General features: G+C 34.4%; 5 protein-coding genes across 16 annotated transcripts; 1 reads left to right on the top strand and 4 right to left on the bottom strand.

Annotated features, from left to right (window-relative positions):
• The first annotated feature begins 4,593 nt into the window (after nucleotides 1–4,593).
• LOC132170997 (kinesin-like protein KIN-14F) lies at nucleotides 4,594–8,388 on the top strand. 12 transcript variants are annotated; one of them, XM_059582189.2, is made up of 5 exons: nucleotides 4,594–5,071; nucleotides 5,273–5,318; nucleotides 6,228–6,635; nucleotides 6,732–6,803; nucleotides 8,058–8,388. In XM_059582189.2, exons 1-3 carry the CDS (start codon nucleotides 4,803–4,805, stop codon nucleotides 6,291–6,293), a joined length of 381 nt encoding a protein of 126 aa, XP_059438172.2. In that variant the 5' UTR covers nucleotides 4,594–4,802; the 3' UTR covers nucleotides 6,294–6,635; nucleotides 6,732–6,803; nucleotides 8,058–8,388. The 12 variants fall into 12 exon arrangements, with proteins under 12 accessions (XP_059438172.2, XP_088371123.1, XP_059438171.2 ...); XM_088514997.1 differs by having other exon boundaries at nucleotides 5,273–5,327; nucleotides 6,452–6,639; XM_059582188.2 differs by having other exon boundaries at nucleotides 5,273–5,327.
• Nucleotides 8,389–29,687: 21,299 nt separating this feature from the next.
• Nucleotides 29,688–30,490, bottom strand: LOC132176031 (Avr9/Cf-9 rapidly elicited protein). Its single transcript, XM_059588144.2, has one exon. It carries the CDS (start codon nucleotides 30,255–30,257, stop codon nucleotides 29,787–29,789), a length of 471 nt encoding a protein of 156 aa, XP_059444127.2. The 5' UTR covers nucleotides 30,258–30,490; the 3' UTR covers nucleotides 29,688–29,786.
• Nucleotides 30,491–36,339: 5,849 nt separating this feature from the next.
• LOC132174669 (Transmembrane amino acid transporter family protein) lies at nucleotides 36,340–43,078 on the bottom strand. Its single transcript, XM_059586308.2, has 7 exons — nucleotides 42,746–43,078; nucleotides 42,416–42,646; nucleotides 38,536–38,633; nucleotides 37,952–38,138; nucleotides 37,427–37,557; nucleotides 36,876–37,112; nucleotides 36,340–36,775 (listed from the first exon to the last, which is right to left on the bottom strand). Exons 1-7 carry the CDS (start codon nucleotides 42,828–42,830, stop codon nucleotides 36,386–36,388), a joined length of 1,359 nt encoding a protein of 452 aa, XP_059442291.1. The 5' UTR covers nucleotides 42,831–43,078; the 3' UTR covers nucleotides 36,340–36,385.
• Nucleotides 43,079–57,064: 13,986 nt separating this feature from the next.
• On the bottom strand, nucleotides 57,065–59,701 carry LOC132175196 (high mobility group B protein 6). The gene is made up of 9 exons (XM_059587064.2): nucleotides 59,146–59,701; nucleotides 58,748–58,876; nucleotides 58,388–58,656; nucleotides 58,203–58,308; nucleotides 58,047–58,112; nucleotides 57,791–57,961; nucleotides 57,620–57,720; nucleotides 57,433–57,517; nucleotides 57,065–57,353 (listed from the first exon to the last, which is right to left on the bottom strand). Exons 1-9 carry the CDS (start codon nucleotides 59,614–59,616, stop codon nucleotides 57,225–57,227), a joined length of 1,527 nt encoding a protein of 508 aa, XP_059443047.2. The 5' UTR covers nucleotides 59,617–59,701; the 3' UTR covers nucleotides 57,065–57,224.
• Nucleotides 59,702–61,177: 1,476 nt separating this feature from the next.
• Nucleotides 61,178–65,986, bottom strand: TBL23 (TRICHOME BIREFRINGENCE-LIKE 23). Its single transcript, XM_059586727.2, has 3 exons — nucleotides 65,416–65,986; nucleotides 64,529–64,806; nucleotides 61,178–62,429 (listed from the first exon to the last, which is right to left on the bottom strand). Exons 1-3 carry the CDS (start codon nucleotides 65,762–65,764, stop codon nucleotides 61,656–61,658), a joined length of 1,401 nt encoding a protein of 466 aa, XP_059442710.1. The 5' UTR covers nucleotides 65,765–65,986; the 3' UTR covers nucleotides 61,178–61,655.
• Nucleotides 65,987–72,089: the final 6,103 nt, after the last annotated feature.

Here is a 72,089-nt window from a genome sequence, read left to right as displayed (position 1 = left end):
CATTTATTAAATTAAAAAATAAAAGGAAACAATACAAAATTAATCCTGATTTGCAATAAGCTTTTAGTGATATAAAAATGTTTCGAGAGCTCCATGTGGTATGCATAAAGAAAAATACAAGGAGTTTTGAATATTTTTACCAAAAGATGGATATCAAGATGATGTGAAACGTTTTCCTTGAAGATGATCAAAACAGTTAAGTTCCACATCATTTTAGTAATAATTTTTATTAAAAGATTTGGTACTCGTAAGGTTCCTCATGCAAAAATAACAAATATATTTCTCCATTCAACTTTGGTATATTTTTTTTTTGGTAGAAACCATCAAATAACAAACATATCTTACAATATTTCCTAAACATCATATTATGCCAACAAATTAAGGGTGATACTTAAATTAATACGTATTATCACTCAATTTTTTCTCTATAGGGTTCTCTGAAAAACCTAGAGGAGAAGGTGCTCTTTCGTTCAGGATTGTGATCAGCCAGTAACAAGTTTTCTCTTTTTTGAAATAACGTATTAAGAAAAATATCAATAAATCTAATTTATAAAATATTCCGAAAAAAAAAATGACGTCAAAGGATTAGATATGAAAATGACCTGAGCATGCAGTCTCATAAGTCTGAAAAAAGTTCGAATATTTCTCATGCCATGCCACAGTTTTGGTTAGTACTGTAGGCTGTCCAGGTCTCAGTACGTAGCTTGTATCATTGGCATGGAGGGACATTTTAGGACATTTTATTTATTATAAAATCTTTTAATTTAGTAGATTAAATTATCAGATGTGAAATGTTAGTGCTCATGTGGGTGGCTTCAAAAATGTTTGAGCTACTTACAAAAACAAAAAAAAAAAATTGTGCGACTGTTTTTACGACGCATATGACATTTTATAATTGGTTAAATAATTAAATAAAAAATTGACTTGTAAATTTAATTAGTTAATGATTGACTTGTAACTATACACTTAATTATTTCACTAATTATAAATCAGTGAATTTGTAGTATAAAGTATAGTATTTTAAATATTTTGCTAAATGAAATAGAATTCTCTCTTTTAAATAAAATAAAGAGAAGTCGTTTATGATTAGAATTAAATTTCATAAATTTAATGATGTATATATCATCAAATAGTGTACATATATATTGTTATATTCTTTAGGGAAAATGTGTCCGCTGACTCACCTTGTTTTTGTGTGGGTGTAACAGCATCTCCCACTACAAGAAATTTACTCATCAGGGGCGACTACAAAGTCGCCCCTAATACTCAACTATTAGGGACGACTTTGAAAGTCGCCCCTAATAGTTAAGTATTAGCGTCCACAACAAAGTGGACGCTAATAGCCGACCGAAAAGATGAATATTAGCGTCCACTTTACAGTGAACGCTAATAACTCGACCCTAATATACACGCGAGAATTATTCAAGAGGCGAGAAAAATATAAGCGGCCAAAAAAAACTTTTAGTCGACAATTAGTGGACCAATAGCGTCCACTAAAATGGACGCTAAAAGCTCGCAAAAAACAAATCAAATTAAAGATCAATAGCGTCCGCTATGAGAGTGGACGCTAATACTTAAGTGTGGTCCACTCTAAAGATTAGGCAGAAAAATAAAAAAATAAAATAAAATAGATGCCCAATAGCGTCAACTAAAAGTGGACACTGAAGACCCATTATTAGAGTCCACTTTCAAAGTGGACGCTAATACGTAAGTATTAGAAGTGGATCCTAAAAATTAAGTAGAAAAATAAAAATAAAATAAATAAAAATAACATAGATGCCCAATAACGTCCACTAAAAGTGGATGCTGAAGACCCATTATTAGCGTCCACTTTGCTAATATTTAAGTAAAGTGGACCCTAAAGATTAGGTAGAAAAATTAAAAAATAAAAAATAAAAAAAATTGATGCCCAATAGGCTATAGCATCCACTAAAAGTGGACGCTGAAGACCCATTATTAGCGTCCACTTTCAAAGTGGACGCTAATACTTTATTATTAAAGTCTAGTGGACCCTAAAGATTAGGTAAAAAAATAAAATAAAAAATAAATAAAAAATAAAATTGATGCCTAATAGCGTCCACTAAAAGTGGACGCTGAAGACCTATTATTAGCGTCCACTTTGAAAGTGGACGCTAATACTTAAGTATTAGGGTATACTTTAGTGAACCCTAAAGATTAGGTAGAAAAATAAATAAATAAAATAAAATAAAATAAAATTGATGTCCAATAGCGTCCACTAAAAGTGGACGCTGAAGACCTATTATTAGCATCCACTTTCAAAGTGGACACTAATACTTAAGTAAGTGGACCCTAAAGATTAGGTAGAAAAATAAAAAATAAAAAATAAAATTGATGCCCAATAGCGTCCACTAAAAGTGGACGCTGAAGACCCATTATCAGCGTCCACTCTCAAAGTGGACACTGAAAAGTGAGTATTAGTGTCCACTCTAGTGGACGCTAAAGAACTTGTAAAAAAATTAAAAATCAAAGCTCAATAGCGTCCACTCAAAGTGGACGCTGAAAGTATATTATTAGCATCCACTTTGAAAGTGGACGCTGAAAAGTGAGTATTAGCGTCCACTACAATGGACGCTAAAGAGCATGTAAAAAAATAAAAAAAATAAAAAACAAATAAAACTAGAAGATTATAGGTTCAATTGAACATCTAAAATGATAAAATGTCCTTTATATCCTCAAAACTTTTATAAAATTATAAATTTTCTCTTAATTTGAAATTAAAACTTTTATAAAATTAAACTCTAATAAAAAATGAAAAATTAGTTCGATCGAACATTCAGTTCAACTCTAAGCATTTTATATTATATTAGTGTATTAGTTATATTGATCGTGATACAATTAATAGAATTTGACGTGATTGAAAGTTCAATCGAACATCTGATAAGATCAATTCTAATCGATACTAGTACACTAGTCCGATCGATCATAATGCGATCAAATGATCTATTAAACTCTTTGGATTTTGTATTATCTTTATATATTAGTTAGATCAATAGTGACAAGTTCAAGAAAATTTCACCCTTCGAACATTGAATTTGATGCAATATCCCCCTCCATTCGGGTTTGGCATTAAAATGTTAAATTACTATATATCTTAAAAATTTAAGCTAATAATTAATTATAAGATAAATATCACATTAATGATCTTTTATACTAAAAATTTATTAACTTTAAATTTGTAGTTAATATTTTAATAATAAGAACATATTTAATATTTGACTTATCGAACATATAATTTGATGCAATATCTCCTTCCATTAGGATTTGGCGTTAAAATGCTATTTCCCAAAAATTTACCTCCGATAATACGTCATTATTTATTTTATATAAATTATCAGATATTCGATCGATCGTGATAGGATCAAATGATTGATCAAACTTCAAACAAATTAAACGTTCGTTCAAACATCCGTTTGGTCCTAGTGCATTTGTTCGATCGATCATGATATGATCAAATAATCAATCATACTTGAAACAATTGAAATTGAAGGATTGATCGAATATCCGATCAATCATAATGAATTAGTTCGATTGATCGTGATAAGATCAAATGATTGAAACAATTGAAATTGAAATTGAATTAATTCGATTGATCGTAATAGGATCAAATGATCGATCAAACATCCGATCGATCCTAATGAATTAGTTTGATTGATCGTGATAAGATCAAATGTTTGATCGAACATCCGATCAATCCTAGTTAATTAGTTCGATTTATTGTGATAGGATCAAATGATTGATCAAACATCTTATCGATCATAGTGAATTAGTTCGATTAATCGTGATAGGATCAAACATTTGATCAAAAATCCGATCGATCCTAATGAATTAGTTCGATTGATCGTGATAGGATCAAACATCCGATCGATCCTAGTGAAGTAGTTCGATTGATCGTGATAGAATTAAATGATCAATCAAATGTTTGATCGAAAACCCGATCGATCAAACATCCAATCAATCCTAGTAAATTAGTTCGATTGATTGTGATAAGATCAAACATCTGATCAAAAATCCAATCGATCCTAGTGAATTAGTTCGATTGATCGTGATAAGATCAAACATCTGATCGAAAATCCAATCGATTCTAGTGAATTAGTTCGATTGATCGTAATAGAATCAATTGATCGATCAAACATCCGATTGATCCTAATGAATTAGTTAGATTGATCCTGATAAGATCAATTGATCGATCAAACTGAATACAATTAAAGGTTCAATCGAACATTCAATTGAACTATAAGCTTTTTATATTATCTTAGTGCATTAGTTATATTGATCTTATATTATCTTTGGATTTTGTATTGATCTTATAATTAATTATAAGATAAATATCAACTTAATGATTTTTATCATAAAAATTTATTAAACAGAAATTATTAGTTAATATTATAATAATAAAAACATATTACAGGAGAAAATAAAGAAAAACAAAAATAAATTAAAATTAAAAAATTAGAAGTATAATTAAAAAAAAAAAAAAAAAAATTGAGGCTCATTAGTCGCCACTATTGAGTGCGAAAAAGAAGCACCATCCAGTGGCGGGGTATCTGAAATTTTCGGACCAAAAATTTCATAAACCACGTCTCTTTTTCCCCAAACCTTCAAAACACCATAATCCTCCCTAACACCCATCTCACTCACCTCCCTCATCACTCTCACTCTCAATCTCTCTACCGCTGCTCTCCCAAACTTTGATCGACGAAAGCTTTCATACAAGGCTTTGCTGAGAAGCTGAAAGAGGGAGAGAGAGAGAGGGAGATCGACCGGGTGAGCAGTGGATCACGATGAGAGGGAAATTTGGAGATGCTGAGAGTATCAAAATAGAGGCCACTATGTTTGATGGGTGCGAACCTGTTCCTAAGCTTGGAGATGACAGCTCTGGGGAAGATATGCGCCTTCACCTTAGCTTGCTTGTTGATATCTCCAGGGACGATGGCGGTGATGAATTGGAGTTTTTGTGCTCCGCTTGGCTGGATTTGTTGGAGGTTCAGAAAGTTTATATGCTTAGGCGCGATGGAATGCTGGCTAGGCCTTACATGGGACCTGATTTTAGGTAGGATAATTATAGACATTGTTTGTTCATTTATCAGTTGGAAATTTTTTGTCTGGTTTGAACTCACATTGGCAAGATTAGGACTGAATTTTGTAGAATCTTAAAAACTCATGTTTTCTTCTAGAGCATATATGGGTGTTTTAAGTTTTGGGGCTTTTGGATTGGCGGTGGCTTTGTGTGACTCGTGTTTGTTGTTTACAGGAAATTGGATGCTAAGATTCAGAAGGCACTAAAGAAGTACTTAGAGGCAAGGGGGGTAAACCATGAACTCTCTGTTTTCTTGCATGAATATATGATGAACAAGGATAGAACTGAACTTATCCAATGGTTCGGAGATGTCGAGACTTTTGTGGAAAAATAGAAAAGTGTATGCTTTTTTACTGCATGTGTGAGATTTCATCGCCAAGTTTGTTATTTTAAATTTGGTTGGAATGAAGTCTCTGCTGTAGGTATTCATTTTTGATGATTTGTATGTCGAATGAGTTAGCAAATTTGAGGTTTATGCAGCATGTAGCAACTCAAAACTGAAATGTGAAATTGGAACTAGCAACTATTTATGTTCGGCTTCAAGATGCTTATCATTTGTATATTTACGTATAGAAAATTATAGGACTTGAGAATTGGTGAAATCATGGATTCTTTGTACATGGGTAGTGTCTCCTTTAGCACTTTGTAATGTACCTATAGAGAAATGAAGGTATGCAGTCTTCTTGTTTTTACTACATGTTTTCATCAAATGAAGAAGTATGGCCTTATGCATATAGAGTCTTACCAATTTGCACTAATCTGTCTGAACCACTTCTGGTAGTTTAATGGGTATCGGTATGGTTCTTGTATTGGTTTATCCCAATTTTAACTTCAATTATGCTTAACGCTATTATGATAAAATGGCTTGAGTATCCAAATTTATCAAAGAAAGAAGTAGAGCACAATAAATGCAGATTGAGCGAGGAAGAAAGATTTTGATTGCAAGTATAGTGCCAAGTGTAAGGTTGTGAGGTATATATTTAGAACATATTGGCATGAACTCTAGCTGAAATTAATAATGTAAACACTCGGTTTCTTTTCATTATATTGTTCGTTCTATCACTGGTAATTCCCAGTATCTCATTAGTTTTATCTGTCATTCTTACACAAATTATGTCATCTCTTGTAGAAGAAGAAAGTTAAGGCATCTTTAAGATATATCCTTTCTATATGCCATATCCAATGCCTTTGGTGATTCTAACCTTTGGATCTCGGTTATATTCTCAATGCTAATGGTACTGATTTTCACATGAACACAATTTGGCATATAACATGTGCTACAAAACAGCCGCATATTTACTTTCTCAAACTTGATTTGATCCCATGCTTGATTTATGCGCTTAAATCCTACAGCGAATGGAAACAGACTGGGGGAAATGGGGTATGGAATTTTGGTGCAAATGTGAAGCCAACCGTGTCAGCAAAATCTTTTGTGAGGAAAAATTTGGAGCCCTTCATGAATTCCTTGTCAAGGAACTCTTCAACGAGTGAAAAATCTTTGAATGTGCTGTCCTCAGACATTGATTTTAATAAAATGGTTGGTAAGCTTAACTTTTTCTTTTTAGGCTTTTTATATATTTACTTTGCCAAATTGACTGAAGAAGATTGAATTTTGTTGGATTTTTACTTGCAGCCTCCTAATGGTTCCTTGAGTATGCTAGTTCAAGCGGTTCTATTGGATAAGAAGCCTGATGAAGTTCCAATGGTAAGGATTAAAATGAACAAGCTGCTGTTAAATTGGTGAACTTAGCTAAGAATAATTTGCTGATCAAGCTAGACCTACTACAAATGGTACCATGTGTATCAGTGTGCAAGGACATAAACTATGAACCTACTTTGGATAGATTTTTAGTAATTTTTTTACATTGTGTAGTTCCATTCAATTCACTAGTTGAAAAAGCCCGATTGCCCTTTTCAATTTGTTACTTATCCCATTACAGATACTATTGCTACTACTTATTTGTGAGTTAATATTGCTCCTCTGCATGAAATAGTTGGTTGAATCTGTGCTAAGTAAGGTTGTGGAGTTTGAGCATCGCATTTCAAGCCAATTTGAGCTGGTATGTTAGCTTTGGTTATCCAAAACAATCATTTTTCTTTCTTTATTTTTCAACAGAAGGAAACAATTTGGGCAGAGAGATCCTTTTTCAATATGGATTAGGTGATCAAATATGCTTTGACATTCAACCTAGAACTAGGAATTGATGCACATTCCAAATCAATAAACATGTTCTCTTGGATCCTAAACAAGTTTTTTTTTCCTCTACTTTTCCTATAACTTAATTAATACCTATCTGGCTCGTTATTTGTTCATTTATTTGTAACAATTAGATGAAAACAACTCCAAAAGATTTGTTGGAGTTGAACGCATTCTTATAGATTTGAATAAGGGTCAGAGTGCTCATTTACTTCTATTAATTGCAAGCTGGATAATTGAATCTACTAAACCTCTTGGCAGAAAATAGTTTCTTTTGCATCCCAGTTATTAGATAGTTTGGAGCGGGTTTGTCATTCAGTTAATAATTTCTTCTAGTTTCAGTTGTTAGTTCTGGTGAGATTCTTGATAACTAAAGTTAATAAATTTGTATGAAATTTGATCTTAAATTCAGAAATGAAACTGGTTTGCATATGTAAGTAATTTGGACAAAAACTTGGATGCCTAGTTAAGAAGGTAGGTGACATGAATTGACTTGATTTTTATCATTTTGTTTGGAGATTAATTCTGCAGTTGGAGTTTTGGCTTAGCTTATTCTTTTCAATGGCTTTGTACTGCTCTATCCATTATTTTATTGTCAACGAGTCAAGAGGTTCATGATACGTATGTGCTCCAAAAATATGGCCCATATGTGTGGTCTTCTGCAAGTTTTTTAGCTCTAATTGTGTAACTTATGGATTCATATGGTTTTGAGTGTCTTTGACTTATTGGCTTTATTAACATGGGTATGCTCTTGTTTTGCAGGCATACTTATCCTTGCCAGAGGATATAGCTTCTGTGGTTGGCCTGATAGCAATGATGACGGATTATTATAACGTCCTGGTGAGATTAGATTTAATATTTCCTGTTCAACTGAGTTTGGTCACTTTACTGTCAATCTGGTCCTGTTATATATCTGTCGATCATATTGTTAGATTCGACTTTAATTTGGCTTATTTTGGTACCATAAAATAGTAGATATAACTAATGGTTTGTTGTTTATAAAATTATGTCTCTGGGTGAACATGCTAAACATCATGTTTTGGAATTGGGTTGTTGTATGAGTTTCAGAATGTAAGTTAGCAGCTTTTTGGCATGTTAGCTTCTATACAATTTTGGCACTATAAATTATTTTAAATAAGATAAATTTGTTGTTGCTGGACTGGTGACAGCACTTATGTTTTCAGCCACAGTTGATTGTGTTTCTAATGTTTTCATGATGGTTCTGCGATCGATTGCAAGTCGAGTGTGATCGATCGCAAAAGGTTAAAAACCTTCTGGTTCCGCGATCGATCGCAAGCCCAATGTGCGTTCGAGCACAAAAGGTCAAAAACCTACTGGTATTGCGATCGAGCGCACATCGTGTGCAATCGATCGCAGCAACGCAGAATAAATCAGAGACAGTGATAGTCAATTTTTTTTTAAAAAAATTTTTGAGGACCATTAAGTGGACGCTAATGGTTCACCATCAGCGTCCACTCCAATTTGGACGCTGATAGTTAATTATTATTTTTTTATTTTTTAGGACCATTAGCGTCCACAAAGTGGACGCTAATAGTTCACTATCAGCGTCCACTCAAGTTTCGACACTGATAGTCAATTTTTTTTTACCATTAGCGTCCACAAAGTGGATGCTAATGGTTCATCATCAACGTCCACTCCAGTTTCGACCCTAATAGTCAATTTTTTTTTTTTATAATTTTTTTTGACCTTTAGTGTCTACATAGTGGACGCTAATGGTTAACTATCAGCGTCCACTCAAGTTTGGACGCTGATAGTTAATTTTTTTTAAAAAAATTTTATGACCATTAGCGTCCACAAAGTGGACGTTAATAGTCAACTATCAGCATCCACCCAAAGTGGACGCTAATGGTTAACTATCAAAGTGGATGCTAATGGTTGACTATCAGCGTCGACTATACCTTTCGTTGACATCAGCTTTAGGGTCAAAAATTAGGACTTTTAGCGCCCACTTTATTGACGCTAAAAGTGATCATTAGCGTCGACTATAAGTGGACGCTGATAATCACACGTTTGATCATTAGGGTCGGACTATTAGCGTCCACCCCAATAGGGTCGGACTATTAGCGTCCACCCCATATGTTGGTAGACTTCTTTTTTTTTATTTTTTTGGTCGGAAAAGGGAAAATATTAAAAATAAATAAACCTGAGCACAGTAATCTAGTGTGGCGGAGGTGCAGGTACAACCTCGAGAACGGATTTCATGTGACGCACGAACTGTAGCTATGGTGCACTAACAAGCAAGGATCCAGTGTGACGCAATACATAACAATGAGTGTAGACCCGTGGGTAGGTATCCAGTGTGATGCAGCAATGTGGAGTACCGTGGATCTGCTGCGTGTAGCACGTGGCGAGAGTGAGGAGTGTGTGGTGCGTGGCGAGAGTGGGGAGTGTGTAGCGCGTGAGTCTCACGCACAGAGAGGGTGACTGGTGCATTGCGGCACGTGATGGACAGTTGAGGAGTGTGGCAGACCCATTTCTTCATAGATTTTCCAATTTTGAGTGATAAGACCTCTACAATTTTTGTCACGTAAAGAACCAAATCCAACAAGTGTTTGGTGTATTGTTGAAACAAAAGAAAATGCTGCAAAAGAATGCTCAAATGAAGAAAAAAAAAAAAAAAATTGTATTTGAAATAGACAACAAAAAGATAATTGTAGAGAAGAAATTTGAATTTATGATATATGTTCAATTGTACAATAGAATGACCTATTTATAGTTGAATAAGACACTAAAAGAGCGGAGATACAATAATTACAAAATCACATAAAAACAGCATATTTACAATAATGAATACCGTATCAAATTTTACAGTAACATATGTGGAGAATATTTCCGTAATATATTGATTATATTATAGGAATATTTTGTTACATAAATATTATGGAAATATAGTATTCTAAGAGTATTCTTGAGTTTTGGTAGTAAAATTTACTCATTTATTAAATTAAAAAATAAAGGAAACAATGCAAAAATAATCCTCGTGGTTCCACTGATTTGTAATAAGCTTTTGTGATATAAAAATGTTTCGAAAGCTCCATGTGATATGTTGTATACAAAAAGAGAAATGCTAGGGGTTTTAAATTTTTTACCAAGAGATGGATATCAAGTTGATGTGGAACTTAGGGCTTATTTGGGTGTGTATTTGAGGAGCCTAAAAATGCGTTTAACACTCAAAAAATCTGTTTAAAGAAAAAAATATTAGTTTGGTAAAAAAAATTAAAAGAGCTTTTAAAGACATTTTATTTATTATAAAATATTTTAATTTAGTAGATTAAATTAACAGATGTAAAATGCTAATGCTCATGTGGGTCGTTTCAAAAATGTGTGAGGTACTTAAACAAATATAAAAATAAAAAATGTGGGGTCGACTGTTTTTACGACATTTATGACATTTTATAATTGGTTAAATAGTTAAATAATAAATTGACTTGTAATTTTAATTAGTTAATGATTGACTTGTAACTATACACTTAATTATTTCTCTAATTATAAATCAGTGAGTTTGTAGTAAAAGGTATAGTATTTTAAACATTTTGCTAAATGAAATAGAATTCTCTCTTTTAAATAAAATGAAGAGAAGTCATTTATGATTAGAATTAAATTTCATAAATCTAATGATGTATAAATTATCAAATAGTGTATATATTGTTATATTATTTAGGGAAAATTTCACAAAACTCCCTAAAACTTTCATGCATTTTGAAAGTATCTTTTAGAGTTCAAAATCTCTAAATTAAGGGTATCAAACTCTCATTTTCTTTTAATTACTCAATTCTATTAGAATTTTTGTTAAATTTTGTGAAAATTCTTAAAATATCCCAAAATCTCGTAAAGATTCAAGTATTTATTTTTTTATTATAAAAAATCTTTGTAATTTTTTTTTTTTTTTAAAAAAAAAGAGTATTTTAAATGTTTTGACAAATTTTTTTAATAAAAAAAAAATCTTAATGTTATTAGCTATTACACTCAGATGATCACCACATATCTGACAAGCTGGTGTGAGGCGTCAAGCTTGGACTTCAATAGTTTCTTGCTGCGCCTAACCCTTGTTGATCATAATTTCATAGTTACACATCAATTATGGCCATAAAATTCTAACTGATAATTGAGGCTTAAAAGTTTGTTTAACAATAAAAAAATATGTTTGAAGAAAAGTATCTATTTGGTAAAAAAAAAAAAAAATTGGAAGCAAGGGTCCAAAAAGTTAAAAAATGACCAAAACGCACTTTGACAAAAGCTTAAAAATGATGTTTTTGCCACAAAAAAAAAAAAAAAAAAAAAAAAAAAAACGTTTTTGGACTTAAAAGCTCAATTTCTAAAATACAATCCTAAACATAATCTAAATCTAAATAATCACCTAATAACCCAGCTCTCTCATCCTTCAGAATCCCTCTATGGGTACCGAGCCATAAATCAAATAAATCAATGGAAGAAAATAACACACAATACTGTAACATTTGACCGACGATGTAACAGTGTACGTATGTAGTTCAAGGTTTCGTGATTCAATCCAGTTACTAAGTGTTAAAATAATAATTAAATGATTAATTTTTTTTATTAGTTTAAGTTTTTGATATAAGTGATCATTTAACATAGTATCAAAGTCAAAAATTCTAATATCAACCCTTAACTCTTTCAAGTTACACCCAATTTAAAATTAAGGGTTAATAACTTTTTAGTACCTCAGTTTTCACTTTTTATTTTTTCTCCCCTAAATTTTAAAATGGGACAAATCTAGTATCCAACCTATGCGAAAAAGACAAAATTAATACCTCTGTTAGTTCCGTCAGTCTTACTTAACGAAATTTTCACATCACTCCCATAATACCCCACGTGTCTTAAAAATTTAAAAATTAAAAATTAAAATAATAAAATAATAATTAAAAAAAAATAATAATAAAAAAAAAAGGTAAAAAATTTTTTGGGGTGCGTCAACCCCACCACAGTTTCCATCTGCTGTACGGTGCAAAGGGAAGCGAAGCAGTAGAACAGGAGTTACAGGACCAGACCCATGTGAAAGTCTATTCTCTCTCCAACCAAATTTATGGTCTATCTCCCTGAATTTGCCACCCTCATTCATTGCTACTGTTGGGTCTTCAGTTCCCATTTGCAAATCCACACACTCTCTCTCCACTACTTTCTCAACACCAAACCGTAGATCATTGTCCCCACAAAGTAAAGCCACAGCATTGAGCGAGACGAAGCTAATAAATGTTACTAATCTCAAAGGCACCACAACACGCCAAATCCAATCCTGGGAAATTGCCAGCAACCCAATTAAGCATTTTCACATTCAACCCTCTACAATCTCCGACGTCCCTGTCACCGAGAATGACATGATAAGGAAGACCCAGAAACGGGCCTAACAGTCCCTGAAACTGGTGGACCACAGAAACCCATTTTCCTCTTGTTAACTCTGAACCTCTTGCCGAAACATCTCCCAAAACTAGCAGCATATCAGGCCTAACGATTTCTGGTGAGCATATTAGCAAATTTCAGAAATCAATACATCAATTTCAAAGAAGAAAAATCAACAAGGAAAGCTTGGAACTAATCTCTGAAATTATCCGAAAGAACTTGGACATGTAATAGTGCTTGAAATAAAAATAAATTCTTGACAACTCGGAAACACATTCTTTTCCTTGTTTTCTTGTCAACCAAACAGAGGGCAGCTCGTTTTTATTTTATTTTTTATTTTTTTTAGGTTTAATTTTTTATTATTATTATTATTATTATTATTATTATTATTATTAATTATTTTAATTTTTTAGGACACATGGCTTATTATAAGAGTAATGCATGAAAATTTCGTTAAGTAAGACTGACGGAACTAACGAATGTATTGATTTTGTCTTTTTTCATAGGTTGTGTACTAAATTTGTCCGGTTTAAAACTTAGGGAGAAAAAAATAAAAAAGTGAAAACTAAGGTACCAAAAAAATTATTAACCCTTAAATTAAATATTCTTTGAACATATATATTAGGAATCCAACTCATATATGTTTGTCGATGGTAATCAATACGGGACACTTGCAATTATATACGGTGAACTTAATTTCTTAACAACTTTAATGATTTTTGCTGTCAACTTTTTGTTTTTGATCTTGTAGTCAGGAGATTTTTGTAGTTGTTGTTCGTTCTTGTTGACGGAATCTGTTCAGCATATGGTAATGCTTCCCTTGCAACAATCACTTCACGTGGTTGTTACCTTTATCATTTGAGGCTCTTCATTGAACTCTTTTGTCATTTGTTAATGTGTGCCTCGTGTGGTATTTGGAAAGATCCAAATCTTTTATGGTTTTCTTGTCTATTAATGTTTGTTGTTTGAGTTTTGTAGTTGGGGAGTCTACTCTGCTTTTTATGTTTGATCTCTTGTAACCCATGTTCCCATTAAACAAAAAAAAAGAAAGGGTTAAATGTTTGTCGAGGGTAATCAATCTGGGACACTTGCAATTATGGTGAAGTTATTTTCTTAACAACTAAATGAATTTTGCTGTCCACTAGTTATGTGGAGTCCCAAAGCATGAGAAAATACTTGTATACAAGGAGATGGACCTTTTGATTGAGCAGTCTGGTGGAGCTAGGAATTGATTTCGTAGGGGTGATATTTAAGTAATTATTTTTATTTTTATTTTTATTATATATTATATAAAAATACGATGAATACAATTTAAGATGTTTAGTAAAATATTTTGTTACACAATATGTCTTTACAATATAAAATATTTAGGGGAAACTTCACTAAGCCCCCCTAAACTTTCGGCCAATTTTGCAGACCCTCCTGAACTTTCAAATCTCTCATTTTATACCCCTAAACTTTTATTTTCTCTCACTTTGGACCCATCTGTTAGTTTTCAACCTTAAAGTCAAACAGTCTGACTTTTTATGCCCATTATACCCCTACCCAGCTCACTTGAAATTTCGAAAATGCCAAAAACTACAGCACCCACCCCAGCCCAAAACGACACTGTTTTAGGCATTAAAATTATTTTTTTTCTTAAAAAAAAATGAAAATGAAAAATATTAAAAAGCTTAAAAAAAAAAAAAAAACACCCCAGCCCAAAACGGTGTCGTTTTGGGCATTAAAATTGTTTTTTTTTTTCTTATAAAAAAAAAAATAGAGAATAAATCGGGGTGGCTGGAGCCACCCCCATGCCCGGTATAAGGGTGGTGGTTCGACCACCCCCATGGCCAAGGGGGTGGTTCGGCCACCCCCAAAAGGCCAAATGGGGTTCGGCCACCCCATTTTGGCCAAGGGGTGGCTGGAGCCACCCCGATCTTTCTCTCTCCCCACCCTCCCCCCCCCCCCCTTTTTTTTTTTTTTTTTTTTTTTTAATATTTTGCTTTTTTTAAAAAAATAAATAAAATTTAATGCCCAAAATGACGTCGTTTTGGGCTGGGTGAGTGTTGTAGTTTTGAAGTCCATAGCAGTGTAGTTTTAATGTGAGGGTATAATGGGTATAAAAAAGTTAAACCGTTTAATCTAACGTTGAAAACTGACGAAAGGGGTTCAAAGTGAGAGCAAATAGAAGTTCAGGAGCTCAAAATGAGAGATTTTGAAGTTCAAGGTGGGTCTGCAAAATCGGCCGGATGTTCAGAAGGGTTTAGTAAAATTTTCCCAAATATTTATCTTTTATGAAGCCTAGATGTCCCATCATTAATTATTTTTCTTTTTATCGAATCAAATTGATTGCTTTCCTAAAACCTAACCCCGCAGGAGAAATGGTAGGAAATAACACTGGGAAGCAGATGACTCATGCGTTGTTAAAAGACAATGAAAAGTCTTGGAACTTTACTAAACTATGAGCCAGTCTGAGGTTGTATTAGAAAATAAAACTTTTGCTGATAAAATTTTATTAAAAAGTTATATTACTGGAAAACTGTTTAGGTGTTTTTAAGTGTTTATTATTATTATTATTATTATTTTTACTATTACTAATGTTTGAAAAAAAAAAAAAAAAACATGTAATATTTTTATTTTATTTATTGCAATCTAAATGGTTAATGCATCTTATATATATATATATATATATATATATATAGTGAGAAACTTTACTAGGCTACATAGAGACACTTTTTGCAAATTAACTACAGTAGTGGCATTTTCCCCACATATTAAGCATTAGATCTTATCCAAATCTAGTTGTTAACATTATTACTAAAATAATACGATTTCTCTACATTTTACTTGTATAATTGACAAAACCCCCCAACTAGAAAAATTATAAAAAAAAAAAAAAAAAAATGTAATTGTAGCCTGCTGCTTATGCTACAAACCATATACTCCTTTCTCCAAATGAAGCCGCCTCACCTACCATCCATCTCTTATTAATCTAACACCTCACCATGCAATTAATAGTTTTCCCAAAACCAATAGGAAGAGATAAATTTAACCAATTAATCAGAATTAACGGAGTCAAGGTTCAATCCATGACCTTTGGTTCTGATGCCATGTTAAATTACCAGTTGTTCCAAAAACTTAAGCTAATAAGAAGAAGTAAATTTAATCATTTAATCATTATTTTAACATACCTCTATATGCTAAACAAACACTAAAATTTCACAAACTAGCAACACTTCTAAAACTACAAAAAAAGGCGAGGAAAGACCGGAAGAGAAAAAAGATAGGAAGAAGAAGAGTAGGGGCTAGATACTAAAAAAAAATAGAAAGCCTTCTAATTTATTTTTTCCTCTTTTTCAAAATTTTTGTGGAGGTGGGTGCCCCTGCCTCCCCTACCCCTAATAGTAGTTAGGCCTGTAAATAAGCCGACACACTCGACAGCTCGCTCGATATCCACTCGGCTAAGCTCAAACCGAGTTCGAGCTCGACACTGTATAAGCTCGCTCGTTACTGTTAAAACTCGCTCGATTAGCTAGAGATACATACCCGATTCGCTCGATTAAGATCGATGGGGGCTCGTGAGTTCGACTCGTACAAGTCAAGCTTGGTCAGTTCACCCGGCTTGTTTACAGGCTCGTGAGTTCGACTCGTTTAAGTTGAGCTCGACCAGCTCACCCGGCTTGTTTACAAGCTTGTGAGTTCGACTCATTTAAGTTGAGGTCAACCAACTCGCTCGGCTTGTTTAGGGCTTGCGAGCTCAACCCGATTAGCGGCTGACCTGACCCGACCCGCACGACAATGTAACTTTAATTTGTTTATGGACTATGTTATTAATCAATAATAATTATAAATTTAATGTGTATACAATTAATTAATTAAGGATATAACTAACATTATATGGACTGTGTTATTAATTATAGTGACATATACTTAAATTTTAATGTGTATGCAATTATCTAATGAAGGGTATAACTAGTGTTATATGGAATATGTTATTACTCATCGTTATAATTTTATAATTTAATAACTTAGTTAATACTTATTACTTAATATATACTAAACTGCAAAACATTGGAACAAGAATGTTTGATATAAGTAATTACAAAGCTTAAAGGTAATTAATATGTAACTACTAACTAGTTATATATTAATTATGTTAATATATATATATATATATATATATATATATATATATATATATTTTAGAAAAGATTCTCTTCTTCATTAATCAAAAACGAGCTGAAGTAATTTGCTCTGCTTGAACAATATCACAGATACAGTCGGGTATCTCATCACTCCAAATTTGATCTATGACACTTCTAGTAGCTAACTTTGCTAATAGATGGGCAACAACATTTATATTCCGTCGTACATGGTTAGGTTTCCAATTTGATAGAGAATGGGAGTAAGTATGGTCAACTAATAGAATATGCTAAATTGATTTTGAATTAATTATGTTACTTATGCTATGTAGTTATGGAACTTATGTTACTTGTTGCTAGTTAATAGTGTGTAACATTATATATAAGTTAGTATAATTTAATTGTAACAATTTAACATATTAATTATTACATATATGATATATCATATATGAATCATATGATATATCATATATTAATCAATATGATTTGAAATTATTATGAAGTTACAAACATGTAACGTTATATACAAAGTTGATTATAAATTAAGGACATATATGAATCATATAATGTATTGATCTATGATATATTAATTACAAATTTCAAATTTAATATGTAATGACAGTAATTCAGTAATGTAGTTATGTTTATGAACTATAATCTTTATATGTTACTTACTTACTCGTTTTTGTCTTAGAGATATATTACTTAGGATTATGAGACTTAAAAGTTAGAACACTAAAACAACTAGACATTATAGACTACTAGTTAGTCTAGTTACTTAGTTAGTAACCTAGGGATAAGTTGATAACTAAATAATCTAACATGATAAGTTATTAATATTAACTATTAATTACTACTACTATTAGACTACTAGTTAGTCACTTAGTATTTAGTAAGTTAGTATGTTGTATAATAATGGTGTCATGTATTAACAATTTAACATATTAATTAAAATTGTAAATAATACTACATATAATATGGCAATGAGATACGCTAGAATCTAATAAAAGCTTCATATTTTACCCATAAAAGTCCATGTGGCAACTGGCAAGATGCCACATCATCTTCTTTTTGTTTTGTCTTTTTCCTTCAACAAAAAAAAAATAATGTGACATCTTGTCATGTAGATTTTTATGGACAAAATGTTGAGTTTTTATTAGATTAAAGCATTTCTCTATGGTAATAGTCACTACATATAATATAATATTATTCTATAATTTCTATTAACAACTACTAAGTCTACTATTAGTCTATTAGACTACTTATTTAAAAATAAAAATAAAAATAAAATAAAATAAGAATAAGAATAAAAAAAAACCTAGTAGATTACTAGTTAGTAACTTAGTAAGTTAGCAGCTTTGTAAGATTACAAATTTACTAAGTTAGTATATTATATATATTGTATTATTTGTATACAACTACCTATACATAATACACTAAGTCAAGTGACTGAAGTGAGTAATTTATTTCCTTTACTAATTTTAACATTGTCTTTTTTTTTTTTTAATTCTTTAATTTAATTTAAGGAATCAACTAAAAATCTAACATTGTTAATGCCTTAATAGTATTATTTGTTTTTATTTTTTTAGATCAAATTATTTAATGGTGTTAAGTATTAACAATTTAACTGTTATAACAATATAACATATTAACATTTGATAATACTACTGATTAGTGAGATTACCGTGATTATTGGCTGATTAATGCTAAATAATACAACAATTTTTAAACCTATTTACTTAAAAATCGTTTGTTTTAGAGTTTTTATGTGATACTATACATGCACGGTTTCTTTAGTACTTTAGTTAATTAAACGGTTGAGATTTAATTGATACAAATTTGTATTTAATTTTAACGGTTTAGATCATATCTTTACTCATACTAGATAATTTTGATTATTTGAATTTTTGAAATTTTAGACATTTGAATCATAGTCATCCAATTTAATTTGATTTAATCAAAGCCGTTGGATTAGATAAATGGAATACAACTGTAATCCATTCCAATTTGAGAGTTATATGCTGTTCCACATGACACCATGAGCTCACTAATCCAACGTCCTTTATATGAATAAGAAAATAAAGATCAAAATCAACGGTCAAGATCATTTATTGGGTAACTAATAGATGAGCTCAGCTGTAATTACCCATACTAGATTATTCTGATTATTTGAAATTTGAAATATTTCATCTTATAGTCTAAGCTGTCGGATTTAATTTGATTTAATCCGAGCCATTGGATTTAGTAAATGGAATACAACTGTAATCCATTCCGAACGTGAGTTATATGGTGTTCCACATGACACCATGAGCTCACTAATCCAACGTCCTTTTATTGAATGATAAAAGGACGTTGGATTATTTGTTGGTAATGCATGGAACCAGTTTCACCAACACACACATGCGAACAATACACTCAGTCTCAAAAATCTACCCCACGCATGCACTGTCTACGAGACTGACAATGCATCAGGACTCTTAGTTTGCATGCAATGGAGGATAGCCATCCAAATTTTTTTGATGAAATCTAAGTCGTTGGGTGCATGTAGTAGACGCCAACTGTAGACCATTTTCTTGCGTAGGATTTATATGGTGTATCCGAATTTTCATAAGCTTCCCTGGTTGAGATGATCCAACGAATTAAAATCATCTTGCACACAGAGGAATTCATCAACGGCAGTAAGCTCACACGCACGAACGGTCATCGAGACTAACAGGGTGACAGTCGTCTCGGTATGATCACGAGTCGTCTCAGCCCTCCAAATTTCTTGATGAAATATTGGTCATTGGATGGGTTTAATGCACTACAAAAAACCTTTTGATTTTTAATGACACATTAGTAACGTGTCAATAGGCCATTAGTAACGTGTGCGGCGTGTTACTAATTTGGACGTTACTAAATTCCTATTAGTAACGTGTCAGTTTTTGACATGTCTCTATTTAGTAAAGTGTCAAATTGACACCTTACTTAAGTTTCAAAAATTAGTACAAAAAAGTTTTTTTTTTTTTTTTTTTTTTTTTTTTTTTTTTTTTTTCAAAATAAGCAAAAGAATTCATATAGTGCATTAGCCTATCAACTGAGCAAAAACATTGTCAAAGATAATTTTCTTTTTTTAAAAAAAAATCCCAAAAATACTCAACAGAGTAATTAGTGTTCAAGAAATGACAAAGAACTTTACCTTGAGTGTGATCATAAATAAAGAAATTTCTAATCTAAACCAATCAGTAAGGCAGAATACAAAAAGATAGAACAAAAACAAAAATAACCCATCAACATATCAAGCGCCAAACCCAGAAAAATCAAAATGAGGATTATTGTAATCTCTACAAACCCAGAAAACCATACCCAAATTCAAAATCAAATTTTTATTTTTTTATTTTTTTTTATTTTTTCACAATGGTATACATGAGCAAGAATGGCTAAATAGTATGGAGCTTTATAGAGTAAAACAAGTTGAAGCGGCATCAAGAAGATTGCGATGGTGCGAGGTTGGGCAGGAATGGTGGTAGTTAGTAAATACCTCACTGTGTGGAGTTGGAGATCGAGTACCAAAAATCAGAAACCTGCAACACCAAAGAACCAGAAAAATCAATATGTTTAAAAGCCAAGACAAATGACAGAAAAATCAACCAGAAAAATTACCCATTAGAGTATACGATGTCCGTTCCCCAAGTGGATTCAACAAACCAACCAAAAAATCAGACCCAAAAAAATTTCAAATACCCAAACCCAGCATAAAAATTTCAAACACCCAAACCCAAATCCAGCAGAAAAATTTCTCTTCTCTTTTTCATTTTCTTCTTATCTTATCTTCTTTTTCTCTTCTCCTTTTCTTTTTCTTCTTCCCATCTGAGAGAAGAGGGAGCTGCCATGGGGGTATACTGGGTGTGAGAGCAAAAGAGAGAAAAAGAGAAGAAGAAAGAAGAAAGAAAAAGCGAGGCCGGGAGGAAGAAAAAAGAGGGAAGAAGAACGAAAAAGAAAAAAAGAAGGAAGCAGCTGGCGCATGTTTCCAATGCTCGTTGGTAACGTGTCAAAGTTGACACGTCACCATTTAGTAACGTATCAAATTTCACACGTTACCATTTAGTAATGTGTCAAATTTGACACGTTACTAAAGTTTTCGAATTTTTATTTTTTAATTTAATTTTATTTTTTCAGTTTTCGAATTAGTAACGTGTCAAATTTGACATGTTACCATTTAGTAACGTGTCAAATTTGATACGTTATTAAATGGTTACGTGTCAAATTTGACACGTTACTATTTAGTAACATGCTAGTTTGACATGTTAGTAAAGTTTTTGAATTTATTTATTTATTTATTTTATTTTTTTTAAGATTTTGAGTTAGTAACATGTCGAATTTGACACGTTACCATTTAGTAACGTGTCAAATTTGATAGGTTACCATTTGGTAACGTGCCAGTTTGACATGTTACTAATTAGTAACGTTCCAGTTTGACACGTTACCAATTAGTAACGTTCCAAATTTAACACGTTCACAAATAGTGACGTGGGTAAAGTGACACATTATTCAAACATTTAGTAATGTGTCACAAACTGACACGTTACTAAATGGTGACATGGTAAAAAATAATGAATAGTACACACGCTACTAATACTGCATTTTTTTGTAGTGATGGTAGACAACTGTAATCAATTAAATCGCATGGAAGTTATATGGTGTATCGCAAGCTCCGTAAGCATGCCCTAAGTGATTCGATCTAACGAGTGAAATTAAATCTTGAAAAGATTTATAGAATCCACGGACTCTATTAAATAAGCACACCAAATTCAATTACAAATGGCCACATGGGAATAATTTTTTGGTAAACTAAAGGTAGGTTTCGACACGCAGCACGCCTCAATCAATATACCTAATTCTCTCTCCAAATCCAGCCGTTCATTTATTAAATTTTTTTGATATTCTTGCAAATCTAACAGCTGGGATCCTGGGATTGAAACCAAACTTCTAATTACGTTTGTAAATCAAACTAGAAACCATTGAAACTGCAAACCAGTCTGATGTGGTATTTTTGTGACAAAAAATATCAATTATAAAAATAACTACTCGCAATCAGACGAATCTTTGTAGGATACAACTATAGAGAGGGTGTCGAATCTCAAGGGTTGCAGGGGTTTTGTTATCAAATTCGAAAGATCAAAATTAACTTAATTAAAAAGAGAATTGATTTGATTTTCTTTAAAACTAAAGTGCATGAAAATAAAAGAGATTTAAAATAAGAGAGAGAGAGTGTAGGGTATTGACTTCACCTCTATCCGTACAACAATGGCTAATCATAATTAATCTTAGAAATTCATTCTATGTATGTTATAAATAAACAAGAAACTACCTTATTAAAAAATAAGCATAATCTATCTTCGGTTGGCATGGATCGTCTACCTAACCACTAAGATGCGGTATGATCCGTCTTCCCTAGGTATAAATTATCAAATTCTTTAACAGGATACATACAATTAATGAATAAGTGTAACCCATCTTCGATTGACACGGATTGTCTACCTAAATTACATTAAACTAGCGTGTAGTACAATCCGTCTTCTCTAATAATGGCCTATCAAATCCTATTGATCATATGTCACTTAAATTCATTGTATAACCATCATCATCATAATCACAGAAAATAAGAATAATGTGATTTCAATAAAAGTAAAAAGAGTTTCTAAGACAAGAGAAGACTTTTACAAATATTGATTTTGAAATTAAAAACAATTGCATTTAATAATTAAGAACAGAATCAAAGGGTAGAAATTCTTATAGTTATACAATCAACATACATAAACTGAAAATCTAGAAATTAAATACAATTAAACAATTGTTACTTGGAAAGTGCTACATCAACACCCTATTACAGAATTAGCCGCTCATCGGGGTGCTAGGATGGCCTCTTGCCATAGATTATATCCTCTTCAACTTGTCAAGCCTCCAAGAAGATTTTTGTATCTAAAACTAAGCACACATTCTATTGAAGGTTAAGGGTCTATTCATAGGGAGCAAGCAAGTCCTAGAAGTCCTAGGAAACCTAGAAAAATCGTAATTCACTCTTCTTCTCAAATTAGGAAGCAATCCTAGTACAAATCGGAATAGGATTCATCCAGATTTGCATTCTTTTATTGCGAGCCAATTTTGGCATAGAAAACGTCCGAATTAAGAAAATCATATTTCACAATGATTTGTATTATTTTGAGTTAGATTTCTACGGTTGCTAAAATCACCTCAATCCGATATTTGAGCAGAAAGTTATGGTCAAAATACTGAGACGTGTACAAAATCTAAATTTGAATCAAATTCGATTTTGACTCCAATTAGAGAAATTTCGATTTAATCCCTTCCTTTATTTGATTAAACTTAGCCACATCATATAGGCCCTCTATGATGATTGGCTAAGCTTAATCATATCTTCTAGGTCTTGTCAAAGTGTGCTTTTAAGCCCAAAATCAATGGAATTAATTGCATCTTTATTTATAACCTGAAAACAATAAAACAATACAAAATCAAACAAATAACAATGCTAAGGAATTAACATATGCGAGTTAAGGGACTTGAATGTGCAACATTCAGCGCTTATCACAATCTCACTCTCATCACTCTCACTCACCCTCGTCACTCTCTGTCTCTCTCTTCCATTCCAGTCTTTCCAGACTTTCCAGTTACCACTACCAGAGACTCATTTGACAGTTTGAGGGCTAGATTGGCTTTACTAGGGTGATGGCGAGAGAGAGATGATCCATTGAATGCAGCTTGCTGTGAGCATTCAATGCATCTCCCATCATGGTTGAAGAGTTGAATGCACGCATTGAATCATTCTCAACCCCTTCCCAACAACCCGTTCCTTTCAGATTCTCAATCGAGCCGTTGATGGATTATTTGAAATTCATCTAATGGCGTTCTAACCAGTCATACTAGTTTTGTGAGAGAAACACTATTCAGATATCGCGTGACTCGTTGCCATCTCGAACCAAAAAAGGATACTAATTTTTCTCCTATCCTGTCCAATCTCGCCGCCAAATCCCAATTTTTTTGTGTTCTTTCAATTGTTTATTTCTGTTCATTCAACTATTATGCGACATTTTGGTTGTGATCTTCTGGCAGGTTATCTTCTCCAAGCCCTAGCTCATACCGAAGGCAGAGACAAACATGATGGCTCGTGATCTGACTATGACAAAAATGACAATTGAGTATTGGGCTTTCTGTCATCATAGGTTTATTTTTTATTCATTCCCAAATCCCCTCCATCCCCCTTTTATACTCAAGTATGAACCTATGATGTATGCAAATTACTTGGGTTGTTCAGTTGAATCAGTTGTTTAAACTTGTTTGCTCTGGCTTCATGCTAACGAGATAAAAAGTTCTGAAGAGCCTCTCTTAGTCTTTTCTGCATTTAAGTTTTGATTTTCTCCTGAACCCTAATTCCTAACTATTTCAATTTTGACAAATAGTTTTTATTTATTCCATTATGTTTTGGTTGTTCGAAAATTTGGTAAACTAATGCTGCTAATTTTCATCATTTCAGGGAGGAAGGTCTATTGAATTTGCAAGCTACAATCCTAATTGGCTTTTGGAAATTGCTTGAGCCTTGAGGTTTTTTAAAAAACTTGATTAAAATTGTGGTGTTACTATGTTACTAATGTTAGAACTATGAATTTGATTATGTTAGCATGAATTACTATGTTAGAACTATGATTCTAATTATGTTAACATGAATTGTTATGTTAGAACTATGATTCTGTTCTATTAAAATTTTTGCTGTCTATCTATGATTCCGATTCTATAAAATGAATTTATTAAAATTATTTGCTATGTTAAAACTCATGATTCTCTACCTCCTTGTGTTATGTATATCTATGATTCTATTACTCAATAATTATTTATGTTAGTTAAAAATCTGCCATGTTAGAAGACAAAAAGCTAGAAGTTAAACATCAATTGAATTTTTTTAATTAACAGTTATGGAGAATACGAGCCAGTCTATGGAATTGGAAGATATTGAAGTTGATGTAGATGATGATACACTTACTATCATCCCTACACCTGGATCTGTTGAGTCTAGTAGCACTGAAAATACACCAAATCAACCGATTAACACTGTTTCTCCTGTTGTTAGTGAGGCTGGGGCTGGGGATGGAAGTAGCCTGAGTGAGAATGGACAATATCAAAAGAAGGAAAGGAAAAAGACTTCCAAAGTCTGAAATGACTCTGTTTCAGTTACAATATGGGGAGTTAAAAAATCACAGTGCAATTGGTGTAAGAGATTGTTTGCTGTTGGCAAATCTATTACTACCTCAACCCTAAATAGGCATTTGACTTCATGTGTTAGATTTGCGGAATTTAATAGCAGTAAAAAGTAAACAATTATGTCATTTAAGCCTAGCAATGACCATGATGGTGTGGGAAGTCTAACAACTTTTAGTTACAAAGAGAGTAGGGTTAGGGAATTTGTTGCCCATATGGTACTACTTCAAGAGTATCCTTTTAATATGATGGAGCATGAACTTTTTAATAAGTTTATGAGGGCCTGCACACCCCACTGGAAAAAAAAAATATGTCGTGCAACTGTTAGAAATGACTGCATTACCACTTACCAAAATGAAAAAGGGAAGCTGAGATCACTTTTGAAATTAGTTGACAAAGAGTGTCATGTATGTGGACCTCTTCTCAAAGAGTGTCATATATGGTGGTAACTTGCCACTTTGTCGATTCAACTTGGTGCCTCCAAAAAAGAGTTTTAAATTTTTGCAATGTGCCTCCTCCACATTCTGGTGTTGTGATTGCTGATGCATTATGGGATTGTTTTTTGATTGGGGAATTGAAGATACAATTTATACCATTACTGTTGATAATGCTTCAGCTAATGATTCTACAATTAAACTTATAAAATATGACTTTGAGTTGAAGATTGCTTTGCTGGTTGGGGGTAGGTTGTTTCATGTTAGGTGTTGTGCACACATTACAAACTTGTTGGTGCAAGCTGGGCTTGCAACAATTAGGGATATTATAGATGGTGTTAGGCATGGCATAAAATATATAGTGGCTTCTGAAAGTAGGTTGAATGTTTTTTGTGAGATAGCAAAGAGATTGCATTTACCCTATAAGAACCTGATTTTAGATGTCCCCACACGTTGGAACATCACCTATATGATGTTAGACACTGCAATTAAGTTCAAAGAAGTGTTCTCTAGGTACCATAGAGTTGAGCAAGCATTTCAGTGGGTTGTAAGTCCAGAACAATGGGAAATGGTGAAAAATGTGAACTAGGTTTTGTCAGTTTTCAATGATGTAACCAATGTTGTATCTGGTAGTGAGTACCCTACTACAAATTTGTATTTACCTGAGGTTTAGAGGATGAAAGAAGTTTTGATGATTAAGTGTGAGGATATGAATGAATACATAAGGTCAATGGCAACTAAGATGATTGACAAATTTGACAAGTATTAGCGTGATAGCAATTTGTTGTCCATAGCTGCTGTCTTGGATCCCAGATACAAGATGAAGTTGATCAATTTCTGTTTTCCTATCATTTATCCTTTGTTCCCAACTTGTAGTCACATTGACAATGTGTTGGAAGTTCTAAAAGAGTTATTGAGTCATATGTTTCTGCCCATACAGCTTTTATATTGCAACAAACTGCCCAAGTAAATACTTCTTCTTCTACCTCAAGTGCAATTGTTAGAGATGTAGTGCCCAAAATTTCCCAAGGTCGATCATGGTATGCTGACTATATAAGAAGTAGTGACATCATTCGGCCCATTAAAATAGATTTGGATATTTATCTTGAAGAGGATATCTACATTAGTGATAAGAATGGGAATGGAGTAGATATGGAAACAAATTTTGATACTTTGGCATGGTGGAAATGCAATGCCTTGAAATACCATATCTTATCTAAAATGACAAAGGATATTTTGGTTGTTTCCATAAGTATAGTTACTTTGGAATCCTCCTTTAGTGCTGGTGGTGGGGTTATTGAACCCCATGAGTTTCTTGATTTATGTTATTTGTTTCCTATAAATGTAATAGTTGGGTTAATTAGGTAAGCTGCATGGAGTATTTATGTTATGTACGGCCGTTATAGCAAAAACTCTAATATAGAAATTCTGTAATTTCTTCTCTTCTTTACCTTTTCTGAGAAAGTATGTTGTACATAAGGGATCACTAATTGTTTGTATACAAAAATTGGTGACACACACACACTTTCTAATGTACTGTTGGATGTGGATTGTGGAAATTATTGAATGCAGAATATTATTTGGATTATTCTGTTAGAATATTTAGTCTAAATTATATTGGTTTTGGGTTCTCAGGACAAGACACTGCATGCTTTGCATATTTAATCGTACTAATAGTCGTGTATTGATTGGTCTGAAGGTAGTGATATGTTCACAAACTATGGATGTAACTATTTTCATAGAGTAGTGATATGATGCAACAAGAGAAGATCAAGTTTTTCGTTTAAGTATACACTGTGACATCCATGCTTGCTAAGAATTTTGTTCATAACATGAATAATGGTTTATCGTAGAAATATCATAGGTGAGTGGGAGAAAACTCAAGAATGAATATGATTTGCATGTTTATTAAAGGAAGCATGTGTCGCTATTCCTAATATATTTTACTAAGGCTAATAACATCTTTGGAGTTAGTAAAGTATGAGAGCTAATGAATTAGCATGGTGCTGATTGTGTTTGTTTTATCATTTACAGATAGAGCAGAGAAGTCGGGCGGTGGAAATGGTGTTGACTCGGATTGAGCAAGTGTTTTGCTATTTTACTAAATCCTTGTATATTTGAAATGTTTTGTTGATGTATAGTTAGATCTATTTGTGATAATAGATATAGTTTGATTAACGCGTGTTAAAATGTTTTATTTGTCTTGGATTAGTTTGATAGTTATTTTTGATGGATCGATAGATGGTTAATGTAGTTATAGTAGATGTAGTTGAAGCTGGAGGATACAATTGTGCCATAATGCTCAATAAATAGCTCATCTACTCAGTTCCTCATGGATTTCAGATCCAACTTGATTGGCAAATAGGAAGGAGGCTTCAACAAATTAATTAAGACCCCTTTGTAATAAATAAACCTACCTACCTTGAGGTGTTCACATTACATGATATGTCTTGCTCCTTTACCCATGGCCCTACTACCCTCTTGAGAGACAATTAAGTTTCATCAACATCTATTATATTCACTATCCACTAGGGCACCTCATAAATTGCTTTCTCTTTCCGATCCATAATAAATTTGGGACTGTTTGCGTACTATGGCTTATTCTATACATGTACCATGTATCTCGAAAGGGACATGTGGGTCTTAAGTATATTTTTATCTTATAATTATTTTTTATAGTTGATGTGACAATTATTACTAATCTTTATATTATTTTTTGTTTTACAAAAAAAATAAAAAATTTGAAGGATAATTATGAACGTCATATACACATTGTGTGATATTTGGGGCTCTAGCTAGTATACAGAAATATGTAAGGAAGAGATCCCAATGCATATTTTGACCGCAGTTTCCCGAGACTGGAAACTTGTTAGTAATTGATCGTATGTTCAAAGAAAGATTGTATACAGTTAAATTTTGTTAGTATAATGGATTTGGATAGCTAGGCCTATATAAGTTATAACAAGTAAGATTATATATGGTCAAAGATAGATTATATATATATATATATATATATAATTAAATTTACTATTTTCTACCCACTTAAACTTTTGAGATAAATCGTGATTTAACTTAGTTTTCAAGCAAAAACTCTGAATTTGAACCATGTCTAGGTCGTTTACTTAATTAAATATTTCACAAAAATGGCAATTTGCACGCCCTTGGATCAGAATTTAGTGCATAAACCCTGAAGTGGAGGAATCTGATCAACTTCTCTAAATTCTGGGTTTCCTTAATTTTTTTGAGCTTTTCAAATAGCTATGTAATAAAATAACAGTGTTTTCCTTCAAACTGGGTTGGAGATGCTCCAAGGACACATATCATTATTATAGATCAGTTTAGAAGAAATTCTTCTAGGCCCCAACCTAGTTTAAAGGAAAATTCTATCCATAACAAAATGGTGATACTGCACCTCATTTTAAAGCCATCTAAGAAGGGTGAATTAATTTCAAATATAGAATTGGGTGGTTCTCAAAGAGATGGTGTTCAAGTAGGATCTATTTCACTTGGTGGTAACTGGTAAGTTGCTAATTAACAACCCTTGATAATTAAATTAAGTTGACCTTAATTATTCGCAAATCCTATTTTGAGTAGAGAGACAAAATAAAAGATCAACTTAATTAAAATTAGGATGTATTTAATTTATTTCAAATCAATCACTTTCTATTAGTTGTTTGATTTAAATCCTGAAAATAAAATCCAATTTTTTTTAGATTTATTTTTTAATGTAAAACAACCCATAACAGGAAACTCATCTTCCAAGCAATTTATACAAGTTTTTAACAGGAATATCTTTCATGACAACCAAAATACCTTTAGAAACATTAGAATCCCCACTTTCTCTTTAAGAAAAGAAAGAAGAAAAGAAGAATATAATGGTAGGTTTTATCTTGTGTAATCATAATTGTAATTCCTTATTAATTAATCATCAATCAAATTATATACAGTCTCAATGGTCAATTCAAGAAATTGGCTAAACCCGACAGGAAGTAAGTAGGATGCAGGTGGATTTCTGTGGCCCCAAATTGTGTACGTTATTGATCCAATAAAATTGTCAAACTTCGATTCTATTATTAGCTTATACGTAACTAATTATTGACCTGATCAGTTTGAAATTCAGAATTCAACCAATGAAATTGTCAAAGTTTAAACCCCTAAGCAACCTAGCTATGAGACAAGTAAAACCTACGTACAAAGAAAGAGCCTAAAACACAAACATTATAGTATTAACAATATTTAACAAACAAGCCTTATACTATACAAATAAAATATCCAGCACATGCATATTCTTCAAAGGTCTAATACTAAGCACATGTAATACCAATAGAAGTGGCTGTAAACCGCTCTGAGGTTGACCTTCTTACCAAGGAGCCGATCTCCGGGGAAATCCCAGTAAAATCAATCTCAGGAACTTCTGGGATTGTGGTAAGAGCTTCGGACTTGTCGTAAACGATGTAAAACCCATCCTTGGATTGCTCTTGGACTCGAAGCACGGCGGTAGAAGTTGGTTTCGGCTTGAACATGGACCGGAGGAGCTTGTGAAGTGACCGAGAGATCCTCGACGATTTTTTGGTCGATGGCTGTGGCGGAGGAGGTGGAGCTGCACGGCGGTTGGGTAAATGCGGCATGGATTGGGTTCTAGAGCATATTGCTGAGTCAAGCTGACGTTTAAACGAGTTGAGCTCAAACGAGTCGTATAGTGTGCTCCCACAATCCCAGACAAGGGACTTGGGTTTTTCATATTGGATTTCTTTGTGTTTTTGAGCTTCTTCCATTCCTTGTTAGAGAGAGAGAGAGAGAGAGAGAGAGAGAGGGGTTGTGTGGGTTATATGAATAAATAAGAAAGGAAGATATATATGAGATTTGGCGAATAAGTTCCTTCCCTTTTCAAATGGTTGGTGAAGCTTCAAACGCGTTGGTTAAGACTTTAGAGCTAAACAAACAAAAGGACAGCCATATTTACAGTGATCACGCCCTCCAGATAAGGACCATTAGATCATGGCTTTCCATGTGAGAGCTTTTCATTTCTTGAGGTTGCATTTATTGGGAAAGATGGTTCCGCGTAGACTACTCTTCTATCTTATTCTAATAATAATGACTTAAAATATTAGGATTTAGATATATTGTCTTTCTGATCGACCTTAACAAGAAAATATAATTATTTTAGCTATTAAATGTCACTGATCATCATAATATTTACGGGTATATATAATGCAAAATAACACTAAAAAGTCCAAAGAAAAAAATAAAAAAAAGATTTGGGCACGATCGATGCAAAAAGTTTGGTTTGCCTCTAGCTAAAAAATCATGAATGATCTCATGCATGTACAAAAATAAACAGTTAGTAAATCAAATATTTGACTTTAGACTTTAATGCATTTGAATGAATGAATGAAATTTCACTTAAAAAAAAAAAAAAAAAAGTTTTTTTATTTTACTTCTAGTCCAAAGGATCCTGCCTTGTCGAGTTTACCGTAAAAAAATAAATAAAAAGTTAGTAAATCAAATATTATGAGTTATACCAAAAGCATATTTCTCTCATTAAGGGGTCTTACGTGGGCACTCGAACTAGAAAGTTTTGGAAACTTCACTTATATTTGATTTCTCATCACATTTGCAATCATTTTCTTAAACTTTAAAAACAAAAAAAACAAAAACAAAACAAAACAAAACTCTTAATACTGGTTTCCAGGTTTAAAAAGTTTTCAATGTAAAAAATCCTAACGGATGACATAAAAATTCCTAAAATACCCATGTTTATAAAAATTGATATTTTGAACCGTCTGTACGTGTCCCATGGCCAAGCTTGGACGTGGGTGTCTCTTAGGCCAAGTTTTTTTTTTTATTATTTAAAAATAATAATTAATTTTATATTATTTAATAAGGGTAATTTTAAAATTTTAAAAATTTTAAAGCAGTATAAAATTAAGACATTTCATCACTTTACTTTATGATTTAACCTCAAACCCTAACCATAGAAAACATTAATTGTAAAGTTTTTAAAGTTAGATACCCAACATTGAGAATTTTTAAACTTTAAGAGAATAATTACAAATACTAAATTTCCAGAAAAGGATTTAAGATTTAGGTTGAGAGCTTACTATTGGAGAACTTTATAGGGTATAGATAAACTAGTATAATAATATGATCATGATCATCATGATCATCAAGTGCATAAATAATTACCTTAATTGTTCCTGCTTTGCACTTTATGATTGCTTCTCAATAAGGGTATCTCTAGAGCAAAAAAAATAAAATAAAATAAGGGCATCAAGAAGAAGATATTATTCTCAAATTTTTTATGGACCCACGACTTTATGTTTTCACTAATTATGAGTATCTCTCTCTCTCTTTGACCCTACATTCACGGATGGAACTCAACTGTATTTCTTTCCCAATAATATCTTTGGTGAATCACATGATGGTTATTCAAAGCTATGAGCAATAATATATATATATATATATATATATATATATATATATATCAGATTATATTAAACAAGAAAAAAAAGGGATAATTTGTTGCCAGCAATCGCATTGATATATATATATATATATCATAGCTTTGGCCCTTTTATTTATCTATATTTTCCTCTTAATGGCCCTCACTATATGCCCTATTTTAATGAACGTGCTTTTGCACGAGGCTCATGTAATGGGGAGAAGAGCTAAGGAGAGAAGAAACCACCCTATAGACATATATATACACGAGAACTGATTCACAGCACGCGGCGCGTGCACGCCCCTGCAAAAATAAAATTTTAAAATTTTTTTTTTTTTTGCACGGGCGTGCCACGCACGCCGCGTGCTGTTTATCTTTACCCATATATACACTGCCCTTTTTGGGACAAGAGAAGGATCCATGTAATGGGGTTTGTGCAAAGTGTGTGATTTTTCAAAGGTCGGTGTTTTGTAAGGTTATAACTTTTTACACGATTTACAAATTTAACATACAATTAAAGAGTTAGAGTTGTAGAGTTTAAGCCATCTAATTAAATAGGTCGGGTTAAGGTTGATCTACATATCTTTATACCCATACTTCAACATGACCTGAACCCGACACGCGATATAATAATTAACAGTTTTTGACATAACCTACGAATTTGACAAAAACCCAGTACAAAATTAAAGAGATAAGATTGAGAGGTTTAACCTATATAATTAAATAAGCCGGGTTATAAGATTGACACATATAATCTTATACCCATGCGTTGACATGACTCGAACTCGACACACAAGCATAAATTGTCACCCCGACCTTTTCCTTTTTTAAACCACAACATTTTAAGGGCTCTAAGAGTGTTTATAATCGTGTTCCCATTAGAATGTATAGGACGTGTAAAATGTAACTATTATAAATCGTGCGTTGCTACGTTTACTGTAGACCTATTCCATTGCTTTCCCATTTATTATCTGTCTCTTTCTCTTATTAAGCCACTACACTTTTGGACCAATTAGATTAGATTCAAGTGGTTTTGGTGTGTATGACATCTTCAAATATCTAAATTAATTTTTATTTTTCTTAATAGGTTGCCTTTTCGATATTTTCTTATTATTATAATTAGGTTGCCTTGCTCAGCACACCTCATCACCTTGTCTTCTTTGTCACACCTTACCTTGACTATAAACACAACCCAATGTAATGCAATATATTAGACATTTATATTTTAATTTTTACATGGCACAACAGCATAGGTCATAAGTTTAAAGCGTAAAAACTTTTAATTTAGTATATCGAATTTTTAATTTTTTTTATAACATCAAATGCTAATAGAGGGGTGTAAAATTTTAAAAAAATCCTCATTAAAAATGAATAAATAAATAAATAAATAAAAATAATAAAATAATAATTAATTAATTAATTTAAAATTTAAAAAATAAAAAAAAATAAAAAAAAAAAAAGAGAAAAAGATGGCCTAGTCCCACGTTATGACCCACTACCCCGTGGGTCACCAAAACCTGTCATTTGTCAAGTCGTGAGCCACCGTAGGTCACAAGATGACCCAACACGGGTCACTTTTTAAAATTTAAAATTTTAATTATGAGTAAGTTTAGAATTATTTAAAATTTTTAAAGATATAAAGGTCAATATGATATAACTCTTACCATTTGATTTAACTCCAAACCCTAATGGAGGGGTGACATTACAAAAATTTAAAAATTTGATACATTAAATTTAGAGTTTTTAAACTTTGAATAGAGTATTAAAAAGAGTTATAAAAGTTTACGGAGATTAAGTGAAGTTTTCTCTTATTTTATTCTGCCCAACACTTGTCTTCTTTTATTAACCTTTTATTCACCTACCGCCATATCCTTCGGACAACATTGTTCTCCCCTCTATGAGCCATCAAATCTGCATGCCTGTTTCACACACCTCTAAAACTATAACGTTCACTTTATTTAAACAAGGTGAAACTTCACAAAAATTCCCCCGAACTTTTACATACGTTTTGAAAATATTACTGAAGTTCAAAAACTCTCAATTAATTGTATGATCAAATTTTCAATTTTTTTTAATTACCTTATTTCGTTAAAATTTTCAGTTAAATCTTATCAAAATTTAACATAAAATTCTAATAGAATTAGGGTCATTGAAAGAAATTGAAAGTTCGTCACCCTTAATTGAGAATTTTTAAACTTTGGGACATAGTGTCAAAACTAGGGGTGTCAATGCGGGCGGTTAAAAACCGCCCGCTAACCGCTAACCGCTTAACCGTATTAACCGCTAACCGTCTAACCGCTATAACCGCCTAATGGTTAGCGGTTATTGGGTTTACTAACCGTAACCGCTAACCGCCTTTTTATATAATATATTTTTATAATTATAATTATAAAAATATTTATACATATAACATAATCACTTTATCATTAAATCACAATCTTTTTAAAAAATAATTAAATCACAATTTGAGTATTAATATATTATCACTATAATTTATATGATTATATCATATAATCACTTGATTATTAAATCACAATTTTTTTTAAAAATAATTAAATCACAATTTGAGTATTAATATATTATCACTATAATTTGTATGATTATATCACATGATCAATTGATCATTAAATCATTTGATTATATAATAACAAATTATACATATATAATATGACATAACTCATAAGTATACCAATTTATACTAATACAACAATTAAATATCTAGAGACTTATTTCCAATGTATGTTATAAACTTATAAGTCTATATAAGTCTACATATGCATATGAATAATATAAATGTATAATATCAATACTTAATCATATGATTCAATGACAATTCAAATATTTTATTCAAGACTTCAAGTGAATCATATTATTAATGTACAATGATGATATGATCCGTATAATATCAAATTAAGTAATTGATATTGGATTAAACAATGACCAATTAATGTGTTACTTATAAACACAATTTAAGTATTAATGTATTATCATTATATGTTGTAACAGTTGTTTGAATTCTGAACTTTTTTTTTATATGTTGTGTTGAATTTTTTTTATATATATACGTTGTTTGTTTGTTTTTTTTTTTTAAAAAAAAAAAAAAAATTAACGGTTTATGATTTAATATTTAAGGAAATTTTTTTAAAGTACGAGTAAATGTAAATTTTGGGTCAAATATTTTTGATTTTTCAATATGAGCTCTTTTTATAGCAATTGGGCCCAAGAAGACACTAAAAATACCCCCAAAATATATATATAATTGCTATAAAAAGAGCTCATATTGAAAAATCAAAAATATTTGACCCAAAATTTACATTTATATAGGGTAAAAAAAAAAGCCCAAAAAGGCCCAAAAGAAAGCTAAAAAACGCCCAAAAAGCCCAAAAAAAAGCCTAATTTTGAAAAAAGATTAGCGGGTGATTATCTATTTCACTAACCGCTAACCGTTAACCGCTAGGCGGTTAGCAGTTGTGGTTAGTGAAATCTACTAACCGCTAAGGCGGTTACGGTTAGCGGTTATTGCCAATAACCGATAACTGTAACCACCTTGACACTCCTAGTAAAAAACAAGTGAAAGTTCAAAGAGTTTTGTGAAGTTTTCCCTTTAAACAATAACTCTCTATAGAAAATATCTTCGAACCACTAATGTGGTCAGATTTTGAAATGAACGTCACGAACGGGGATCCCCAGCAATTTGGGCAATGGATGTGAGAGTGCCTATATTGGTCCACCTGCGTGACCCAACAAAGGAAGATTTTGCTACAATCCCCAATCTTAAACTTTAAGAAGGTGTTTGGTCGCGAAATGACTATTCTATTAGGAAAAGAAATGTCTATTTCTATCCATCATGTATTTCCCACATCCCTTTCCCGCAATCTTATTTTGGCCCTCATGATCATCAAAATCCCAGCGGCTGCAGCCTTTTTCCCTACAGGCAAATATCGTAGCATGTCAATGCATGGTACTGTGAGCAGCTATGGATTTTATTTCTAGTTATCCGTCTAAACTCTGCTTTGTACTTATAAGCTCATCTCTACTTTTCTGGTGAAATTACAAATTTCATCTGTATTTGATTTTCAGTATCAATAATGAAGATGAATAATGGCTGAGTTATTAAGTTTGTATGTAATTTTAGTTTCTTGTGAACTGAAAAGCATGCCCTTCCTTAAGCCAATCTTGCACCACAGAGTTCTCCGATCGATTTGATTACCATATTTATCCACTCAAATTCTCTTATAAATATGAGTTTTTTGTATTATAATTTCATCAATTGGATAAGAGAAAAATGTCGCATTTAGGAGTTTTAATCTGTGAACGTAAGTCATAGACCGAACCAAGTAAAATCTTGATCTCTCTCTTTTTTTTCTTTTAATCTTCTTTATTTATATTATTTTTTTCTTTCACACGGCAAGGGGTTAATAACTCAGTGAATTTGAAAGCAAGACTTAGTGTGATTCATACTTAACCAACTACATTACTGCTAAAGAGCTTAAACTCGTTGGCATCAAGAACCAATTGCCTAACAGAAGAGAAGGAGCCCATGATTCCTGTCCCAGTGAAGATGATGATAATAGAGATGTTAATCCAATAGATGAGGGATGATCTTGGAGGCTTGTAAGTCATGTTGTAGAGAAGCATTGGGAGGATGAAATCCAGAGGGATGAAGCCAATTGCTCCTACAACAGCATTAATGTCTCCAAAGAATGGAAGCATTGCTGCGAAAAACCCGCAGAATATCATGTACAGCGTCCGAAGAATTAGCCGAGGAATAAGATTCCTTCTAGAAAACATCCCTTGTTTCACATCGGCTGATTTTTTCTCCATGATCTCATAAGCCACTTGAGAATAAACCTGTGTTATGTTGCAGACATTTACCTCAACCAAAACCTGAAATATTGGATGTGCAGAAAGCAGAGGAATTGATTGATGGTCAAGTCATGTGCAAGCTTACCAGGCCAATGGCAAAGAGCTGAAGGAGAACAAAGATCACAGCGAGGCCAAGAACCCAGACTGGAGCCAAAGAAGGTCCATCATCCGGCATTAGGCTCTTGAGAATGTTCGCATTAGATTTGTTTCCGAACAACCAGTATCCCGTCGCTGCAGCCGAGTAGAAGGTGATGAAAATTACAGAGTAACACATCAGAAGGCCTTTTACCATCTTCCCAGTTGCAGGTGGAGCAAGAGTTGCCTGTATTGATGGTTTGGCAGAATTAAAATCAACAAGCATTGAGAAACCATTTCTCGACTCTAATTCTTTGATTGTTGATATCATCTAAACAACCTACTATACTACCACAATGTCAAAAATGAGTCAACACCTGCATTGCCATCATGTCCAATTATGCAGTTTAATTAGTTAAAAAGCAACGAGATCATGTAGCCTAGTTGTTCCTAATTCATCAGAGGTGCCACATAAGCCTATAGAAAAAGAAAGCTTGAAATCTTACAACTAAAGGAAGGCTTCAGAGGAAACATAAAGCTTTATTCAGAAGCTATAATTACTTGTATTTCAGGGAGTATCCCATTCCCAAAAATGGCAGCTAAAATTGATATTGAAGTAAAGGCACTGAAAACCCTTGCCAACTTTGAGGATTCCAAGGAGTATTCCCTTTCAGGGGGATTTTTTGAGGTACCTGCAGGAAAGATGGAAAATTGTCTAATCAATAGAACAAATTAGACTAAAGTATTGAAAACAAGTTAATTATTTTCCAAAATTAAAATAGGAAAAACAACTATAATCTTCAAGGAGCTATTAGATATCAGTAGTTCTTGGCCATTCAAGACAAGTGCATCAAATGAGATGACTACATCATCTATGAATTTCGATCTAATTATGTTACATCATCCACTTATTCTCATAACTATTACCCAATTACAATCAAACTTGTGTAATTCTGACAAGATTGCTGCAATCCAAGCAGCCAGAAATGGACACCTTAGTAGCTTTCTTCATAATTGGAAATATAATGCATGACTAGTTGATATAAAGGAAGATTGGAATACGAGTATGTTCATTTCGGTACATACCTACATAGATACAAGCACCAACCACAAGGAAAGTGTAGCCCAAGCTGAGAAGCAGCGAACCCAGGTTGATGTGTCTGAGAGAGTGAAAGCTTGGAAGCTGAGAGAGAACTATCATTGCAAGTGTCACCATTGCTATGAACTCGTACAATTTCAGGGACCCATGGGGGAAAATGTTCGAATACAAGATCTTTTTGACAGCCGAGAGAGAGAGAGAGAAAAAAAAAAAAAAATTAAAGGGTCATTGGGAATTACCAAAAGGCACAAAAAGAAGATAAATTTTGGATTAAAATTACATTCTTTTTTCTTATTCTCCAAAGGTAATCATATTTTAAACCAAAATTAACCAGCAACAGACCTTGTGGGACAGTAACCATCCATCTGATGATGGAAAATTTGAGAAAATGACTGAACTGAACAATCTATAATGGTATTATATCTTTATCTTTGAAAAACGTATATGCAGATACCAGATGGCACTCACTTGTCTCCCACCAACTCCAAAGAGCAGCACTCACTTGCTAATAAACAGATAAAAGTAGTAGAACCTATCAAAAAATTAAAAAATAAAGGTCTAGTAAACATACTTCAATACATTGCCCTGCAAGCAAAATCGCTCCTATTCCAATTCCAGTGTTGATAGCCGTTTGGATTAATATTACAAAGTAAAACATCCATCCCGACCCTGTAAGAACAACAAAGCAACAAAGTAAAGAGAAATGATCTTTTTACATCTCTTGTACATCTCCATACATCTCTTTTTCTAATCAACCATTGGATCTGTTACAAGAGATATACATATAACAGGTGTTCAAAGTAAATGATATATGTTCTTTCAGTTTTTGTATTCAAGAAAATAAAAAACAAATAGCTTAAGTAAACTTACTTTTCTAAGATGTGACCACACATCATTCAAATTGTCTGATGTGATCCACACACGTGTGACTCAAATTGTCATTATATTTTTTGTTATGAATGAATTTTATTAACAACCAAACAAAGAATACTACACACTCCAGCAAGTTGCTAGAACCCCTTATGCCAAAAGGCTACATAATCGGCAAGCAAGCCAAAAAAACACCGAAATCCTCTAACAGCAAGCAGTAGAGTAGCAGCTATCCTATACAAATTTGCTACCTCTGGCTAAACAGAAACAACTCACAAAGGAGAAACCCAATACCAAAACTAAAACAGACAATCAAACATTATCTGAAAGACTAAAAAAGGATAGCAGCAGCTCTAGAACAGCAACCACCTGCAATTCCCGCTTTGCAGAAACAGCAGCTCCACAGAACTAGACTAAACCTACACAACAACTCCACAATATCACCAGCAGCCGAACCAACCAAACAGGGAAACAACCAAGAAGACTACAAACCACAGCAAAAGCAGCCGAAGGCAAACAGCTAATTAGACCAGAATAGAAACAGGGATTTCCCAACCAGCACAAAGAGCTATATTTTCCCTGTTATCCTTGAAGTTTCCCTTTCAAATAATTCAATATCTAACCTCCCAATAAATCTTCTGAAGCATTCTATCCTCTGAGATTAGCTGATTACCAATCTTCACATTATTCCTAAGCCTCCACAGATATAAATAGCGCACCCCATGTAACATTCGAGTCCCATATTGGAAAAAGATGAGTAGTTCACATAAAGTGAGTAGCTTATAAGAGAATCATGAATGCTAAGTCTTACATTACTTAGTTATTAGGTGAAACATGGCTCTATAAGGAATTTTAGAGAAGCTCCAAATTGATTAGTTATTTTGGGGTGATAATACAGATGTAGCTAATGTTTTTCCTTGGGTCGTTACACCCCAAGCTAATTTTCAAATCACAGCTCTAAGACTTTTGCCCTTCCATTCCCTCACTCCCTTATTCAAAATATCATCCCACTCCAAAGGAATATGTGACTAATTTCACTTTTCCATAACAGCTTTCCAAAGCCTAGTTATAGGGCCAAGACTAGCAGAACGTGTTGACGTATTGGGTTCGTGTCAACATGTTTATGATATGAACCCGTTTATACCAAACCCGAACACGAACACCCAAATCCGAACACGACACGTTTTCTTAATAGGTAACACGACCCAACACGTGTAACCCGTTTAGATAAACGGATTGTGTCGTGTTCGGATTTTAATAGGCTACAACCCGACCCGTGAACAGGTTTAAAGTCATTTTAATTTTTATAGCTTAACCAAAATGGCAAAATCCAAGCAACCTTACAAATTTGAATAAAAATAAATAAAAAATAAAAATATATACGGGTCAAACGTTTCAACCCACAGACCCGCGGGTTGACATGACCCGACACATTTATTAAACAAATTATAAACGGGTAACCCATTAACGACCCGAATCCGTTTAACCTAAACCCTAACCCTAAAATTACGTGTCAAGTTCGCATGTCGTTGGTTAAATTGCCAGCCTTAGTTATAGCCATAGCCAAAGAATAAGTTATCTCGACTTTCAATGCAACCATACAAAAAAGGCATTTGTATTCACCTTGGGTTCCCCATTTCAAAAGTCTGTCCCCAATGGTAAGACTGTCCTTTATAGCTAACCAATGAATAAAAGAGTGCTTTGGAATAGCCAAATAAAACCAAATCAAGCTCCACCACTTCTTCTTTTGATTTTTTCTCTCATAACTTCCAAAGTGTCCCTAGTAGAATAGCTGTTTGACTTAAATGCCAGCCATATTGTTTTATCCCTACCCCCCATATTTAGCAAATGCAGCTTGCTTTGAATATCAACCAAAGCATCTGACCTTGCAGGCTGCCAATTCCAAACTAAGCCTCTAATAATACTTGACAATTTATCTTCAAGTTTACTTCTAGCATCATATATAACTCTATGTCCATAAAGGTCATAGAGCACACCATCTGGTATGTCATAGATCCAACCAAAGGAAGATTTTGTTACCTTCCCCAACCTTAAATTTTAAGGTGTTTGGTTAGGAAAATGACCATTTTCATTTCAAATGAAATTGAGAGTATCCATTTAGTGCATTTAGGAGAACAAACTTGTCCAAAAAAATTATCCCTCAAAAGAAAAAGACAATATTACCCTCCTAAATACACTAAATAGATACTCTCCATTTTATTTGAAATGGAGAGGATTCATTTCCGTTTGGTCACCATTCTATTAGAAAAATAAATATCTATTTCTAGAAATAGAAGAAGGTAGGATGTAACCGCTATTCCTAGTCATCAGTTTGATGACAACACAAATGCTCTCACTATAATTAAACCAAAATGACTAAAATACCCACATTTTTTGAATAAAAAAAAAAAAATTTGAAGCTTCGTTGTTTAAGATGGTGGAACTCTGACAGCGAGTGGTAGATTCTAACTAATTCCAGTGACTGGAGGCGGATTTCAAGAAAACAATTGTGGGCTTTTTTGAAAAATATAGTGTATTCCTTAAAAAAAAAATGCTATTCCTCCATTCCATGAGTTTAATCCTTGTACCAAACCTACCCTAGGAGATTCTTAGCAATATCCCTAAGTTTAAGTATTTTCCGCTAACTCCAAGTAGCATCTTGAGGAATTTTAAGCCACCAAAAACATTTTCCTTTGATTATATTATTGTATTAGATAAAAATAAATAAATAATGCGGGAAAAGAAGACCTGACTTTTTATGGAAGGAGACTCACAGCCACATCGTGGACACAGGACAGCTCTATGGCTAGAGATTTACGGTCAACTTGGCAGTCGATTTCCATGGTTAGGTTTTTTATTTACGGTCAACTTGGCAGTCGATTTCCATGGTTAGGTTTCTTTTTTTTTTTTAATAAAAAAAAAAATCTAAGGTTATATAACTAAATTTTCACTCATTTGACATAGGTATAAATTATAATGGACACTTTCACAGCATACATCATGTATTGTTCATCCTAATTAAGAAAAATACTGACGGAATGCAAATTGAAAGTAGAGAAATGCAATTTTTCCATCTCTTTTTTTAACAAAAGAAAAACAAAATAACTATTGGATATGTATGATATGACCACCAATGATTGATTTGAAAAAATAAATAAAAAATAAAAAAAAAAAAGAAAAAAGTCAAGTGTTCCCTAATTTTAGTGAATATTAACTTAATAAAAATAATAATAATGATCATTTCACTTATAGTTAACTTTTAAGTAAAAAAAAAACTTTTATCTAAAATTTATTTTTAGTCATTTAAAAAAATAATAATAATAAATAAAAAATTTTTGACATTAAACACAATCTCAAATTAACTTGGCTGCAAATGGGGTGTCCACGTGCCACGCACCTTCATTTCAGATTTACAACCAAGTTAACGTCGTTCGTCAAATCACCTTCCGTAATTCCGAAACTCACGCAAACATCTATAATTATTTCGGTCCGACTTTTAAATGCTTTCCAACCAGCGAACGTACTTTTTGGCTACGTCCACGCCACCAAAACAAAACAAAACAAAGCCGAGTGTTACGTACCTAAGACGTCAGCGGCGAGCTCGCGGAATCGGATGTGGCGGCGACCAGCTTTCTCACAGTGGTCGAGCACTTTGGACAGGAGATAGTACGAGTAGAAGGTCACCGCCGCCATCACCGTCAAGCAGAAGAATCCCAGTCCCCACCCCAATCCTTTGAACGCGTAAGGCAATGTCAGTATAGTCGGCCCCACTATCGCCGTCGTCAGATGATACCCCGCGTGCCACCATTCCCCTATACCAAAATCATTTTTTTTTTAATATTTATTTATTCGTAAATCATTTCGAAAATGTTAAAAGAGTTTGATGATAAGGAGGGGGGAGGACGTGGCACCTTTTGATTGGAGGGTGAAAACCGCTCCCGCGTCATCTTCACGGCGGTTCTCGGGGAAAGGGTCACCCTTTGGAGGCTCCGCCATTGATATTGGACGAGATAGAGAGAGAGAACTGAGAAGAGAGAGGGGTGCGCAGGATAAGGATGGCAATTGTCTCAAGAGCGCATGTTAGTTATAGGCGGAGAGGAGATGCCGCGCGGAGCTGGTAGGGGCGTCGTGGTGGCTTTGAGAGTAAGCTGCCAAAGTGCGCTGGGAGTTGCCCTCTACCGTGCGCCTACACACATATTTTATATACAAAATGGGAAGCATCACATTCTCCCATCGCCATATGAGGATTGAGCTGGAGATTGTATGAATATGGTTTGGGGATTTTTTTTGTGCAACGAAATTACAAGATTGCCCATCGGTTGTTGATTAAATTACTAACAAAACTACGGAGGATTTAGTCTTTTAATTAGAAAATGCCAAAGTCGTAGATAACTTCTTCTTTTTTCTTTTTTTTTAATGTATATATAGACTTTATATAAAATATGTATATTATAATAGATCGAATCCAACAACTGAAATGCTAAAAGCGAGGAAATTCTCCATCAATGTCCTAAATTCTTGATTACAGAATATTGATCGAGAATGTAATCGTCGAGATTTTATTCTATGTTTATGATTTAGTTTGCTATGGGATTTAAACGATGGATTTATCCTCCCTGCAGTTTTTTTTTTTTTTTTTTTTTTGACAAAAGGATAATTATCATTGATCGAAAAGATCAAAGGCGGGGTAAAAAAACTTCAACAACAATCATAAGATAAAGCTATTTGCTTCATCAAAACAATATTACTAATATAATTTGAGGTATGGTCCCTCCAAATCCTATCACTGTCATTTGTCCTGATCGCCTTTGCGAGTTTATGAGCTATCTTATTAGCTTCACGGTAAACAAAACCACATCTCCATTGTGGGATCGTATGCACCGCATATCCAAAATCCAAAAGGCACAAAAAGAAGAAAAATTTTGGATTAAAATTACATTCTTTTTTTCTTATTCTCCAAAGGTAATCATATTTTAGACCAAAATTAACCAGCAGCAGACCTTGTGGGACAGTAACCATCTCATCTGATGATGGAAAATTTGAGAAAATGACTGAACTGAACAATCTATAATGGTATTATGTCTGTATCTTTGAAAAACGTATATGCAGATACCAGATGGCACTCTCTTGTCTCCCACCAACTCCAAAGAGCAGCACTCGCGTGCTGATAAACAGATAAAAGTAGTAGAACTTATCAAAAAATCAATAAATAAAGGTCTAGTAAACATACTTCAATACATTGCCCTGCAAGCAAAATTGCTCCTATTCTAATTCCAGTGTTGATAGCCGTTTGGATTAATATTACAAAGTAAAACATCCATCCCGACCCTGTAAGAACAACAAAGCAACAAAGTAAAGAGAAATGATCTTTTTACATCTCTTGTACATCTCCATACATCTCTTTTTCTAATAAACCATTGAATCTGTTACAAGAGATATACATATATATAACAGGTGTTCAAAGTAAATGATATATGTTCTTTCAGTTTTTGTATTCAAGAAAATAAAAAACAAATTGTCTGATGTGATCCACACACGTGTGACTCAAATTGTCATTATATAATTTATATGTTTTGTTATGAATGAATTTTATTAACAACCAAACGAAAGAATACTACACACTCCAGCAACTTGCTAGAAACCCTTATGCCAAAAGGCTACATAATCGGCAAGCAAGCCAAAAAAACACCGAAATCCTCTAACAGCAAGCAGCTGAGTATCACCTATCCATTTAGTGCATTTAGGAGAATAAATTTGTCTAAAAAATTTATCCCTCAAAAGAAAAAGACAATATTACCCTCTTAAATACACTAAATAGATACTCTCCATTTTATTTGAAATAGAAAAGATTTGTTTCCGTTTGGTCAGTATTCTATTAAGAAAATAAATATTTATTTCTAGGAATAGAAGAAGGTAGGATGTAACCGCTATTTCTAGTCATCCGTTTGATGACAACACAAATGTTTTCATTGTAATTAAACCAAAATTACTAAAATACCCACATTTAAAATAATAATAATTTGAAGCTTCGTTGTTTAAGAAGGTGGAACTCTGACAACTGGTGGTAGATTCGGGCTAATTCCGATGACTGGAGGCCAATTCCAAAAAAGCAATTGTGGGTTTTTTTGAAAAATATAGTGTATTCCTAAAAAAAGATGCTATTCCTCCATTCCATGGGTTTAATCCTTATACCAAACCTACCCTAAGAGATGCTTAGCAATATCTCTAAGTTTAAGTATTTTCCGCTAACTCCAAGTAGCATCTTGAGGAATTTTAAGCAACCAAAAACATTTTCCTTTGATTATATTATTGTATTAGATAAAAATAAATAAATAAACAATGCGAGAAAAGAAGACCTGACTTTTTATGGAAGGAGACTCATAGCCACATCGAAGACACAGCTCTATGGCTAGAGATTTACAGTCAACTTGGCAGTCGATTTCCATGGTTAGGGTTTTTTTTTTTTTTTTTTAATAAAAAAAAATTCTAAGGTTATATAACTAAATTTTCACTCATTTGACATAGGTATAAATTATAATGGACACTTTCACAGCATACATCATGTATTGTTCATCCTAATTAAGAAAAATACCAACGGAATGCAAATTGAAAGTAGAGAGATGCAATTTTTCCATCTCTTTTCTTTTTTCTTTTTTTTTTTAAAAAAAAAACAAAACAAAACAAAACAAAATCAACTATTGGATATGTATGATATGACCCACCAATGATTGATTTGTGAAAGAAAAAAAATAAAAATAAAAAATAAAAAAGTCAAAAGTGTTCCCTAATTTTAGTGAATATTAACTTAGTAAAAATAATAATAATGGTCCCTTCACTTAGGGCAAGGAGAAATATAACTTTTAAGTAAAGCTTTTGCTCAAAGTATGTTTTTGGTCATTTTTTAAATTTTTTGATGTTAAACCCACTTTTAATGTCCACAAACACAATCCCAAACATGACGATAATAATTTGGCTACAAATGGGGTGGCAACGTGCCACACATCTTCATTTCAGATTTACAACCAAGTCATCGTCGTTCGTCTAATCACCTTTCGTAATTTCGAAACTCACGCAAACATCTCTAATTATTTCGGTCCAACTTTTAAATGCTTTCCAACCAGCGCACATGCTTTGGCTACGTCCACGCCACCAAAACAAAACAAAACAAAGCCAAGTGTTACGTACCTAAGATGTCAGCGGCGAGCTCGCGGAATCAGATGTGGTGGTGACTAGCTTTCTCACAGTGGTCGAGCACTTTGGACAGGAGATAGTACGAGTAGAAGGTCATCGCCGCCATCACCGTCAAGCAGAAGAATCCCAGGCCCCACCCCAACCCTTTGAATGCGTAAGGCAATGTCAGTATCGTCGGCCCCACTATTGCCGTCGTCAGATGATACCCCGCATGCCACCATTCCCCTATGCCAATGTTGAGACAATTATCAACCCTGGTAACAACTCGATTCAAAGCCTGCTAAGAGCGAAAAATGATCAGAGTGACAGACTACGAGATGGGGGGTGTGGTGGTCGTGCCACCTCTGATCCCTGAGTGAGAGTTTGATTATGACAAGAGTAATAAAATAAGGAAATAATGAGCAATAATAACTAAGAATAATAAGAGTAAGAGAATTAGTACATATATGTATCATAAGATGACTACTCCTTTTATAAATGCTATGAGTGGGTGAACTCTAGTGGGACTCTCACTTAACTCCTTTGATTCCTGAGAGTGGTTAAAACCGATATTATCCTTTGATATAATATGGGAGATTTAAGTAGATATGATATTATGTATTTATACATCCTTTTTGGGAGATATTTAGTTGATTGCTCTCTGATTTGGGCTGTAACTCCAAGATTGGGTTGTTTGGAGAGTGATCACGCTCCCTTGATTATATGGGTATGTGATTCTGCATGCAACCATTTTGATATGGTGCATAACCGCATGCTTGAGTGTGGACCTGATACGATCGAGTGATCGTGTTAGGATTTCCTGGGCTTTGGGCTTTAATACCTTGGTGTTATGCCGAGCCATGGGCCTCTTATTCGAAGTGGGCCTTTTGGTTTTGGGCTTTGGGATGTATTTTGCATCAACAGTACCCTGTCATTCCCTTAGGTCACTGTGGTGGCCTAATGGGAATAAAGTTTCTTTTATCCACACCTGAAATGTTACCATTGTTTTTGCAACTTTTGTATATATTTCTTTGAAGTCGATCCGCGCACGTTCCGCCAAAGTCGGGAGAAATTATGCCCTAATCCAAAGATGGCAATTTTCTATGTAGGCATACTCGTGCATTGTTTGAGTGGTACGATGTTCAAAGCATGAGTCTGTAGGTAAATGTATAGATGCATGCATGAGCAGATGCATGTATGAGTGGATGCGTGCATGAATAGATGCATGTATGAGTGGATGCATACATGAATAGATGCATGATCGGATGTATGTATGTACTTTTGTTTTGGACCCATTTCTGGGCCGCTGTTTGTTTTCTTGTTTTGCTTATGTACCTGCACTTTCCTGTAATGAAATAAGTTTATTAGTTTCTAAAATTCCTTGTGCCCATTGTGTGTTTAAGTTTCTCTCTTTGTGTGTGGAAAAAAGTCTGGGGAAAGGACCATTCTTGGGGGATCCTTTACGTTGTGAAACTGGGAGATTAGAAGAAATATATAGGCTACCCAACACCGTTTTAACTAGCTGTATAGAGGAGTACCGTTTTTAAACATGTACGGAGTCTACCTCTACCAACCCGAGTGGGATGATTACCTTTTAGTTTTCCGTTATTCGAACGAAGGCGTTTAATTTGATGACTACCCGACACCGTTTTAACTAGCTACATAAAGGAGTATCGTTTTTAATATGTACGGAGTATACCTCTACCAACCCAAGCAGGATGATGGCTCATCACAGTACCACAGTACCTTAGTTTCACAGTGGAGTTTCCCTTTTGATGTGTCTGTACATCTTCTTTTCCTAGAGATGGAGAGAGATATGGGACCGTTGAGTGATCCACCTGGAGTTATTCTTGGGGGGAAGTGTCCTCGGGTTACCGGGGACTCTCCGATGCTTAAGTCAGTATTGGTGTATGGAATTCATGATGGGGAAAATAAAGAAATGAAATTAAGTGAAGTTAATCACCTTTAGTTTGTTCTTGTTTCCCACTCTTGATGCTTCTGATTTGTTCTCCTTTGTTTCTTTTGCTTGTTCATGTTAGCTAAAAGAAGATATAGTAAAAATAGATATATACGGCTTATACCTGAGGGATGCGGGTTAATACCCCCTTTTGCTGAATTTATTGATAATAATGTCAAAGATGTTTAGCATTCCAAAGGTGGATCAGTTGTTTTCCGTCCAGTGTTTCGAGATGCTATGTCCTAGATCGTCGGTTGTCCTTTACCTTATACGGGCCTTCCCAGGATGGACCCAGTTTGCCGTCGGCTGGGTCTTTCATTGGATGCATCACTTTCTGAAAAACGAGGTCTCCGTTATAAAAACTATGATGTTTTACCTTCTTATTACCTTGTAGTAGTCCGTTGATAGGTTGCTATGTGTATGGCGGCCTGAGATTTCCCTTGTTAAAGTTGGCTTGCTTGCGACTGGGCATGCCTATTTCAATTGGGACCATAGCTTTACTTCCAAATGGGAGAGCGAATGGGGTATTCCCGATTGCTGTTTTTGTGGTCATCCGGTAAGCCCATAACACTTATAGTAATTCTTTTGCCCATAAACCTTTGGCTTTGGCCAGCTTTCTCTTGATCATTTTGAAAATTGTTTTATTAGTTGCTTCGACCTGCCCATTTGCCTGGGGGTGTGCTGGTGAGGAGTAATAGTTGCTGATGCCAAGTTGTGAACACCAATCTCGAAATGCTGGGTTATCGAACTGCTTACTGTTGGCTGTCACAATTGAGTGCGGGATACCGAACCGGCAGACCATTGATCGCCATATGAAGTGTTCGATATTCTTCTGTGTGATGGTGGCTAGTGCCTTGGCTTTTGCCCATTTGGTGAAGTAGCCAACTGCTACCACAGAGAACTTAACTCCTCCTTTTCCCAGTGGTAAGGGTCCTACGATATCTACCCCCCACTGTGCGAACGGCCAAGTAGTGAATATTGATGTGAGATCTTCCGGTGGACTCCTTGGGATGTTGGCCAATTGCTGGCATTTTTTACAACCTTTGACCATGTCGTCTATGTCTTGAGCCATTGTTGGCCAATAGTACCCTGCCCTTAAGGCTTTATAAGCTAGGGATCTCCTTCTCAAGTGGTTTCCATATATGCCTTTGTGAATTTCTCTTAAGACATAGTTTGCCTCTTCCTCCAACAAACATTGCAAAAGCGGATGTTGGGGAGTAATAGGGATCGAAAAATTGAAGAAAAAGGAACCCGTTGATGAGGCCGCCAAATTTGGCAAGTGTTCTCTGGACTTAGTAGTTGTCCGATGTCCTTAGTGGGCCGCAGGATTTTGACAGGTATCAGATGGACTTTATGGTCCGCTAGACTTCACGAGTGTCCGACGGACTTTGCAGAGTTTGGAATGAGAGGTTCATGCCTTTGTAGGTAGTATTGGACCCCTGGGACGTGGGTTAGCCGAAGTTTTTCAGTGGTGATTGCAAACACTAGATGAAGCTCGTTGGTACTTTCGGAGGTCCCCTTAGCACTTTGAGGTGGTCTTAAGAATTTGAAGTTGTCCTTTGAGAATTGTATATATTGATGAAAACTTGGGCGTATTTTGAAAGTAGAACCAAGAGGTCATGTCCTGCCTTGGTGTAGGCAGATTATAGAATGAGAAGTTTCTACTATCTTGGCGTCTCATATCATATGTGTACTGCCATTCAAGAGACTTGGAAAGTTTCTTACTTCCAAAGTAATAACAAGATCATAAAATATATTCAATCATTAGAAGTATTGCTAAAAGATTTTCTCAATAAGCCATAATAAATATGATAAACCAAACCTAGGCCGCCATTATCATGTCTTGGAGAGTCTTCGTTCAAATGACCACATTTTATTTTTATTTCACAAACAACCACTATGGACCCATGTGTAGGGAATTAATTATAAACCATTAGCGGTGAAACAATAATCCATAAAAATTCTCATGTTCAATTTTTCGTTTTCTTGCAAAAGCTCAAAGATAAACAAAAGAGCGTATGGTTTGAAGTTTGGTCCTCATTGGCGCGTAATGTTAGTCAAATAAGCAGTAATAAGTTAAAGCATAATTAAATCAATCATGATTCATATGGCATAAAATGACCATAAACATATTTTCTTATTGCGTAAATATAGGAAGTGCAAAATGTTGTGTTCCTGTTTTTAGTGGGTGTGAGTGTGGGCTTTGCGGACAAACAAATTTGCACGAATGGATATGTAATGGTATATAGAGGTTCTAACAGGTATTCATTTTTGTTGACTTTAGCCAATCACCCCACAAAAATAAAGCACACAGTCGCTCAATGCTTAAGGAAACAAATCAAAACTGCCTTTGAGAAATCCTGACATGCGGGCAAAACTAAATAGCTTTTATTGTGCAAATGAAAAATGAATAGTATTTGTTCAAAGCAGAGAAATCTCCAACCTCACGGATGAATAGTCATTAATTGGAAGCTAAGGCTATCCCAAAAATTCAAGGAGTTAAGTGCGGATGCACACAATTCAATGGCTAGAAAACTAAACCCATTGCCTTTGCAAATCTCTATAGTCACATTTACATATTGCTTATACATATACATAAGAAAAACACTTGCGTACAAAGCCAAAACTCTTTGCACATGGAAATAAACAAAAAGACAATCATGTGGATATTGGCACATAAACTCAAGTGTGGCCATCACAAGGCTTTAGTAGATAAAAAATTTCATATATGTTGTGTGTGTTAAGCAATCAGAATTTAAAAGTGAGCCTTGGACAACTGTGACAACGAGTGATTTGGATTTCAAACTCCTCACATATTAATAAAGCTAGAATTCAATATTTTTATCATTATATGAAAAAGAGGGAGAAGCATTCAACCTAACTTTTAGATTGATCGAAGGTGAGTGTAGATCTGCTATCGAGGGACACCCTTTTGCTATGGAGGGCGTAGATCTATGTAGATCCATTGGCAAATTGGAATGTAAATCCTGCATTTTACATACGTACTACAAGGACATAGCAATATAATTAGATCCAAAATAGGTATCCGTCCCCCAACTCTATTGCTTCTCAAAGTTGGGTTTCATTATCAGAGTTTTAACGCTCAAGATTATCCATTCGAAATTCTACTTCAGCTGTTGGGTCCAAGTAGTACCTCGAAATGTTTTGCCCTAAGTGCTATCGACACTTGGGTATAAGCTTTTCTAGGGAGTATTTCCTTTCTTGTCTTTTGTGTATTTATGCATCTCTGTCTACACTTTTCTTTTCTTTTCTTTTTTTGAGTGCTTGCATATATGCGTATGTATAGACAAGTGATTAATTAAGTCTGAAAAATCAATCCCAAATGTTGCATATAAAGAGGCATAATGCCGAAAGATGCATAAAAGAATAATATATTTTGACATTTATTTAAATAATTTCCACACATTTAACAAATCAAATATGCAATTGTATGATTTCATTGTTGGTGTTTATATGCAAAAAACTCAACCACATATTAAAGCTTTCATGTGAAATCGATAAAATACATGTTATATCACCTCTTGATTTTTTGTTCCATGGAATGGGCCTTTTCTTTTTGTGCAGAATCGATAGATCAGAAAGATAGACATGCATTCTTATATGAACCCTTGCTACTTTCAAGATTTTAAAGGCAATGGATCAAAAAGACGAAATATGACCACATCTCTTTACTGTCAATATTTCTTCTTTTTTAATTTATTAGATATGAATGTTGCCAAGAATTCGTCTCGATAAATTGAAAATTGCTATGAGTAAGCAAATAAGAAAGAGAAGGCAAAGTATAAATTTATCTTGCTTTTTATGAAGATCAACATACACCTTCGTAGATCCATTTCCTGGTGTGGCAGTCTCGAACTTTCCCTTTTTATTGATCTGCAACAATTTGGCAAAAGAGAGCATGTGCATCCAAGTAATAGCAATGATATTTTTCAATCACTGAGATGAGAAGCAAGAAAATTAAGCCCTCATTTTTACTTACACTATTATAGCATGCACATATGTTAATTAGAGATAAAACATCGATCTCCTTTTTTTTTTTTTTTTTTGACTTCCATCAAACACATATGAAGGAATAGATCTTTCAACTTCCATTTTACGTCATAAATGTATTTATTGGAAAAATTGTATTATTCTTAAAATTGCAAGGACACTAATTAGTAATAAAAATATTGGTATTTGTGCTCCAATTTGTTTTGGAGCGAAGTGCTTGTATAAAGGAAGAAAACTTATTGAGTTGTTTCACAGCCAAAAGCACAATTTTATATCAGATTTGATGTTCAAGTATTTATTTTTATTAAAATACTCTCATCAAAACACATATATTCATCCATGCCTTAAATTGCAAACAAGCATAATTAACTTTTTAGAAGATAAGTTAATGTGGACTTATCTCATTTATCTGGTGACCCTTTAGGTCCGCTAGGTGAGGAACAACCCTTCAAGTCTGTTGGGTGAGGAACGGCCCTTCGGGTTCGTCAGTAAGGAACGACCCTTCAGTTCCGTTGGGTGACGAATGACCCTTCAGATCCATCGGTTGAGGAACGACCCTTCAGGTACATCGGGTAAGGAACGGCCCTTCGAGTCCGTTGGTGAGGAACGACCCTTCAGCTTCGTCAGTGAGGAACGGCCCTTTGGGTTAGTCTCCAAAAATCACTGCCGCCCGCAATGTGGGAGCCATTTAGTTGATAGGCTAGGTTGTCTAGCTTGGCTTGGAACTATGGTTGGAAGGCATCCATATGAGTATCAGTGGAGCCGTCCTCTGTTGTTGCAGGTGGCCTCTTAGGTCCGTTGGCTTTTTTGGCTGTGGTCCGTCCTCTGTTGAATCCTCCGGGTGCTGAAGACTGGGGACCCAGCTGGATTTTCCTCAGTTTCAAGATTGCAGACGTCATGCTGATTGATGTTTTCCAACTGGGAGGGGGAACGACAGTATCGTCGGCTTGGCCTTGAAATCTCGTGGCTACCATTCGTGACTTTTGTCATGTTTGAACTTTGGATCATTAGATGATCCTCGTTCCCACAGATGGCGCCAAATGTTGAGACAGTTATTAACCCTGGTAGCACTCAATTCAAAGCCTGCTAAGAACGAAAAAGGATCAGTAATGACAGACCACGAGATGGGGGGTGTGGCGGTCGTGCCACCTCCGATGCCTGTGTGAGAGTTTGATTATGACAAGAGTAATAAAATAAGGAAATAATGAGCAATAATAAGAGTAAGAGAATGAGTATGTATCTGTATCATAAGATGACTCCTCCTTCTATGAAGGCTATGAGTGGGTGAACTCTAGTGGAACTCTCACTTGAATCCCTTGATTCGCGGGAGTGGTTGAAACCCATATTATCATTTGAGATAATATGGGAGATTTAAGTAGATAGGATATTATGTATTTAGACTCCTTTTGAGAGATATTTAGTTGATTGCTCTTGATTTGGGTTGTAACTCCCAAATTGGGTTGTTTGGAGAGTGATCATGCTCCCTTGATTATAAGGGTATGTGATTCTGCATGCAAGCATTTTGATATGGTGCATAACCGCATGCTTGATTGTGGACCTGATACGATTGAGTGATTGTGTTAGGATTTCCTGGGCTTTGGGCTTTAATGCCTTGGTGTCTTGGCGAGCCATGGGCCTCTTATTCGAAGTGGGCCTTTTGGTTTGGGCTTTGGGATATATTTTGTATCAACAACCAAGATCATTTTATATATATATATATATATATATATATATAAAATCATTTTGAAAATGTTAAAGACTTTGATGATAAGGAGGGGGGGACGACTTGGCACCTTTTGATTGGAGAATGAAAACCGCTCCCGCGTCATCTTCACGGTGGTTCTTGGGGAAAGGGTCACCCTTTGGAGGCTTCGCCATTGATATTGGGCGAGATAAAGAGATAGAGAAGAGAGAGGGGTGCGCAAGATAAGGATGGCAATTGCCTCAAGAGCGCATGTTAGTTATAGGCGGAGAGGAGATGCCGCGTGGAGTTGGTGGGGGCGTCGTGGTGGTGTTGAGAGTAAGCTACTAAAGTGCGCTGGGAGCTAGGTGCCCTTTACCGTGCGCCTACACACATCTTTATATACAAAATGTGAAGCATCACATTCTCCCATCTCCATATGAAGATTGAGTTGGAGACTCTATGAATATGGTTTTTGGCCCTTACCGTAGTCTTTAGGTCATAAAAAACAATCAAAATAATTTTTTTTAAATAAAAAATTTTGAAAGAACCGAAGAAACAAAAAAAAAATTGGCTGGCCCCGCCCATCAAATTTCGTGGCTCGTACCCTGATTACAAGGGTCTTGAAGTCATTATAGATTACTTGCATCAACACTCAACAGAATCCATCAATCTTAAAAGGCCTTTGGATATTTTCATAAAGGATAAAAAAAGTGAGGCTCGTACTTTCTTCTAGTGCTTTGGTTGAAAGAAGGGGAAACCTGGGATGCCGAGTGGGTGGCATGAAAACGACAGTGTGCGTTAGTGGGTGGCATGCAGGATAGTGTCAATCTTCTTCATCTTCTAGAACAAACATCAGTGGCCATCGGATCAATTTATTGCTTGTGCAAAATCTTTATAAACCACAGTAAATTTCTAAGGCCCATTGCTAGCTATCTAGTTTTCCCGGAGCTCTTTCAATTTTGTTCAATTGGTGTCAACTGCGTTAGAGCAAAGTAATATGCCTTCACCATACAATAGAGCACACAATTTGTATAAGCCGGAAGGCTTTTGAGAAAGATAGTAAAAGAAAATTTGTAAGTGATGTTTTTATTAGAGTTGAACACCGCTCCCAGCGGACACGTTTTAGCCCTACGCTGATCCCGTATCCGCCTCTCGTTGGAGAGTGGTTTTAAAAGTTGCCTACCCATCCATGGGAGATGGAAACCAATCGTATCCCGCCCTTAGTAGACATGACTTTTTTTTAGGTCTCGTCCATTTAACCAATAATATAAATTCAACCGTTAATGCCTATGTACATGTGCTTCTCACACACACACACACACACACACACACACACACACATATATATATATATATATATCCGAATGTACACAAGTCGGCATTAATAATTAATTCATATTCTTTCCACTTTTTTTTTTTTTTTTTTTTTTTTTTTTTTTTTTTAATGTCACTCCTTTTGTTAGACATGTTAATTTCTTGCATAAATCTTCCATAAAGAAACATTCTCAAGATGAAAACTATACATGCATATATACTCATATTAATTTTAAAAAACATTCTAACATTTATGTTGAGGGTAAAATCAGCCTTTCACTGGTGTGGGAGTTCAAGCTGCTGAGAATTTGTTTCTTTTACAGCCAGAAAGCTCCTATTTATGCTTTGAGTGTCTTGTAATGCTTTGACTATGGGATTCGGATAGCTGCCGTAGTTTTGGTACATTTTTAAACTACAGTAGGAAGGGAATAAATAATAAATATAATAAATAAATTATTAAAAAATAAAAATTATAAACAAATCAATAATTAAAAAACTAAAAATATTAAAAACTTAAAAAATTAAAACAAAAATAAAGGAATAAAGAAAACCGCAAGGCCGGAATGGGGTGGACAAACCACCCATGACTATTAGGGGTGGTCCAGCCACCTAGAAGGAAAAAAAAAAAAAAAAAAAAACTGAGTTTGATTTTTACATGGAGGTGGTTTGCCCACTTCGAAAGGTGCTCCAAGGATTAGGATTTCAGGCACTGCTCCAAAAATTGCTCATCAACTTTTTCTCAAATCCTGACCATTCAATATCATTCAACAATCATAATTTCGTCACGTGTGCCAACTAAAAATAAATAATATTTAAATAACAAAATATTATTTATTTTTTTAAAATATATATATATATATATATATATATATATATATAAAACAGAATATTAAAATATTAAAATTAAATAGAGTGGCCGGCCACTCCAATTGAGCCATGTGGGTGACAAAAGCCACCCAGCCCCTAAGAGTGGCTTCGGCCACCCCTATGGCCAAAACCAAAAAAGTCCTTGGGATGGCTTCGGCCACCCCATGCCTCAATTAGCCACCCTAGTTTTTTTAAATTTAAATTTTAATATTTTAATATTTTGTTTTATATATAATTTTTAAAAAAGAAATAATATTCTATTATTTATCTTTAATTGAAACGTGTAACAAAATTGTGGCGATTAAATGATATTGGATAGCTAGGATTTGAGAAAAAGCTTATGGGCAATTTTTGGAGCATTGTTGGAGATCCTCATCCGTGCTCCAAATGTCACAAATGCCATTTCTGCACATCATCTTCTCTCGCCATCAACAACCTTTCTCCTCATCTTCTCCATATCCCCTTTCCTTCTGAACTTTCTACAAACACTTGATCTCCCTCTCTTCCTTACCCGTTTGTAAGGTCTATTCTCAGATCTGTACCCTGAAATCCACAAGCCCATGGATCTAGCCCCGGAAGAGCTCCAATTCCTGAGGATCCCAGACCTCCTGAGAGAAGCAACCTCCATCCCAAAGCTGTCACCAAAGACCTTCTACCTTATCACCCTGACCCTCATCTTCCCTCTGTCCTTTGCCAAAATGGGGTGGACGGCCACCCCACTTTGGCCAAGCCACCCTTTGGTTTTCTTTTTTCTTTTACTTTTTGTTTTAATATTTTAATATTTTTAGAAACGGTGCAGCGGGAAGGAAATAATGGGTGGGTGGGTTTTTTAAAAATATAATAAATAAATCATTAAAAAATAAAAATTATAAACAGATCAATAATTAAAAAACAAAAAATATTAAAATATTAAAACAAATGCGGTTGTTTGCACTACTTCATTGAAGCCGAATCCTTGATTATGTATGGAGTACAGATTGAAAGGTATAGGGAGGAATATCACGTGTGACGATAAAAAAAAAAAATAATAATAAAATAAAAATAAAAATGTCATTTCTAGCATAAACTCCCATTGCTCTCTGGCTTTGTTAGTTGAAACAAAATCTTTATGCAAATTTTGTAGAAATTGCTCATGTCCGTCTAATATCTGTTGGATCCTAAAGTGTTTCAACTAAGTAGCCAACAACAGTTGAAATAAAGCTAAACAATACTTGAAAACATCAATAGTGGATCAAATGGACTAGAGAGTTTGAATTAAGACTGTTAGTACAAAGTTGCCATTACTTGAAATACAGCCAAACAATTTTCAAAACATCAACAAATATTAGGCTATCAAACTGATAGCCAAGTACAAGATGTTCAATGCAACACACTTGAACATCATGTTTCATTCTTGGAGTTCGTGACCCAAGGTTGCAGCAGCAGATCTATTGTATTCCTCCAATTCCTTCTTGTAGGCCTCCATTGCCTCAGCAGCTTTATCATTCCAAGTTTTTTTCTCTTCTTCACTCAGTTCCTATAACCAAGCAGCAAGAGATTAATAAAAGAAGAATGTTTCATATTGTCACCCAACAAGTTCTTTGAGAAACACATACCTTCCATTTCACAGAAATCAAAGCATTGAGGGTAGAGTTGTTGATCCCTTGTCGCTCCTCCAACAAACTCTTCCTTGCATCCTTGCTGCATAAATAAGTAAGCATAATAATATTGTCATATTTGAAACCTCAAATAATTCATGACACCACACTTCATGTTTTGCTTTTGCCATTGTAAAGATTTTACCTGAATAAAATGAATGACGATGCAGGCCTTTTAGGCTTGTTGGGGTCAGAATTCTTGTCTCCCTTCTGCTGCTTCTTCTTTTTCTGATTCTCTTTCGTTTTCTGCGCACATTTGATATCTTGATTAGTAGCTGCAAAACTACAACAAAGAGTTTCATTTGTTATAAAGAACCTTGATTATGTTTTCAGTTTTCTCCTTCTTCTTCAGAAGCTGCAATGCCTCCTGCTTCTGAAGCTTCATCTGCTCTTCCTCATCCTTTCTAAGATTGGCAGCTTCTTCATCCTTCATCTGTTTGTAAGCCTCCATTTCTTGCATATACTTTTCCTTGTTCTTCTTTGCTATCTGCAAGTTTCAAAGAGTTTTTTAAGTCATAATAGCTGGGGCAGAAAAAGGAAAAAGTTTGTGTCTGAAAGTGAAGTTTATTAACCTCTTCATAAGGCGCTCTCTTCTCTTCTGTCATGTTTTTCCACTCTTCACCAGTGATCTTCGCAGCCTATTGAAGGAACCCAAATTGAACAAATTAGAAGACCAGATGACTAACAACTCAAAGAATTTTGCAAATGGGCATTGTGATTATAATCACCTCTAAAATGCTCTTGCTCTCTGCCAGCAGAGCAGCCCGCCTCTCGTTTGTGAACAGGAAAAATGCTGACATAGGATGCTTAGGTTTCAATGGATCCTTCTCTTTCCTGAGAACAAAAAATCAGAAATGTTATTAATGATGTGATGAGAGAGAGAATTGAGAGAGCCATGGAAAATGGGATTTACGTCTTCTTGGTTTCTTTTTCTGCTTCTTGTTTGAACTGGACATACTGTTCAAGCAACTCCATAGCAGTCTTCTGTTTGTTCTCCTCATCGAAGAGCTTCATGGCTTCACACTGGCGCTTCTCCTTCGCCATCACTTGCAAATAAGCTTCCTTTTCGGCCTGATACTTGTCCTCATAAGGCTTCTTCTCTTCTGCAGTTACATTCTTCCATTTTGCCCCCAAAATGTTTGAAATTTCTTTGAATTCAGCCTCTGGATTCTCTTTCTTGATCTGCATCAAAAACCCCACCAGCAAAATTACTCAGATGTACATGAATCCAAAAATCTTGTTCAATTGTCAAAATCCATTTCTCTGTTTTTACCTCATTCCACTGATCTTTGCACCATAGGATGTAAGGTGGAGAAGGCTTTTTCCGTTCAGGGCAACCCTTCTTCTTCTTTTCTTTCTTGTCTTGTTCCTTGTCTCTCAGAGATTGACCAATAGGGAAAGTCTGAACAAAGCACAAGACAGATAGAAATGATATAAAATTTCAGATCCTATTCCATTTTCAAGTTCTTTATATTCATTTTCCTACAATTTCTGAGCAACCAAACTAAAATGGCAGGAAATGAAAAAGACGATGTGGATTTCAAGGAAGATCAACAAAGAAGCATCAAAATAGACCTTTCAGAACCATACATCAAGAACTAAATTTTAAAACTTTTCTCCATTTTCTAAGCAACCAAACAAAAAAGAAAAAAGAAAGTCAAGAAAACGAACCATTGTGGGTTTGAACTCCTTCAACTTCTGCAACTTCTTCAACTCCATCTGAAGCTTCTCCTGCTGTCGGCCCCTGTTCTCAAGCTCTTCCTCCTTCTGCTGCAGCATCTCATCCTTGGCCTTCAAGAGCTCCTCGGTCTTCTCCTTCTCGAGCCTCAGCTGCTGCAGCTTCTCTTGCATTTCCAGCAAGTCTTGCTCAAAAGATTGCTGCTTTTGCTTTGACTGTTTTTTGGAGGCCGCTGCTTTGCTTTTCTTGGGCGAAGACCGTGGCTGCGAGAGGCTCTCGTGGTTCTCCTTTTCTGGGTGGTCATCGGCCGGGGGAACCGGGCTCGGAGATGGCTGGGAGATCTTCCCGACCATGATGTTGGCCTCATTGGCTGATGGGTTTTTCTCCTTCAGTGCCTTCCTCGTGTTCCTTGGCCTCCTTGTAGGGACTGGGTCAATGGGCATCTCAGCGACGGTCTCAGCCATGGTCGTAGAGAGAAAGAGAGGAAGAGAGATATTTGCGGTTTGGGAATTTGCTGTTAAGGGTGTGATTTGGGTTACTGTGAAGAGAGGGGGTTTGTATAGGGAGGGCATCCAACGGTAGCTTTTTTCAAATTTCAAATGGATTGTTCAGAATTGAAAAGCTGTTTGGGGTCCGGAAGATCTTTGGAGTTAGGAGTGTTAAATCATAATTTGACCGTTGGAGACTGAGAAATAATTCTTACGACTACGTAAGAGAGCAATTTGAAATTTTGCCTTTCCTCACTTACCAAATATGCATGAAAACCACGTATGGTTGGATTGTCTTGGAAATAGTGAGACGAGATTCTCTAAATTTCTGTTTAAAATAACGAAAATGATAAAGTCACAACTTAAATTCAATTTTAGCTCAATTTTTTTCCTAAGTTTTTTTTTTTTTAAAAAAAAAAAAAAACTGCCTTGCGGAGGAGAAAGAGCCTTAAACTAGAGAGAGAGAAATTTGGTCTAGAAGTTAGACCAAAATTGAGTTTAAGTTGTAGTTCTATCACAGCTCTTAAAATAATTAACTTATCTTTTTTAATTTTAGCTAATAACTTTTTCAATGCATTTTTTATCAGATTAATTATTATTTTTCTAGGATTAGGCTTAATATATATAAACTACAACATCTATGCTATTATCGGGGGTTGAGATTTTATTTCAAGTGAAATTAAAACTAGACCCTTAAAAAAAATACAGCATACAGCACCTAAGCCAAAAAAAAAAAAAAAAAAAAAAAAAAAAAATTCTATATCATTTAAATATTATTTTGTTATTATTTTATTTTACATAATAAAGCATAAAGAGAGGGGAAGATAGTGGGAAATAGAAATTAAAAAGAAAAAGAGAAGCAATCTGCATCAATGCATAAGTATTTGGTTTAAACATTTGGATGGACACATTTTTTATGTTTTTGGTTAATCATTTTACATACAACTCTAAAATACACAAGTCACTATGACTGGGCTATATTAATATGACTGGGCTATATTAAACAAGATAAGGTGGTGGGACTTTAAAAAAAATTATAATTTGCTGCACACGGGATGGGATTTGGATTGGAACAGAAAATAACCAAATTAGGCCTTAATTTGCACAAAAATTTAGCATTTTATGAATTGTAGCCAATATGGTATGGAGATATTTTGAAATATATATAATATATCAAAAAACTTTACAGCCAAAAATCAAGAAATTATTTGAAATATCAAAATTGTACCACATATCAAATCCACAAAGAACTGAGAACATATAGTCACTCAATTTACTCAGTGTTCGGATGAGCTTTAAGATTGAACATTTTATATGACCTGTGGTATTAAGTAATACTAAAAGTATGACTTTTTTTCTATCTGCTCAAAGGTGATATGACTTTTAAAATCATCATTGAATCAAAATTCAAAAGTGAGCATCCTCAAATTCAATGGTAATTTTCAAAACCATATCACTTCTAGAAGTAAAAGATGAACAAAAATCTTACCTCTAGCATTACTCCTTTAACCCTACATGTCCACCCTGTGCATAAGATGATTTAGACATACAAGTTGTCTCAAAGACCTCAATGGCTAACTATGATCCTTCTGAATGGAATTAGCAGCCACCCATTATAGTAGAAATATGCATTCTTTTTCTGTTCCTTGTATTGATATGGAGCTCTCAACTTTAGATGCAATCAGAGTTTACTTTTGAATTTGTGATTATAAAATAAATTATAGTTAGAAACAGAGATTATACAATTAACCCTGTCTTCCTTTCTGCAATGCCATACACTTTTTGCATAGAAGATACATTCCCAGACAGGCCAGTGGACACAAAACAAATAACCGAGGGAAACTCAGCACAGGTATACCTGAAAAGGGAAGCATAGAATACTGCAATAGAAGTGGTGGGAATCTACCATTTGCCTACATCTCCAGCATGAATAATTTTCTTGCATTGAATATTTTCTCATATCCTGAAATGGAGAACATAGGTTTCATCCATCAAAACTTAATTTGGTTGAATTCCTAGCCATTTACCACCATCTCCATTATCAAATCATTCCAAGAGTCTATTGGCCCAGGTAGGCACCAATGCAAACAGTCAGTCTGAACTTTTGCATTTTTGTCCTGTGCAAAGGGATGGAACTCTCTATATGAACCTGGATGCCCATCAGGCCGCAACAATGAAAGCAATGTCGGGTCAAAAAGTTTAAGTTTAACCCCATTTCTGGAAGCTTCCGGTGCCGCCTTCTCAAACTCCTCTAGTTCTATGTTACGCAGAAGCTTGTTCAAGTCCTTCAATTCAATCTCACCTTCTTTGACTGGTGCTGTTTTGGGGCAAATACCTCCACTAGACCACTCCCCATTCTCGAAGTGATCTGGTGTGGATGTCCTGAAAAATATCATGCCCTTGTGATTCGACGTTGCTATGAAGTTTAGTACAGATCGGAGTGCTTTGGGATAAGCAAAAACAAACCCCAACTGTGTCAAATTCCTTTTAGGACAGTAATGGCAGCCCACAACAGTGTTGTTCTCATGATAGACTGAAGATTTGAGAAACCATTTCCCAGTTGAAAATATCATGTAGTCCAAGTTCTGATATAGATCTGTCCATTTCTTGTCAAGTTCATCAAGATGCAGCTCAACTTCAGATGTTGAAACACCATTGAAGTCCTCAAAAATATCAGCTTTTACAAGGAAAGGGGACCAGAGAACTGAGATAGTGAAGTTGTACGAGGGAAAGTGCCATCCTTTGGACCTATAGTCTTCATCATGGTAAACTTGAACAGCTTGTTCCACCTGAAGGATGACAGTTCAACTGAACAAGTCAGACAATCCTGTAATGCCATATTTGAAAATGATAACACCTCGAATAATGTTACTCTTCACACCCATTATAATGTTACTCTTCACACTCATTTCACATCGACTGATGTGATGTGTTTTAAGTATCTTCTCATATCAGCCAATTAAAAAAAAACAAAAACAAAAGAAAAACCACTTAAAACACGACAAGTCAGTAAATGTGAAATTGGTATAAAGAATAGCATTACTCTAAAATCTCCCACATCATGCTTCCTAACAAGAATCACCCACCATAGAAGGCATTGAGCAGATCAGCATAAACATCACTTGGCACTTATTTGTAAATCAGACAATGAATATAAGTCTCTACGTGCTGATGCAATGAGTAGTTTAACATCACTAATACTTGATAAACTGACAAAACTAAAGTAATAGTTACAATCTTAATATTCAAAAGAAAGAATTTGAAATCTAAACAACATAATCAATAACGCCACCATTGTCATTAGATCATGTGGAAGTGTCAAAGAGAATGAACCCTGGACCTCTTAAAAGCAAATGGCCCAAGTATAGACCAATTGGGAGTCATATAGGTCATGTAATAGCCAATGTTACCAGTAACAGAGCTTTCATGACTTCCATGTTAAGCAGCTGCATTAAATTCCATTCAGGAAAAAAAATGTAAATCCATTTAGATACTGCATATCAGCAAATAGCTAATGGGAAATAATGAGGTTTATATTGAAGGGGTATGATCTGTCGTGTATATACTTATGAGGTTTGTGTCCCACATTCAAAAAACATAAACAAAAATAGTAGTTAATATACCTAAGTGGACCTAAGCCCACTAGCTTAGGCTTTTAGGCTAGAAGTGGTGTCCTAATATATATATTAACATACTCTTGTTTGACTCTCTTGATGTTTCTCTTCCCAACAATTGTTATTAGAGCCCATGGTTAACTTTCGTTGTTGCTGATACGAGTGTCTTAATTTGACGTTTTTAGTTTGACTCTGGTAAAAACTAGAAAGAGTATCATTTCTCTTGAAGTACGTGTGACACTCTTGTGTTGTGTGAGGGGGAGTTAAGTCAATGTGAAAGAGACTTAGAAGTAAATGAGAAATTTGTTGTGTATACACACTTGTGATGTTTGTATCTCACATTGAGAAAGTATAAAAAAAAATTGTAGTTAATATACCTAAGTAGATCTAAGCCCATTAGCTTAGGCTTTTGAACTAAAAGTAGTGTCCTAAAATTTATATTAACTAACTCTTGTTTGACTCCCTTAGTGTTTTTCTCCCCAACATGATCTCACACTATAAAAGTTCAGCAGATGAGATAAGAGAACTGAAATTAAAAACAGGGGAAAGACAAGACAGCCAATTGGAAATTATTAGACATCTATTGAGCAACCAAGATCAGTAAGTTCCAGAAGATGCACAAGCAAGGAAACAAAAAAAAAAAAAAAAAGGCTTTTTCTCACTCCAATTCAGTAAAGAGTCAAACCGAAGAATTAACTTTGCGAATTTAAAAGATGCTAAATGGTGATGGTATTAATAGGCCACTTTGATGAATGAACTTTATAGGAATTCAGTTCCATATATAATCAACACAAGCGCACACAAAGAGAAATGGTGGCCCATAATTAGAATAAGAAATTCCATTGACAACCATCTCCATTATAGAACCCTTATTTTCTAATTCATAGAAACAAACAAAACAATAGGGTGAAAGATGATTACTAAATATAAAACGAATATAATGCCTCTAAATTAGTATGAAGGTACCAATATTGTCGTAGTGCAAAAGCCAAATCGTTAAAGTGGCTTAAGGAATGGAGTACGTCATCTAATGATTATGGCACAAAATTTTCACGGGGATCACATTTATGGAAACTAAAATTTCAATATGCATCATAAGTACTGAAATTTTCTCTATGGCGGACTTATTTGTTCCTACTTTCACAAATAATAAATGATACAGTGATAAACCACAAAAATAACATAATGGGGAAAAAAAATAGTGAAGACAGGACAAGCTTCTTGTTCAATTATCCACATCCAACACTCAAATATGCTATAACAATAACTCGTACCGTCGATAGCATGCAAAGCAATGACTGCACATGGTTGCGTGATATTGAATCACCAATTAGTGCCCATCTTTTGTTCCTCATAATCTCAAGAAATCTCTGTGGATCAAAAGGCGGTAAGTCACAATCTCTTGGATTCCACCTCCAGTATAGGTACCCTGTATCTGGCCGCCCATTATTCATACAATTCTGATGACTTTCAATGAACGAGCAGCTCTGATTAGTGTAAATAGGACCTGATGGGTTTGGTATCCAATCCCCAGTAAAAAGATCACATTTTCCTGCAAAAGTTTTGAGCAACCAAACTTTATTTTTATCAACTACAAAATGGACAATACAATTATAAGAGAATCAACAAAATCTGATGTGGGAATCGTCAATTATAACAGAATCAACTTTAGCAGCAGTTTGTGTAATATACTTTAATTATTCTACTCAACCATTGGAAATCGGTCCAGTTCAACTCTGGAAGTCCATCATAATTGGTTAATTGATTAATGTAAATGAGTTCTACAATTGTTAATTTCATTTGCATCATTATCATCACGTTGCATTATAAAACCCCTCAATCAATCATTGCGTAACTAAAAGTCCTCTTGATTGAGGCATTACCAAACCCATTCAAAGACACTCGGCTCACAGATAAACAATAAAACATACATTATTATTATTCACAAAAAAAGCAATAACAAAACCCACAAAAATGCTAAACCACCAAACCATTCATATTGCATAGATCTCAAACTACTTTCAATTGTTAATTCTTCTAGCCACACTTGTCAATAATGGTAACTGACCCTTTATCTGATCTACTAGTGCATCCAATACTACAACCCAGAGGAAAAAAAAAAACAAATAAAACCCAACAAAGAGTAGCCGAAGTCAATTACCTCTGGGAGGTACCTGATCTCCACTTTCTTGAACTGGCACAGAAACAGGTGTTGGAACAACAGGTGACTTTGGAAGCAGAGTCTTCTCGGCAATGGGGTTTTCTTCTGGAAGCACAGTTTTCTCGGAAGAAGGGGTTTCTTCTGGAAGCACATTCTTCTCGGCAAAAGGGGTTTCTTCTGGAACCACAGTCTTCTCGGCAAAAGGGGTTTGTTCTAAGACTGGAGAAAGCCGTGTGGACCGAAAGAAAACGAGACGAAAAGCAAGACCCATCAGCAGAATGGCAACCACCAGCTTCACCAGCATATGATTTTGCTTGCTTCGAAGCCACTGCTTCCAATTCAGCTTCATTTTCTTCGCCAACGCTCGCTTTGCTCTGAGCTCCACAGTGAAATCCAAGGCTTTGGGATTGAATTGCCGCTTAACTACGATGAGCTATCGAGCTAAGAATCCAAACTGGGATCAGGAAATCAGGTTGGTATTAATGCGAGAATAGATCAAGTGACCGACATTGAAGACTGAAGTGTGTTTGTTAAATATTTATCCCCTGATTAAATAATAGCCGTGATTGTAGGGAACAGACAAGCTTCACTGCCAAGGAGAAAAAAATAACAAAAGAAAATCAGTTGTAAAAGCTTTACGGACACTTTTAAATCTACAATGAAACGAAAAAAAAATCAGTGTCCTAGAATAACGCCGTAGCAGTGAAAACTATACTTTTTATTTACAATGTTTCCACACTTTTTCAACGGGATATATAATTTTTAAAAAGTGATAATGTGAGTAGTTAAAAAATATGGGGTGAAATGTTTTTTACAATTATGTAAAACTAATAAAAAAAAAAATTACCTTTAATTAAAAAAATTTAAATGTAAAAAATAGTAATAATTAAAAAAAATAAAAAAATCCTTAGCTAACTCTCGGCTAAGACCAGCCATGGGTCTGGTGTTTTTTTTTTTTTTTTACTTTAAAAAATGGTATTTTGGGGATTTTGGCATCTTTTGTTAAGATTTAACGAAAAATTATAACGAAGGTGTAACATTGCAAACTTTTAAAATATAAAAACTCAATATTGCAACTTTTTAATGAATGAAGATATAATTGCAAAAGTGATCAAATAATAAAAAATAAGTGAATTCTGAGAGCCCCTCGGTAGTGGTGTAAAACATCATTTTTACAATATCTAATAAAAAATTGACACATCAGCTAAAAATGCTAGATATAATAGAAATGAAAACAACAAATTTTTCAAGGGTTAAATACTCCAAACCCCCTTAGGGTTTTTCAACTTTATTTTTTTCCCCTCTGAGGTTTCATTTTTATCATAGGAGGTCCCTGTGGTTTTGATAAGTGACCAAATTAGTCCATCCGTTAGTTGACCGTTAGGACTGACACGTGGACCAATCAGACGTCGACACGTGACACATACATTAATTTTTTTAAAAAAAATTTTTTAAAAAATGTATTTAAAAAAAAAATGGAAAAAAATTGGGGGTGACTCTTTGGCCATGGGGGTGGCCTGGCCACCCCCAATGTTTTCCGTTTCTTTTTTTTTTTTTAAATGCATTTTTTTTATTTAAAAAAAATACTTTTTTAAAAAAAAAAAATTTAAAAATAATAATATATGTGCCATGTGTCGACGTCTGATTGATCCACGTGTCAGTCATAATGGTCAACTAACGGATGGACTAATTTGATCACTTATTAAAACCACATGGACTTCCTGTGATAAAAATGAAACCCCATGGAAGAAAAAATAAAGTTGAAAAATTCTAAGGGGGTTTGGAGTATTTAACTCATTTTTCAACCAAACCCACCCATCTATCCCTCTTCTCCTTCATTCTAACCCAAATTCACCCACGAAGGTTGGGGCTTGATCGAGTGCGGCTGGACTATGGGTGTTTGGCACACTCTCAACAAGTCTCTCTGATCTCTCTTTGCCTACTCTCATCATGGGCTCCTTGAAACTCATTTTATTGTTTTTAGCAACAATACCCTAGAGCTTTTGACATTACCTAGAGGAAGGCCAAAAAACATTAGACGAAGTTTACTGAAATTTTGTGCTTGGCTTTCTGCAATTGATTGTTTTCTACAGTAATTTATGTAGATGCTATAGGAGGTTGTTGTTTTGGTTTGGTTTGTTTTTGTTGCCTTCTTGCTAGAACTGGAGTTTTCTGGTTGGGGTGGGTTTTTTTTAGTTGTGTTGGTGAAGCAATTGGAGTATACTGGTAGAGATGATGGGTTGTAAATTGTTATTGTTTTTGATTGAACAAATTCAATATGTTATATTAGTAAATGACACATTTAGTCCCCAAGAGATAATTCAATCGGCTGGAAACCACGCCTTATAAAGCGGAGGTTACTAGTTCGAACCCCTCTTCCCTCTTGTGTGGGGATGTCAAGAAAAAAAAAAAAAGTAAATGAAACATTTAGGGGTGGAACTAACATTTAGAGCTTGAGGAGGTAAAACTAAAATATTAGGGGGTGGTTAAACTTCTAATTTAAAAAATAAAATAAATAAACACCTTTATAAGGGCATTTTTTAAAATTTTCAAGAAAACACCCCAAATCCCCATGTAGTTCCACCCCTGGAAACATTGTATCTGGTACTGTAGGAGAAAGACAAATACAATACGTTATACTTGTAAATGAAACATTGTTGTTGAGCTTCATTGTATTTCTCCTATAGTACCAGATACAATAATGTTTCATTTACATATATAATGTATTGTATTTGTCCATCAACAACTTCAAAACAACAACAAAAATAATATATAACTTCACCAAAACATCAACAACCAAACTTCTAACAAAACATTTAACAACAAACTCCCAAAAACTTATCAAAAATATTAAATTTCGGGTTAGAGAACATGCCCTTTTGAAGCCTCCTCAATCAAGCCCTCTTTCTCTCTTTGTGGTTTGGATGAAGGAATGAAAAGGAAATAAACTTTCCTTCATTTTTTTTTTCTTGGTTTAAACTAACATTTTAAAGCTTGAAAATTTGACCTTTTTGGATCAAGCATGTGGAAACTGTATTACATTAGGCGCCAAATATCACCTACTTACACGTGCCAGACTTGACATTTCGAACGAGCATGCACCATGTTTGAACAAGCTATGACCGATTAAATCTTGGCCGTCCATCTTCACTTACAGCTCCACATGGCAGATATCATTCTCGTTCAAATGCACTTTCCAAGTTTCTAGCCCTTGCCACATACAGATTCTTTCTTGTTCGAACAAGCTCCAATCTCATTGGAATGATACATTTATTAATTTCTAAGAGGTTTTCATCCAAACTTGATACTTTATTGATTAAGAACCTACAAGCATTGTGTATTCCATCTATTATACCTTAATTTTTCTCGATTTCTCATTATAATATCCATTTTTATCTAAATTTTACCTACAATGATTAACTAATACTCGCCCTTACAAACTATAATTAATTTTGTTCTAGGTAGCATGTTAGGTCAAATTTGGCAATTAATATTGATAATAAAATGTCGCACGTGAACAATATGTGACATTGAGGCATTTTTTTGTGAAAAATTTACCCTAGTTGAATTGAAACACACCATGTAGAATTACATAACAAAAAGAAAATATGGTAGATGAAGTTAGCCACATAGGGGCATGGTTGCATGGTTACCCCTTGCCATAACAGAGGGATGGCCATGGCCAATGTGGCCAATATGGCCACCCCTCCCAAAGAAAAGAGGAAGGAGCAATGAATTAAACCATATCAACAAAAGTATTCATTTCTCATACTCAGGAAAATCAACCATTCTTGGTCTTTTTATTTCTCTATTCAAACAGAAAATCATGGAAGGCAAAGAAATGAACAAAAAATGCAATGTTTCAAAGTGTATCAAGTGATTCACACAACACAAAATAACCCAGATGATAGCAAAGCAATGTTGGTAGTTTTGATGCTCCCTACATTTTCACCTACACCAACACCTCTAGCTCATGTCGCAATAGCTTTCACTGCCACTATCATTCGTACCACTATAGCAATTATGGGGCTTGACCCGCCTATAGCCGAAGTTACTCATTAATCTCCCCTTCAAATCTTACCACTTATGTAATAACTCGAGAAAAATAACAGTTTAAGAAAAATTAGAAACTTATAAATAAACAGAATAAAATACTAAACTAAGTGTGCATCTAGGAGATATAAGGAAAAGCATTGTAAGGGTCGTAGGTTTTGAGACAAAGGTGTAATATCCGAAAAAATCACCGGTTTTAAAAGACTAATGATTTACTTAAACATGGCGAAACATTTTCATAAAACATGTCATCCAAATGTTTTACAACACACACATGCAAAATGCAAAATGCAAAATGCAAAAAAAAAAAAAAAAAAAAAAAAAAAAAAAAAAAAACCTTATGAGTGACCCCAAATCCCTTGAGATTTTTCAAAAATATCAAAACTCAACTCTTTGCCCGAATGTTCGTTAGGGGACCACCTGAGCATTTGCCCTTAAACTCAGTGCGGGAGTTTGCTAAGGGGACCACCCCGAGCGTTCCTTGACCAGTATTTAGGCCATTGGGTAATACCTAAATGTACGCCTGAACCCTTTGATTCACTATGCAAATAGTACCCGAACGTTCGCACCCCAAGTACCTGAACATTTGCTGACACCCTAAAAAGTAATTTTAACCGATTACCCACTTTTTTAGAAGAAGGCACGCTCCAAGCCCCTATATAAGCCCCTCATTCGACCTTCAACCCCACCTTACACCAAAAAAACCTAACCCTAGAGTGAGGAGTGACTTTGAAGGAGAAGGAGGAGGCCTTGGTAGTTTTTTCCATCATCAAGGTATTTTCTTGTCCATTTCCATAGCATTCATGTTGTTCTTGTTGTTTTCTTATATATTCCAAGTTTTAAATATGCCTTGACAAGTTTTTATACCTATTTCCTTAAAAAGAGCAAGAATGTTTTTAAAGAGCTTTAAACTCGCCTTCAATCTCTTAAGTTTGCATGTTAGCATGTTTTGTTACGTTGCATGTGTCCATTAGGAGCCTAGGATGAGATGTACCATACCCTAGTTTTGAGATAGAAGCATAAAACACATTTTGGGTCTTTAGCCGAGAGTCTCCACTCTCTAGCCGAACGCTTGCCCCCAAGCCCGAGCGTTCACCCAGAGAGCAGGGCGTACACCCAATAACCTAAACATGCGAGCTTAGGGTTTTAACGGCCCTTTTTGTTAGATAGAACCTATTGTGTCACTCGAAGAGTTCTCTAGTACTGCAGATAACGATGTATCGTATTTTGTTACGGCAAGAATTTGTGATGTTGGAGAACTCAAGCGAGCGCACGAGATAAGTAAATACTTACGATTGCTTTGCTTATAAACGTGTGATATGTAAGCTGACTGAGCATGCCTATTTTTGTATGACTTGGTAACTGTCTTAATAATTGGTTGATAAGATGCATCGTATGACATGGTACACCGGTACGTGCAACATAATGGCCATGGGTTTACTATATAAACTTGATTTTATGGTCAAGTATATGTAGATGTGATATATAGGCCTTGGATCCAATGATTATTTCATAATCGGCGCAGCCTTAATTGGCGTGTCATTTCAAGACGTATATCATTAGTAGTGTGGGCCACCCAAGGTCGGACTCAGTCAGGCTGCTAGTGTTATGGATGGTAGCGTACAATGGTCAGGGCACCGGCATTGTATTATAGGTTCCTCGAGACAGTGTCAACCCTGCTGAGAATGAGTAATATCTCGGGTAGACCATACATGATAGTTATGATATAATAAAGCATTAGTTTTCTGCATTAAAACCCTTAGACGATTGTCACTGAAAGCACACCCCTTCTTTCAACAAAACGATATTTTTATGGTGTATTACATAGACAACCAATTTTTTAAAAAATCCTTGTCAAAATGCACTTTTTTTTTGTTTTTTTTTTGCTCAATAATAACTGGCTCATGTCGTACCCAACTATGAGGTTTACTTATTAAGTCTTTAGACTTATGCTATTATTACATCTTGTATGAAACCTCTTTCTAGGAAGAGGAGAATGGCGAGGTTGCCACTATGGATTTATTTAAGACGTAAATCTTCATGTTCTCGACAGGTTTGATCAGGTTATTTGTATTCTATTAGTTGCTCTATGTCTATGTTTCGAGGATAATGTATGCTTCCCTTATGGTTATTAAATTTCTCAAATTTATTTCACATTCCTCTGCATTAACTCTGATTATGATTAAAAGGGCGGTTCTCTAGTTAGCTGCTAGTTAGCTATATTAGGGTAATTGCCAATAATTCTATCAGACTCGGCAATGCTAGATTTTGGGACATTACAAAAGAAGACCAAAAATCTAAGTTGAAAGTGGAAATTTCAAGTTTCTGAACAATCTCATCAACCGAGATGAGGCTGCCACATGTCAACAGGGTTTTGCATGAAAAAATGAATAGACAATATTGAAGTTTTTTGGTCTCGATCAACTTATAGAGCATCTCTACATATCACACTCTGCACACAGGATGAGATCAACGGTTGAGTTTTGTTCACATATGTGGGGTTTGTTAGGACTCAATGCAGACTTTAATGTTACAGATTGATCGAGTGTAAGGCTAGATCAACTAAGCAGTGTATGTCACACATCATATTATGAAGAGTATATTTCGATCAATCGAGACAA

Source organism: Corylus avellana, chromosome 3 (genome assembly GCF_965113065.1).
Source record: "Corylus avellana chromosome 3, dhCorAvel1.hap1.2, whole genome shotgun sequence".
Lineage (NCBI taxonomy): Eukaryota > Viridiplantae > Streptophyta > Magnoliopsida > Fagales > Betulaceae > Corylus > Corylus avellana.
This window is presented reverse-complemented; position numbering and strand designations above follow the sequence as displayed.

Bases quoted from the DNA above. Each gene is read 5' to 3' on its own strand.
- TBL23 (XM_059586727.2), bottom strand. From the start codon at position 65,764: ATGAAGCTGAATTGGAAGCAGTGGCTTCGAAGCAAGCAAAATCATATG. The intron at 64,807-65,415 runs GTAATTGACTTC...AAACTTTTGCAG, and splicing joins AGATCAGGTACCTCCCAGAG to GAAAATGTGATCTTTTTACT. The intron at 62,430-64,528 runs GTACGAGTTATT...GTCATCCTTCAG, and splicing joins TGCTTTGCATGCTATCGACG to GTGGAACAAGCTGTTCAAGT.
- LOC132175196 (XM_059587064.2), bottom strand. From the start codon at position 59,616: ATGGCTGAGACCGTCGCTGAGATGCCCATTGACCCAGTCCCTACAAGG. The intron at 58,877-59,145 runs GTTCGTTTTCTT...TGCTTTGTTCAG, and splicing joins AGGAGTTCAAACCCACAATG to ACTTTCCCTATTGGTCAATC. The intron at 58,309-58,387 runs GTAAATCCCATT...TTTTGTTCTCAG, and splicing joins GAAAAAGAAACCAAGAAGAC to GAAAGAGAAGGATCCATTGA.
- LOC132174669 (XM_059586308.2), bottom strand. From the start codon at position 42,830: ATGGCGGAGCCTCCAAAGGGTGACCCTTTCCCCGAGAACCGCCGTGAA. The intron at 38,139-38,535 runs GTATGTTTACTA...GCTGTCAAAAAG, and splicing joins TTGCAGGGCAATGTATTGAA to ATCTTGTATTCGAACATTTT. The intron at 36,776-36,875 runs GTAAGCTTGCAC...AACATAACACAG, and splicing joins AGCTCTTTGCCATTGGCCTG to GTTTATTCTCAAGTGGCTTA.
- LOC132176031 (XM_059588144.2), bottom strand. From the start codon at position 30,257: ATGGAAGAAGCTCAAAAACACAAAGAAATCCAATATGAAAAACCCAAG.
- LOC132170997 (XM_088514994.1), top strand. From the start codon at position 6,348: ATGAACACAATTTGGCATATAACATGTGCTACAAAACAGCCGCATATT. The intron at 6,636-6,731 runs GTTGGTAAGCTT...TTTTACTTGCAG, and splicing joins ACATTGATTTTAATAAAATG to CCTCCTAATGGTTCCTTGAG. The intron at 6,804-8,057 runs GTAAGGATTAAA...CTTGTTTTGCAG, and splicing joins AGCCTGATGAAGTTCCAATG to GCATACTTATCCTTGCCAGA.